General features: G+C 44.0%; 1 pseudogene; it reads left to right on the top strand.

The window, feature by feature from the left end:
• Window positions 1-14,905: 14,905 nt before the first annotated feature.
• LOC143641006 (E3 ubiquitin-protein ligase RNF213-like) lies at window positions 14,906-38,674 on the top strand (annotated as a pseudogene).
• The last annotated feature ends 33,415 nt before the right edge of the window (window positions 38,675-72,089 follow it).

Here is a 72,089-nt window from a genome sequence, read left to right as displayed (position 1 = left end):
CACAATGAGAGGAGAAGAGGAAAAAAATCTGTGAATACATATCTGGAATTGGAAATTCTGAGCAGTTCACAAACCTGGGTGTGGCACAAGAGATCCCAAAAGTAGGGGACAGGGTAAACATTCCACAAACATGGGAGCTTTGCTGGCCTTATGACTTCTTGACTATCTGCCTCTAACATTTGTGCACTAGACATATAGCTTTGTGCTTTAGCTTCCTTTGTAGTGAGAACATCAAAGCTTGGTCTGAATCTATGTGAACAGGAGGACATGGGTTCATATTTTCCAATACGAACAGGAGGCAGCGGATCTAAATCTTCTATTTGTAGGTAACTGTGGCCATTGGGGTGTGAATGTCTCCCTGGTGGAATTGTGAAGCCATTGGGTCACCCGCAAGTTTTAATGGCATTTCTTGCAGCTTCCCTGGAAAATTGGTGTTTGTTTTTGAAATACAAAAAGTCAACAGGGACACAGTGCTGGAGGCATCTCTGTCACATGGGGTGAGTCAGGGTCTGAAGGAAAAAACACACCTGGGCTACTATCCCATATATCTTTCCCACTGGAGCATAGCAACTTGATACTGAGCATCACACCTAATTCTCTCCCCACAACAACATGCCTTTACATTTTAGGGTCTGCTGGCTGCACTTTGTCAGTCACATATCATTTGGAAGCCAATGACAGAACCACAGGGGCCCACCACAGATGTTGGATCACACACCTGCACTCCATTGCTCCAGGCCCAGTTCCCTGCTGGATCCTTCTCACTGGCATCTCTGTTCTTCACCATGGTCATGAATTCCATTCAGTCTAAAACGGCACTCGCTGGTTCAGTCATGATGAGCAACAGGAGATCTAAAGGTTCTCCAGGGAATTCTGGTCATGGGATTCCCAAAAACTTCAAGGTATTGGCCTAGCCATATTTCAAGATCTGTGTCTCTCTACACCATCTCTGGAGTATGTGGCTCTGGCTGGATCCCACCACACTGTGTGTTTTGTGCTGAAGTTTCTTCTTTTGTCACTATATTTTAAACATTTTGCACATCTGAAACTATTCTTGTTCATCATGCTTTACTAGTGTGCATGGAATCCCTTCCAGAAAATATACTGTAATTTATTTATTCAAACCTGCATTGGCCTCTTATACTGGCCATAGCCAGGTAGCTGGACTCAAGAGATGCAGCTCTCCTCTCATACACATACCCCAGCAAGTTCTCAGATCTAAGGATGGCCATTTCTGCAGAGGTTGTTTCAGCACCTCTCCTTGCCTACCCTCTTCACATAGCTTCCAGCCTTACCAGCTAAGTCTAATAGTCTTCCCTATCTCTGGGTAGAGTCCATATCCTTGCCCTGGTGTGGGAGGATAGAGACTGAAATTATGGTGGCACTGACCTGCCTTGTTTGATGGCAGTCTGGTGCCTTGTTCTGATGGAGGCTGCCCATGGCCCCTGATGACCCTCCTTATGGTAGCCAGACCCAAGTAGTGGGGACCGGAGTCAGGTCTATTGGTAGACCTTCCTAAGAAGCCTTGGGGAACTGCTGAGTGGACAGAAACCAGAGTTCCCAGGTCAGCCCAGTTGGGCCTGGCACACAGTGAGCCCCATTCAGCACTCTGATACATGGACCTGGGCTGATCTGGGACATAGGGGTGTTAAGAGCTGATTTATTCTCATTCATATAGCCTATCTCATTCCCAGGGGTGTTCTCTGGCCCTCCAGTCAATACCTCAGCACTCTTAACTGGCCCTCATGAATCACAGTCCATAGAATTGAATCTCCACAGTTGGTAGATGTCAAACAAGGGTTTTAGGGTCAAATTTGGGGTCATTTGGGTTAAATGGTACTGAAATTCTTTCTTTTCTTCTTGACTGCAGGTCATCTCAGGGCCTTGGTTTTAGAGTGGGGTAGGTAATATTCTCTCTCATAGAATCCCTATGTGCCAAACTTCAGGGCCTGGTGTGCCCAGGAACCCATTTGGGAACCTGGTGACTGGGGTGCTTTAGAGAAGTGGAGGGGAAAACCCTCGGGCCCTCAGCAAGCAGAGGCCCTGAGATAAGTGGGAAATCCCACAGAAATCTATACCCATGGGGTTCCTGATGGGTGGAGGGACCATGATGTTGCCTAGCAGTGAAAGGCAATGTACAAATTTAACCTTTGGATTTATGACTCCATTTCTTTGCAGCAAACGTCATGGGAAATGTCAGGCCAAGGCTGAAGCTGGGTGAGGGGCCCATCCAGAAAGAGGGTGGGGTTGAGGAGGCTGAAGGACAAAGGGATTTAAGCCAGCATGAGACTTCAGGCACCTCACCACCTCCTGGGAGCACTCTCAGATTGCTCCTTGCTTGTTTAGATCCCTAGCACTGTGTCCTCAATTTGCCCCAGCCATTGTAACCTTGTTAATATGTTGCTTTTATTTGCCCTCCTGCCAGAGCCCAGATGGGGCTGGCTCAGGGACCTTCCAGAAGTTCCCCCCTCCCCAAAGATTCGGAAGCCTTAGGATCAGCTTTTGAATTATTGGCTGGCTGTGTGACCTTGGGTAGCACCGGCTTTCCCTGGTAACTGGAGGCCTCATCTATAAACCACAGCTGTTGACCAGAGGTGGTGTTCCTACCTCAGTGCCTTTATGAGTAGGAAACACTCCAAATCCTGGGATTGTTAGCTGTTGGGCTCTGGAAGAGATGGGTGGGGCTGGGTGCAGGGCCAGGATGAAGATTGGCTTGTAGCATCTCACAGTAGCCCCAGCACCTAGAGCAGAACCCACACTGTAGGTGCTCAGTAAAAATAGAGAGTGAACATCGAAGGCAGACAAGGTCTTAAGCTGACTGGGAGACTTGACTTCAACAAAGGGGAGAGGTTAAGTTTGGGACCATAAAGACTTCCTTCCATACCCCAAAATTCTTACTCCTGGGGGACAACTCTAAGAGCCAGGAGGCCCCTCACTGAGGGTTCCAGGTCAGAGTGTGTGGACTGCTTCTTTGGCATGTAGGTTCTCCTCACACCTTGCTTCCTATGACAGGAAGATAACAGGTTTCTGTTGTCCCACTTCCTTTTCACTCTCCCTTGGGCCAGACTGGAGCTTAGCCTGCCTCTGGATTCATAGCTAGCCAAGTCCCTGTAGAGGTTGGGAATGTTTACAGTTGTGGAGACTAAGGATAGAATTTGCATGTCTGGACTGTGATTGTGGGTAAACAAATATGGCTGTGTGTGCATGAGGACATGTGCCTGGAGTATGCATATATGAGAATGAATTTGCATCTCTTTGGAGATGTCCAACTGTATACCTAAGTATTGTGTGTATTCGTATCTGTGTGCATGAACTGTTTTTGTGAGTCTGTATTTGTGTGATTCATAAGTTTGTGGGAAAGAGTAAGGCTGATTGTGTGCCTGTGTGGTGTGAGGTATGTGTGTGTATTACCCTTCCCTTGTTGCACCCCGCCACTCAGCCTGGCACCTTGTTGCAGCTATGTTTACATCTTGGGAGTTGGCAGCCCAAGAAAATGGGAATACAAAATAAAGGACACAGAATAGAGAAATGGAAAAAAAGGCAGAGGGCAGAGTGTGGGGTAAAGGTGTGAGCAGAAATGACCAGAGCATGCAGGGAAATCAGGGGCATAGGAAGTGGCTCTTCCCAGCCCTGAGTGCTTCCATTTGGGCAGGTTCTTCAGCCACTGCCCAGAGGCAGCATATGACATGGGGCCACAGGAGCCTGTTGTCAGAGAACTCTGGGAGGTGGGAGTGTGCACCTAGGGGCAAGTTGGTACCAACCTGGATCCTGAGTTCTTCATTGGTTTGCAAAGGTGGTAGCAGCATTCCTGGGAAGATGGGCCATGAACAGAGGTGTGGCTTGGGAAACTAGAGATCTCTCACTAAAGAACCAATTTTGCTAGTCCCAAATTCAAAATATAACCAAATAATAGAAACTTTTCACTTATATAAAAAGAAGTATAGCATTCATCGAGATAACAAGTGGATATTTTCACATATGGGATTTATAATGGCTTTTAAAGATGGGCCATGAACAGAGGGACTGGAGAACCTAAGGACAGTGGCTACCTGAACACAACCAAGAGATGATGGACCACATGATCTCAGGATATTGGAGAAGCACGGAGGACCAGTGTGCAAAGACCACCTGGAGCTCAGGTGCCAGGTGAATACTGCACTCACCATCTAATGCTCAGTCTTTTTAGTGGCAGTAGTGGATGACATGGTTCCTTGGTTTAGCTCCTTGCTAAAGGAGGAAAATATTTTTGTGTTAGTAGGAAATGTTTTTGCTAGAGGCATTAAAAGAAGGAACTGTGGAGAGAACAAAAGAGGTTATTCTCCCAGTTTTGGGCTGGAGTCTGGCAGGAGAGGAACTTCTGTAAAATTCTAAAATATAATTCTCTGAACTAAGCCTCATGATTATTGACTTTTAGAGGTTTTACCTTATGTCTTCTAGAATCAAGATCTTCTTAGAGGCCACACAAACACTATCTTTCTCAATTCCTTTTGCTAGATTAAATTTGAAAAATTTACTGAATGTATATGGATTAATCTTAGACATATCTTTAACTAAAAGATTGACACATTATGTAAAACTAACCCCCATTAGGACATTTTTACTAATTTTCAGAAAGCATATGACATGTAGACAGTAACTTCCATCTATTAAATTGTTTGAGAATGTGTTTAACCACTCACTCACAGGGCACATGCTGATTAAGGATCTGCACTCTAGTATTGCTTCTCCCAGGAATTTATTGAACATATACTTATTGGGTTCCAAAATAACCAGAGTTTGTGGTAGGTGGTAAATAGCAGTACAACAGAAGAAACATTTAACTAATGTAATCTTTACATTGTATGTTTACTTACATGGGCAGGGAGCACAGGACCATACTTCCCACTCATGTTCAAAGCTCTACAACTAGTGTACACAAAACTCTAAATTATTAAAAAACTAAGTTCAGCTATTTCAGGAATTTATATTAATGAGTAACATGGGATACTAATTACATGTTGTTTGAATAGATGATCTACAATTATTTTCTTCAAGGGAAACTAGAGATCTCTCACTAAAGAACCAATTTTGCTAGTCCCAAATTCAAAATATAACCAAATAATAGAAACTTTTCACTTATATAGAGAAGCATAGCGTTCATCAAGATAACAAGTGGATATTTTTACATATAGGATTTATAATGGCTTTTAAATTCAGAAGAAATATGAAACTAAGTAACATTTTTTTTCTGGTAATTTTATCCATTTCTTCCACAAATACTTATTTAATACCTATGATGTGCCAAGCTTCACGCTAAGTAGCAAAGATAATAATCATGAACATATTAATGTCTTGTCCTCAAAGAGACAAGATATAGTGAAAAAGCAAGCCTGAAATATAGTCACAGAGCAGTGTAATTCTCATAAAGGATATTTAACCCAGTTTCTTGAGGAGAGGAGATAAGAAAGTCTCAGAAACCAAAAAAGTATTTGAGACAGGGAGTACAGTTAATGCAAAGTCTGGAGACAGAGTTCATGTATAATAAACACAGCTACCAGCCTAAATTATATATGATAGATATTTGGATATGCTTGAAACTTCAAACACTATGTGATCTGTAAAAAGAGTTTTGTAAAATAGTTAAAAATAAAATTTCATTTTAAATATGCTGAATCCTCATTAAAGCCGGAAATGCCATGTGCTACTAAAAACTCCATCAAAAAAAGGAAACTAATAGAACAAATACTTAGTTTAGAAAAGTATTACTTTCTTTGCATTCTGCAAAGATGGCTGTAATTTGTTGGGAGAAATAATAAATATTTAGTACATAATTTTAAAAGTTATAACCAGGAATGTTGTCATATCTAGATTATACATCCTGCATTTTGATTAATTTATTTTGTATTGCAACAGTTACAAATATTAGTTCAACATTGGAATGTGGGCAAACTTTCACAATGCCAGTGGCAGGGTGGTACCTAGGTATCTCTGTATTGCATGGGCACACACAGCCCCAAACACAGGAGAATGGGACCATGGTACTGAAGTAGCATTGCTTGAGGTTTTTCATGAATTTTGAAATACACTCCCAACCTAAAACTGCTACAGTCATCAAGTTATTAAGTTTGAGTCTGACATCCCACTTTGTGTATGTTTCATGCAATGATTTTATGAAGAAATGCTAATATATTACACTACGGCATTTCCTTTAAAAATAGCATGCTTTCAGTGTTAAGATTTGGACTGAAGAGTTTCTAATGGGCTCACTCAATGTCTGTACCTAGGAGAACAGAGTCCTTCAGTCCTTCAGGTCTAAGTACTGGGACAGGCAGGCTACTTGTACATATGTTGGTGCACACAATGACACCAATGACATAATTACATTTGAAATCTAAGTATTAAAATAATTGCAGAATTAAAATATATATTATCCTAATATAAAAGGTTAATATTGCATAATCAAACTTAGGCAATAAAAGTTAGTATTGGGGATAAATGTGTATTTTTAAACTTTTGGAAATATATAATACTGGCAGTTTCTCACAACTCACTCAAATTATAGATATTTGCATGAATATTAGACCATTTTAAAGCAATAATGTGTTAACATAATACTCAATATGATTTGTATTTATTTCCAAGTATTATGGCTAAGGAAGGAAGAAAGAAGAGATTAATCCCAGTTGTAAAAATTGGTTGTCTGTATAAATTGGCCCCTAAGGGGAATTTTCCAGATTGGTTTCCTTGTTACTTGACAAGATCCAGTCAAAATCATATTTGTCTCTTTGTCATGTTACTTTAGCAGGGCAAATTGATTGAATGGAACAGGTGCCCATGTGTATGAATCAGTGATCATGGCAAAGCACTTATTAGCTGTGGCAGGGCACAGGAAGGCATGAGGGATTAGCAGGAGCAGGAGCACCAGGTTATTGATGAAGATAATAACAAGGCTCTTGGGGCTGCATGCACCGAGGCCATAAAGTTTACCAGACAAGCACATCAGGATGTGTAGATACATTGATGGGGAACAAGAACATGAATAAATATGAAGCACAGCTTCTCACTTGGCAGAGTTATTAAAAGTCCACTGCAGGAAGATGAACCATTTAAATATATTAAGCACTCCAGGCTGCTAAGGCAGAGTTGCTGTCACCACCAAGGTCATTGTTTGAGGAGCTTCTGTTGTCGCTGTTTTTAATTCTCTTTCTCCTTTTGCAAATTTGAATTTGTTTTCACTCCAGCCACATCTGAATCTCAGCTCTGTGCACAGGCTTGGAAAAGCAAAGAAGCACAGCCTTTCGGCATGAGCTCAGTTAGCCTCTAATTTCTGGGACTTGCTGATCAACTTGTAAGTCAACAGGGAGCCTGCAGTTAGATGAGCTTACTGTCTTTTAAATATTAATTTGCTTGTCCATTTGTTCTGAGTCCTCTGTACCTAGCTTCACTGAGCTCAAAGCCTTGCCACAGAATTGTATTGGGGGTACTGAGCCTTGAATGGCTCTGTGTGAAAGGAAGACACAGAAGCAGAAATCCAGACTTAACCAATATAATATGGAGAAAGAATGTGCAATTTTAAATTACCCTGATGTCATTAATTTAGGAGCCCCATAATCTGAAAAAAATAATTCTACATTTGCTGGAGTACAAAAAGCTCTAAATTGATATAGGCAACTCTCAATAATTTTGCTTCAGGGTTAAACCTCTTCCTTCTAAGGAAAGATCACTGGATGGTTCAATATTTTAAATCCTACTACAACATAATGACATTTTAGGGAGTGTTTGCAAATGCACACTAAGCTGACACACTTGGAACAGTATTTTATTTTAGTATCTGAATCAGCCTTCTGCAGAGGCCTAATCTTAAGTGTGACATTTTTCTTGCTATCACCCATAGACTGGCATCAATATGATGACATAATTTGCATGAGGCCTCCTGTAACACTGGAAAAATTCCACAACCTCTTCACTAATAAGATAAAGAAGGAGGTGGTGAAGGGGAAGAAGATGGCAGCCAACATCATGCTGAGCCACATCTTCAACATCCCCAGACCTGGAACTTCATCAACCTGAGGAACTTCTTTGCCCAGTTCCAGGTGCCTATGATTTATGAAGGGAAAGCTCAGCCCTGGCATAGCCTGGGCCTCAGAGAGAAAGAGGTATCAGTTTTCCCCCAATCATCAGTAGCTCTGGTGTGGGTGGTCAGGGTCCCCTGACCTATTAGAGGCATATAGAGACCCTGTGACTAAGTAGGGCAGGTGTAGAGGGGTCAGGAGGGCCTTTCCATCCCTTCATTTCTGCACCACCTCTTGGAAATTCTCTCCTTATCTCTCCTCCTGATTGCACCCATGAGCCTCATTCCCAGCACCAATCTTGCATTCTTTCTGGGCTTAAGCAGAGTTGAAAGAAAAGGTGGAGCCCATCCTTTCCCCTTCAGCCACACTGTGACTTGGAGACAGAGCTGGCACTCTCTCTCAGTTTGACATTGAGCTATCATGAGCATCCTGGGGCCTCCCAGACCCCCTCACTACATGGTTTGGGACTGAGCATCGATGTGCTCCTGCTGCTTCAAAAGCTAATATACTGAGAAGGTGGGGAGGTAGGGCAGATGGGGCCTTCCCCAGAGCTCTCTCCTCAGGACATTGATCCCCTGCCCAAGGGGCCTTCCAGCCTCCAGGGCATGCACTCCATGGTCATGCCTCTTCTTTTCTCCCTGCGTCAGATGAAGAAACACTTGTGGGAGTATTTTAAAAAGCAGATAAGATCATTTCTAGAAGAAAAAAGTGGGGATGTCCTGCATGAAGGCTGCCCTGTGTGAAGCAGACTGAGAATGGGACTGATCAGTCTCTTCCTTGGGGAAGATACCAAACTCTGCTTACCGGAGTGTGACCTGACCTCACAGTGCTCCATTCTCTGCCACAGTCCCTGCTCACCAGATGCCCTGCATGGTGACCTCCACCACATCCTGGTAACATCTGAGAGGTATCCCATGTTTTTTTTTTTTGTCAGAGATTTTGTAGGCATTTATCATGATTTCTATCTGATTATAGAGATAAGTGATAGAGAAAGGCTGAGTGCACACTGGGGAAAAATAAAACCACAGTCATGTCACCACTTGCTCCTGTCACTTTGCTGGCATGTATGTCATTGCTAGTGTTGTTAAATTCTGTGTTCTCCTGAATACCCTGACTTCAAAAAGCTTCACAGGACCAGGCACCATGGCAGCACTGTCATCCCAGCTACTTGGGAGGCTGAGGCAGGAGAGTTGCTTGAGCCCAAGAGCTTAAGGCCAGCCTGGGCAACTTAGTGGAACCCCATCTGGAAAAATAAATGAATAATATAAAGTACATGATAGAAGTGCTCCTGGGAGGAACTTCCTCTTCACACTCAGCATGCCTTAGCACTGGGGCCCAGGCCTGCCTGCAGGTGTCACCTAGGTCAGCTGCAGAACCCACATGGATGCTGTTCTTGCTGGCCCACCTGTGCTGGTGGAAGCACACTGTCCCTGCTGTGTCAGCCGTGGCCTTCTATGTGGTAGGGGAATCCTCTTCTGAGGTGCTGTGCTTGGAGGATCTGCTTCTGTTTGGTTTGAGCTTGGGTAACATCAGGTGGCCTCTCCTGAACTCTAAGCACCTGTGGGTTTCCTAAGCTTTAAAGACCCAGACAGTTGCTGTGCCCTGTATGAAAGAGAGACAGTGGTAAGGATATCTACCAACAGCTGTGTATGGGTGTGAGAGAAGGAAGAAGCATCAATTTCTGTGCCCATGGAACACACATCATGTGCCATTCCTTTTAAAAAGTGACTTTGTAGCTGGGCATGGTGACACATGCCTGTAATTCCAGCAACTCAGGAGACTGAGGCAGAAAGATTATAAGTTTGAGCTTCAGCAACTTAGGGAGGCCCTATCTCAAAATAAAAAAAAAGTTTGGAGATATAGCTTAGTGGTAGAAGGTTTCTGGGTTTAATTCCAGTTTAAAAACAAAAACATTTGTTTTGTGTTTAGGTCCACCATTGTCAGACTGCCTGATTCAAACCCTAGGCCCTATGTGAATTCCTTAGTCAGAAACCAAGCACCTCAATACCTCAGCTGTATGGTGTGGGTAGAAATGACTCTAGTGGGTGTCTGTTGGCATTTGTGGTATCCTGGTGCACTGGGTTGGGGGCCAGGAACTTGTCCCCATTGCCACATTGTGCCTCCTGGTCTGGTACTCAGTCCAGGTGTGTATTATGCTCCCTCTGCTGGGTGCAAGTGGCTGTCCCTTCCCTCCTGGGACATCAGACCACAAGGCAGTTTGGACATAGAAATCCACAGCTCACAGTAGGTCTTGGTTCCCTTCCAGATGGATTGTTGCAAGGGTATTTGGCTGGCTTGGCATCCTCCCTGAATTACTATATGCAGCTGGTCCCTCCAAGAAAAGACTCTGTGAGCCAGTCTGAGAACATCTAAGCTGCCCTCAAGGGAACCTCCTTCTCTCAGTTTCAGGAAGAATTGCTAAATGAGTAAGTTGTAAAGCTGCATTAATGTAAATGCATATTGGAATAATATGTCAGCACTTTGTCACGAAGCTACATCACCAGTTCTTTAAATTTTTAATTTTTGAAGCTGGGCATGTTTGCACATGCCTGTAATCCCAGGTACTCAGAGGTTGAGGCCAGAGTTCAAAGCCAGCCTCAGCAAAAACAAGGCACTAGGCAACTCAGTGAGACCCTGTCTATAATATAATAAAAAATAGGGCTGGGAATGTGGCTCAGTAGATGAGTGCCCCTGAGTTCAATCCCCAGAACCACTCCCCACCAAGAAAAAAATATTTAATTTTTGAGATGGGTCTTGCTAAGTTGCCTGGTCTGGGCTTAACTCATGATCATCCTGTCTCTGAAACAACTGGGATCACTGGCATGGCCAAAGTGCTATGCAGTCTTCCTCTTATGACTATATTAATGTGTGTTTACTCATTTGTGTGACAGACACTTAGCAACTCTGTATATCCCAAGACTCAGCCCTGAGTATCACAAATCACAGTTTCTGATCTCTGACATTGCCTTTTAGCTGAAGTGGTGGGTGATGAGTGCATTTGGTAGGGCTGGAGCAAGCTTCTCCTTCTGCTAGCCATAAAGCTCAGGCCATAGAACTGGCCAGAAGAAAGCAGAGGACTTCCACACTCTCTGCTCTCTGATTGTGAAGGCATTGCAGTGGCCCATGGGTGGGAAGCTCAGGCCTCCTGGAATGGATGTCTTGGGTGGGCAAGGGTACAGAGACAATATCTTGCCCCCACCTCAGGTCTTAAAGGCACAAGTGTATCCAGGTATTGCTAGGCACCCCTGGGTGGGATGGAAGGTGGGCTTGAACACCACTGCCCCCACTGAGAACTGTGCTTCACCAGGAGAAATGGGACTCCCAGATGCAAAACTCCAAACTAAATACTAAGCAATATGCATTCCACCAATTTAAAAAGCCAGAATAAGGCCAGGGCTGGGGCTGGGGCTTAGTGACAGAGCACTTATCTAGCTTGGTCGAGGCAATGGGTTCCATCCCCAGCACCACCAAAAAGATAAAAGTCAGAGCAAGAGTCACAGAGGACTAGAGAACAAAGGGACCAAGTAGGACTAAACCTCAGGGTAGAGAATTCAATCCAATCCCACACAGGAGCCTGAGAGAAGGAGCCAGCAGATCCAGATCTATAGCTCTGTGGAGCTCTGTGCCTCCTCTTCAGTGACTGTAAAACAATTGGCAGGAGAATGAATATGGTACAGATGTTGGGGAGAAAGCTGGAGGCCCAGATGGCACCCAGGGGCTCTGGCACCCTGCATGCCAGGACACATACCCTTCTCAGGTATGCCCGTGAGCACATGCAACAAGACAGGCTGCATTCTGAGCTGAACCACTCTCAGTACCCTGAAGGTGCTGCTGTTCAAGAGTGCATGTCCCTAACCACAGCTGAGCAGAAGGCTCTCTGAAAAATCCTTACATGCCTTGATGTGTTAACAGCATGCTTCTAAATAAGGTCATCTTGGAGTGAGGAAAGATTGTTCAGAGAAGACTTGGAAAGCACAACTACATAAAAACAAAATCAAAGGGAGCTGGGCTGTGCTCAGTGACAAAGGTCTGCCTAGCATGGGCAAGGCCCTGGGTTGTCTCCCCAACACCATAAAAAAACTTTTTAAAATTCAATTTAAGTATAAAACTTAAAATAAACCTGAATTAAACATGAAAACATCACTGTATTCACACACAGATAATTTTCATGTGTGGAATAACCTGTCCCCTTGCCCACTCCATCCACTGGGATTCAGTGCCATCATTAGGGATAAAGGTAGTGAGCTCAATTGTTCCCATCTCTCATCTAGTTTTGGAACCTTTTGAAATGAAGGTTTCAAAATGGAAATGTTTTTTTTTTTAATTCATTTTTTTAGTGTCAGGGATTGAAACCAGGGGTGCTCAAACATGGAGCCACATCCTTAGTCCATTTTTAATGTTTTTTTTTTTTGAGACAGGGCCTCACTAAATTGCTGAGGGTGGCCTTGAACTTTTGATCCCCCTGTCTCAGCCTTCTGAGTTGCTGGGATCACAGGTGTGCCATGCATTTGGCTATTTTGTTCAGTTTTCATTTGATTCACTCCATATGTTTGTTTCCATGATGCATTGATATCTACTTTAAAATCTTAGAATTCTGGACCTTCCCAGCCTTGCTTTTCCTTGTCTTGAGTCTGTTCAGTGCTCTCACTGCTGCCCTGGTCTCTGTCCCAGTTTCTTCCTTCAAGAACCAGTTTCTTGACTTCACAGAGAGCAGGAAGCAGTTGCTGTGTGTGGATGAGTATGTCTTTCGATCCTGGTTAAGTCTGCTATCTCTGGGAAGCCTCGTTCCATATATGGAAAACTCCACATAATACTTGAGTCTCATGCCTGCTTGGGTCCTGGACTGTTTTCTAGGGGCTCACAACAGGCTGCAATGGCTTCAGAAGATCTCTAAGATTCAGAAGATGTCTTGGAGGTTTGTGGTTGGAAGTAGATTGTCAGGTCCTTGCTTAGCAAAAGCAGGTAACATGCTGAACATTGAATGCTTGTGGGTCTTCTGTCCTGAAGTGCAGATTGGGGGAAGTGCTAAGAATTGCTGAAATAAGAAGTCATTATTTCTTAGGGTTAAAGTTTGACTTCCCAGAGTTGATTCTGGTCTAGTATACAGAGCACAAAGGAACATAGCCACTTGTTAATTATGAGTCTTAGAAGGCTCTGTGAACATCACATGTGTCATAGTTGCTGTTTTTCCCTTGATGCTTTTTGGGGTAAAGAAAATGGTATAAGGGCTGGGATGCAGCTCAGTGGCAAAGCCCTGGGATTGATCTCCAGCCCCCCCAAAACAAAAGACAATAAAAAGAACACCAACCAAAAAAATGAAAATGGTACAAATTTTACCAGTGGAAAATGAAGATTGGCTCTTGAGCCCTTGAAGTTTAATGTGCAGGGAGAACAAGACAAGTCCCCATGCCCTACTCTCTTCTAAGCATGAACACCTGTTTTCTGGTTGATAGTTTCATATTTCCTTTTCTCTTCCTTGACTTAGCATGTTGGGTAGGTTTTCAAAATGCTCATTTACCTCATGAACATCTATAATGTCATGTAAGTAGATCAGCCAATTGCTGCAAGGCTCCTATGTTGTGTGAGCCACCTCCTGTCAAAGGGGGAAGGTGGCACACCAGCAAGTGCCCTAGTGTACTCTGCAGTTGTGAATCCAGCCATCAAGGTTTTAATTTCTTCTTTTTCTTAAAGAAAATGAATTGGGCTTTGGATGCAGCTCAGGGGTTGAGCGCTTGCCTAGCATGTGAAAGGCCTGGGTGCACTCTCCAGGACTAAAAACAAACAAACAAAAAAAGCCAATCATAGCTCTTGGGTGCTGAGATTTTGCTTAATTCCCATCCAACATTTTGGCCTTTGTGTTTTCTTTATTTTTAAATGATCATTTTCAGAATGAAAATGTATGTGTCCTGCATTTTTTTAAAATGTTTGCTTCTATGGTTTTTGTAAGTTGCATGAGTTTAAAACAAAAATCAAAGGTTGCCTTGCAGAATCATTTACTCCCGCACTTGTGCATGACCTTTGCCACCTGGAGAAACAGCACAGGAAACACAGAACAGGAATGTTCACCAGGGGCCCAGGTGTTTATGGAGTCTCTCAGCACTTCTGGTTTCCCTCCTCTGAGCCCCTGGGATGTCTGGACGTGGGGAACAGCACAGGGTCTCCCTGCATGACAAGTCTTTGGGACTTTGCAGGGTTCTTTCTTGTATCACCAGGCTGTCAGTTAGTAAATGTAATACCCGTTCACACCAGGTGGAAAAAATTCCATACACAGTGCACACTCTTCTTCTAGCACCCTCCCTCCCTCTCTCCTATATCTCTCTGATTTTTTTCTTAAGTTATGTTTAAATTATTAGAAAGAGTCACTCTTTGCTATTTTTTCGAAGAAGGGAATGTATTTGAAAATATTTTAACTTGGTTTTTATAGAGTGTCAACTGCTAAGTTAAGTCAAAATGACTGTGTTCCCTTATTATCACAGTCACAGCTTTAAGGCTCATTGTAATGGTAGCCTGGAGAAGATCAAGTAAATGCCTTACTTGTGCTCATTTATTTTATATTAAATAATTAATTTATTTGCAGTACTGGGGATTGAACCAGAGGCTCTCACCACTGAACACACTCCAGCCCTTTTTGTTTCTTATTTTGAGATAAGGTCTTTCTAATTTGCTGAGGCTAAACTTGAATTGGGCCATTCTCCTGCCTCAGCCTCCTGAGGAGCTGTGAGTACAGGTATACTTGTACATCTCAAAAAGGAGAAGGGACTGGTAATTGATAATTGGTATTGTTTTCTCATTTAACAATGACTTCAATGATCTCTCTGGACTCCTGGTGGTGGTAATATTCTTCAGAAGACCTCATGAGAATCCTCTTGACTGTGGGCTTGAAGTTCCATGAAGCTGTCTGCAGGATCACCAAACACCTGAGGTTTTATGAGATCCCTGCCTCATCTTCTGAGTTCATTTGCAGAATCGTTGGACTTAGACCTCCAGCGGTGAGTGGGATTTATGGACCAAATGTTATACCCAGGAGAGGTCTGAGATTCCACGCAGCCTGATTTGGAAGGGAACTTGAGGTATTTGGGGAAGCCTGGATGAGACAGAGTGGTCAAGTCAGCTGTCATGTATTTATTTGGCACCTCCTAGATGCTGGGTTCTGTTTTGTGCAGACTACACACTTCACTCTTAGCCTCATGAAAAACATGACCCATTCCTTGTCCTTAATTCTATTGTTCACAGAAAACTAGGGCCTGTTTCCCCCTAAAAAAGCACATATCTATGCCTCATCTTCCCCACCAGAACCTTTCTCTTCATGTCGCAACACAACATGGCAGCGGAGCCCGAATCCTGCTGCACTGCTCAGGTCCCTGTGCCCCTCAGCCTGCAGTCATCCTCACCCTCGTGCCCCAGAGGGAACCTGACTTGATTTCTGCCTCTGAAGATGCATTCCCCTTGGCCTTCACACTCATTTCTCTCAGCTGTGTCTAGGGCAGCATTCCTGCTGCTGAGTGGAGAGCTCCATGTTGTTCTGGAGCTTCTCCACTGTGGGTACTGAGTTTCTGCTCTGGGTGATGCAGAGTGACATCTTGGGGTGACTCTCTTTTTAAAATTTTTCCACTTCAGAACTGTGACATAGGAATAGAGATGGTTAAGTCTATGTTTTCACCTTATTCCTTTCAGCCTTTATTATTTAAAATACCACCCATAAACTCTATTTTTTTATGCCAGGGTTGAACCCTAGTTTGCTTAACCATTGGCCACATTCCCAGCCATTTTTTTTTTTATTTGATTTAGAGACAAGGTATTACTGAGTTGCTTAGAGCCATACTAAGTTTCTGAGGCTGGCTTTGAACTTAGGATCCTCCTGCCTTGGACTTCTGAGCGACTGGGGTTATAGGCACTAAGAATGATTGTTGATAAGGTGTCTGCTTTCTCCAGGTGGTACTATTTTATCCATCCCAGGTTGGTGCCAGTTTCCAATAGATGGTGCTTTGGAAGTTTGTCAATTATTTAGGATTTACTTTTCTGCAGAAGGAAATGTCCTCATTTGTTGTTTTGGGTCCCAGATCTGTGGTCTCAAATTCTCTCCTTGGGCTATAAAAACAAAATTTGCAGTACTAAAATTGACCAAAACAGAAATATGCTAGGGAATGTGGGAGCCTCTTGTCAGGTCAGGTGGTCATCTGGGCGGCTGCCATGAGAATCAGAGCACAGTTCAGGGCCCTGCTGCTTATTCAGCCTCAGGGTTGTTCCTGCAGTTCATTTATTGACCACCTCTGTACAGCCCTGGATGACACCAGGATGGGTCAGTATGGGACTAGGGCCACTTTTGGAGTTGGTGGAATGCCTGAGGCCTAGCACAAGGGAAATGCATGCCCTGCTGAGGCATCCAGATTGTCCTGAAAGGTGCTGTGCTGTTCAATGAAATTGTGCAAGGGCCTTTGTTTCAGTTTCTCTTGAGACCCCTCAGTGCTCTACTGCCCTGCTCTCCCCTGTGCCCTGTGTTCTAGTTACCCTGCCTGGAGCCTTGTTGTTGGTATGTCTCCCCAGCTCCTTGTGTTTCTCCATCTTGACGCTTACTGTGGCTGATGACCATGCTCTTCCTGCTGTCTGAATGGGTCTTCCACTCTGGTTGGTTCCTTACTGCAGGAATGGCATCTGCTTGGTCACCTCATCAGTTTGCCCATATGGAGGCCCCAGGGTGGTTCTGTGAGCCTCAAGGGGGGCAGGAATTGACAGACCCAGGTTTTGTGGGTTCTGTAAAAGCACAAGTTGTGCAGCCCTCAGGGGCTCAGGAGAGGCCTCTCTAAAGAGAGGCCTGAACTGGTGTTACATGTGGTCCCTGGCAGATACCTCTGGAGTACAAAGAGGGGCTGAGGGAGGGTCAGAGGCCTTGAGCCCCCAAAGGGGGTGGTTCGTTTGTGTGGTGGTGGAGGAGAGGAGTAGAGAACGTGGCTGTCTGCACAGAGTTGCCAAGGGAAGAGGACTGGCTGGCCTTCAGGCCACATCCCTGAGGAAGAGGTGCCAGAAGTTTGCATGGCACCCTGGCTCAGGGTTCTCTGGAAGGTCTCTGCTTATGGGTCCATTCTTCTCAACTGTACTTGACTGTTGATCTGTTTTCCATCTCCAGGACTGGGCATGGCAGATCTCTGTCAGCTGGAGGTCTAGTCTTTGAGCTCTAGGGAGTTCTCATGAATTGGTTTATTGTGGTTTCCTTCTTGCTGGGTTCACATCAGCAGATGCTAGGCCTCCTGAAATGGTTGTCTGATTCTCATAACATTTCTCCTGTTTAGGCTATGCTTTCTGAGCCTTCTCCTCAAATTTCTTGTGCAGCCTGGGCATTGAACTCTTCATATCAGCTCTCACATATATTTAATTTGAAGGCACTCCTTTTTTCTTTTTTTTTTCTTTTCCTTCTCCTTCTCCTTTTTTGTAACAGGTATTGATACCAAAACCCTCTGAACTCTGAACTCAAGTGCACTGAAACACCGAGCCACATCCCCAGCCCTATTTTATATTTTATTTATTTAGAAATAAAGAAATAAAAAAATAAAAGTAATAAAATATTTCTTTTTTATTGGTTCTTTTTAGTTATACATAGAAATAGAATATGCTGGCATAATTATAAAATCATGGAAAATAATTTGTTCTAATTCAGTCCCCAGTATTTTTCTTTACCTTAATTTCCTTCCACTTCCTGTTCCTTTCCCTCTACTGATCATTTTGCTATTTACTTAAGAGTCTTTTAAAATTAGTATCGTGTGGATATACAGGATGATGAGATTCAGTGTGTACATTCATGGTATATTCACACAGGTATATAGGAAAGTTAAGTTGCATTCATTACACTGACTTTTCCTATCCCTTTCCTCCCCCCCCTTATATTCATTCACTTTCATCTACTCTTCTGATCTTACTTTGATTATTTTTAATGTCCCCCTTATTTTGAATTAGTATCCACATGTCAGACATAATATTCAACCTTTAACTTTTGGGCTATGGCTTATTTAACTTATGATAATCTCCATTTCCATCCATTAACCAAAAAAAAAACATAAAATAATTTTTCATAATAATAAAGTAATTGTAACAGTCCATTCTGTACAATTACCACATTTTCTTTATTCCTTTGTCCAAGGGCACTGAGGTTGGCTCCATTGCTTATCTATTGTGAATTGAGCTGCTATAAACATTGATGTGGTTGAATCACTGTAGTATGCTGAATTTTTTGAGATTGCATTTTGTTGGTTCTTTTTAGTTACAAATGGCAGTAGAATTCACTTTGATGTAATTGTATAAGCATGGATTATATCTTTTTTTGGTGGACTGAGTAATTTCTTTTTTATTATTATATTTATTTTTTATTTATTCTACTTAGTTGTACATGATAGCAGAATTTATTTCAATTTATCATACACAACTGGAACACAACATTTCAATTCTCTGGTTGTACATTGTGTAGAGACGCTTCATTTGTGCAATCATATATGTACCTAGGGTAATGATGTCCATCTCATTCCACCATCTTTTCTACCCTCATAACCCCTACCCAACCTCCCCTTTGCCCAATCCAAAGATCTTTCATTCTTCCCATCCTCCCCCCATCATAGATCAGAATCCCCTAAAGGGAGAAAACATTCCACCTTTAGTTTTTTGGGATTGGCTTACTTTGCTTAGCATTATATTCTTAAACTCCATCCATTTACCTACAAATGTTACAATTTTACTCTCTTTTAATGCTGAGTAATATTTCATTGTGTGTGTGTGTATGTGTGTGTTTGTATGCATGTGTTTGTGTATACATGTATACCACAGCTTCTTTATTCACTCATCTTTTGATGGACCTCTAGGTTGGTTCCACAGTTAAGCTATTGTGACTTCAGCTGCTGTAAACATCTGTGTGGCTACGTCACTATACTATGCTGATTCTAAGTCCTTTGGTATAGATTGAGGAATAGACTAGCTGGGTCAAATGGTGGTTACATTCCAAATTTTCAAAGAAATCTCCTTACTGCTTTCCAAAGTTGACACACCAATTTGCAGTCCCACCAGCAATGTATGAGTGTACCTTTTTCCCCACCTCCTCACCAATACTCATTATTGCTTGTATTCTTGATAACTGTCATTCTGATTGGGGTAAGATGAAATCTTAGAGTAGTTTTGATTTGCATTTTTCTAATTACTAAAGATGTTGAACAGTATATATATATTTGTTGATTTATTGTATATCTTCTTCTGAGAAGTGTCTGTTCAGTTCCTTATCCCATTTATTGACTGGGTTGTTTAGTTTTTTTTTCTTTTTTTGGTATTGAGGTTTTTTAATTCTTTCTATATCCTGAAAATTAGCACTTTATCTGACATGTGTGGGAAAATTTTGCTCCCATACCTCACTGATTGTTTCTTTTGCTGAGAACAAGATTTTGAGTTTGAATCCATTTCATTCATTGATTCTTGATTTCATTTCTCATACCTTAAGGGTCTTGCTAAGAAATTCAGGGCCTAATCTGACATGATGAAGATTTGGACCTAATTTTTATTCTGTTAGGTACAGTGTCTCTGGTATAATTTCTAGGTCCTTTATCCACTATGAGTTGAGTTTTGTGCATGGTAAGAAATAGAAGTTTAATTTCATTTGCTACAGAGGATTTCCAGCATTCCCAGCACCATTTGTTGAAGAGGCTATCCTTTCTCCAGTGTATGTGTTTGGCACCTTTGTCTAGTATGAAAAACCTGTATTTGTATGGGTTGGTCTCTGTATCTTCTATTCTGTACCTTTGGTGTACATATCTATTTTGGTGCCAATACTAAACTGTTTTGTTATTATTGTTCTGCAGTATAGTTTAAGGTCTGGTATAGTGATGCCCCCTGTTTCACTTTTCTTGCTAAGGATTGCTTTGGCTATTCTGGGTCTCTTATTTTTTCAAATGAATTTTATGATTATTTTTTTAGTTCTATGAAGAATTTTATTGGGATTTTAATAGAAAGTTCATTAAAACTGTGTAACAATTTGAGTAGTATGCCCTTTTGATTATATTAACTCTGCCTATCCAAGAGCATCGGAGACCTATCCATATTCTAAGGTCTTTTACAATTTCCTTCTTTATTGTTCTGTAGTTTTCAGGTCTTTCACCTCTTTTGTTAGGTCAATTCCCAAGTATTTTATATTTTTGAGGCTATTTTGAATGGGGTAGTTTTTCTAATTTCTTTTTAAGTGGATTAATCACTTATGTATAGAAATGCATTTGATTTATGGGTATTGATTTTATATTCTGAAACTTTGCTGAATTAATTTATTAGCTCTAGAAGTTTTCTGGTGGAATTTTTGGATCTTCTATATATAGAATCATGTTGTCAGCAAATAGTGATAGTTTACGTTCTTCTTTTCTTGTGCATACCCCTTTAATTTCCTGTTTTTCTGATTGTTCTGGCTAGAATTTTGAGGACTATGTTGAATAGATGTGGTAAAAGAGGGCATCCCTGTCCTGTTCCAGTTTTTAGAGGTAATGCTTTGAATTTTTTTTTTTCATTTAAAATGATGCTGGCCTTGAGATTAACATACATAGCTTTTACAATGTTGAGGTCTGATCCTAATATTCCCAGTTTTTCTAGTGTTTTGAACATGAAGGTGTGCTCTATTTTGTCAAATGATTTTTCTGCATCTATTCAGATGATCATATGATTCTTGTCTTTAAGTCTATTGATGTGATGTATTACATTTACTGATTCCATAATGTTGAAACAACCTTAAATCCCTGGGGTGAACCCCATTTGATCGTGGTGTACTCTTTTTAATATGTTTTTGTATGTGATTGGCCAGGATTTTATTGAGAATTTTTGTGTCTGTTCATTAGAGATATTGGTCTGAAGTTTTCTTTCCTTAATGTGTCTTTGTCTGGTTTTGGTATTAGGGTGATGATAGCCTCCTAGAATGAGTTTGTAAGGGATTCCTCCATTTCTGAATAATTTGAAGAGTACTAGTATTAGTTCTTCTTAGAAAGTATTGTAGAACTCAACTGAAAATTCATCTGGTCCTGGGATTTTCTTTGTTGGTAGGCTGTTGATGATGTCTTCTATTTCCTTGATTGAAATTGATTTAAATTGTGTAACTCCTCCTGATTCAGATAGGATAGATCATATGTTTCTAGAAGTTTGTTGATGTCATCGAGATCTTCTATTTTATTGGAGTATAAATTTCAAAACAGTTTCTAATAATCTTCTGTATTTTAGTAATATCCATCATGATATTTCCTTTTTCATCATGAATTTTAGTAATTTGAATTTTCTCACTCCTTCTTTTTGTTAGCCTGGCTAACAAAAAAACAACATTTTATTTTGTCAACTTTCTGAATTGTCTCTTTTGTTTTAATTTTATTGTTTTCTGATCTGATTTTAATTATTTCATGTCTTCTACTACTTTTGGTGTTGATTTGTTCTTCTTTTTAATGGCTTGTGATGTAATGTGAGGTCATATATTTGACTTTTTATTCTTTTAACGAATGAGCTTACTGCAATCAACTTTCCTCTTAGCACTGCCTTTATAGTGTCCCAGAGATTTTGATATGATGTGTTGATATTCTCATTTACCTCTAAAAATTCTTTTAAATGCTCCTTGATGTCTTCTGCTACTCATTTCTCTTTTAATATCATATTATTTAGTCTCCAGGTATTGGAGAAGCTTTTATTTTTTATTTTATCATTGATTTCTACTTTCATTTCCTTATGCTATGATAGAATACAGGGTAGTATCTCTATTTTTTGAATTTGCTGATAGTTGCTTTGTGGCCTAATATATGGTCTATTTTAGAGAAGGATCCATGTATTCCTGAGAAGAAGATGTATTTACTCGATGATAGGTGAAATACTTGATATATGTCTGTTACGTATAAATCATTAATTATATTAATGAGTTCTGTAGTTTCTTTGTTTAGTTTTTGTTGGTGAGACAGGTGTGCTAAAGTCATGCAGTATGATTGTGTTGTGATCAATTTCTTCTTGAAATTGAGAAGGGTTTTTTTGATATACATAGAACCTCCAATGTTTGGGGCATACATATTTTATGATTGTTATGTTTTGTTGATGTATGGTTCCCTTAAGTTGTATCAAATGTCCTTCTTTACCTCTTCTTACTAACTTTGGTTTGATGTCCATTTTATCCATTAGTAGATGGAAACTCCTGCTTGTTTACATGGCCTATGTGAGTGGTATGTTTGTTCCTCCATCCTTTCACTTTCACCTTCACTATGTGAATGTCTTTTGCTATGAGATGAGTCTCTTGAAAGCAGCATATTTTGGGATTTTTTTAAAATCCAATCTGTAAATCTATATCTTTTGAATAATGAGTTTAGACCATTCACACTCAGGATTATTATTGAGACATTGTTTGTATTCCCAGTCATTTTGGTTTATTTTTGGTTTTTAACTTGACTTGGTTTCTCCTTTGAGTGGATTTTCCTTTAGTGTAGTTCCTCCTTTTACTGATTTTCATTGTTATTTTTATTTCCTCCTCATGTAACATTTTGTCAAGAATATTCTGTGGTGCAGATTTTTTTCATTGTAAATTCTTTTAATTTTTATCATGGAAGATTTTTATTCTGTCATCAAATCTGAGGCTTAATTTTGATGGGTACAAGATTCTTGGTTGGCATCCATTTTCTTTCAGAGCTTGATATATGTTGTTCCAGGATCTCTTAGCTTTGAAGGTCTCAGCTGAGAAATCTACTAAGATCCAAATTGGTCTATCCCTATATGTAATCTGAAAATTTAATCTTGTGGTTTTAAAAATTCTATCCTTTTTCTATATGCTAGGCATTTTCATTATAATGTGCTTTGCTGTGGATTTGTTGTAATTTTGTATATTTGCTTTTCTAAAAGCCTTTTGTTTTTAATTTTCCAATTCATTCTTCATGCTTGGGAGATTTCCTATTATTACTTCATTGAAGAGATTGTGCATTCATTTGGTTTGTATCTCAGTGTGTTCCCCTATTCCAGTAATTCTTATATTTGGTCTTTTCATGTTTTCCCATAATTCGTGAAGGTTCTGTTTATAGTTTCTCACCCTCTTCACTCTGTGGTCAACTTTATTTTCAAGATTATATATTTTGTCTTTATTGCCTAAGGTTCTGTTTTCCAAGTATCTAGTCTACTGTTGGTGATTTCTATTAATTTTTGTATTTGGTTTATTGTTTCCTTCATTTTAAGGATTTCTATTTTTTTTTTTTTTTTCACAGTCTCTATGTTTTTCTTGAAGTAACCTTTTGTTACCTGTATTTCCTCTCATATCTCTTTGGTGGAACAGTCAATTGTTGCCTGTATTTGCTCTTTTAATTTATTCTTTGTTCTGCAGATCATTTTAATTATGTACGTTTGGAATGGAATGTCAATGGAATCTATTATTGTATCAGCTTGGTGTGTTTCAAGCACTTTCCTCCCTTGTTTCTTCATGTCATCCATGTGTCTTCCTCTCTGGCAGTGTGGATTTGAGGTATTATAGTTTCCAACTTATAATCATGTAGTGACCCTGCATATTACCAATACCTTGCCTGTAGGAACCTGGAAGATGGTCTTGTTGGTCCTGCCTGTTGTCACTAAATGGAAGCCAGGGGAAAGCCACCCCATGCATCAGTAGATGGGGCCATAGCATGGTCACTCTCTTCCTACCGTGGAGTGGGCTGGAATCGCTGTTGTCTGCTCCACCTCCTTCTGTGTGGCAGGAAGGCTGAAGTCACTGTCATCTGCTCCTTGTATTTTATTTAGAGACAGAGTCTCACTGAGTTGCTTAGCATCTCGCTTTTGTTGAAGCTGAGTTTATACTTGTGATTCTCCTGCCTCAGCCTCTCAAGCTACTGGAATTACAGGCATATGCCACCACACCAGCACCTTTTTTCTATTTTTTTTAGTTGTAAATGAACACAATACCTTTATTTATTTATCTTTATGTATTTCTGAGCTTCAAATCAAGTGCCTCACTTGCTAGATGAGCTTTCTACCACTGAGCCACAACTGCATCCCCTCCCTTTTTGCTTTAAAGATCCATTTATATACTATGTTGTTGTCATGGATCATGTGTGAAGTATCTTATATTTTGAGGATTATTGGTATTTTTAAAGATTTTTCTTTTCCTTGCATAGTTTTCCACTTCATCCAATTTGGTTCTTTCCATTGGCTTTTCCTCCTTTCTTTTCTTTACTGCACACTGAGGATGAAATCTAGGCTTTTCCTTTTTTATGATGCACTGAGCATCAAACCCCATGACTCAAACATGGTAGGCAAACATTCTACCACTGAGCTACATAAGCCCTATTTTGGGTTTTTGGTATGTTCCCCATGATAAAGCTTTTTCTATTCTGGTTGGAGATTTTTGTTTGTGTCTATAAAAACAGTCACCACAAATGGATTGATAGGCTAAGGGCTTCTGGTCCCTGGCCCCTGAGGCTCTGTGGCTACCCTTGAATTGATCTGGCTCTCGAGGGCTTCTCTTTAAGGCTGGTCACTTTTGCAGCCCCCTGCCTGCTGCCAGGTTTCTGGATCTAAGAGGGTGAGTAGGAGAGTGAGCTCCTCTACTCCAGTTTCCTGCCCTGGTGGCTGTGTGGTCCTCTTCATCCTTAAATTGAATACACCCTGTCCTTTGTAACTACCCAAGACAGGTATATGTCTGGAAGTGGCCTCCAGGCCTGAGAGCCCTTCAGGTGGTCCTTCCTGTCCCTTGAAAGGCAGAGGGCAGCCTCCATGGTGGAGTGAACTCTCACCAACTGCTTCTTTAACAGACTTTGAACATACTTCCTGTTCACTTTCTGCCTCCCTCAATCTAGGGTGACCTTAGAAACTAGTGTCCTTTATTACCAGGTGCTTGTGCTTGGCCTGGCTGAGCTTATGTGTACTGTGGCCTCAGGGTCTGTGTTTTTAGGCCCCTGGAGTATCACTTGCCACTGGCGTGGTCATCTTTCTACTTCCCAGTGTGTGTTCCTATTGGGCTCCTTTTCTACTCTTCTCATTCCTGCTGGTTATGATCTTTTAAAAAGCAATTTCTAATCTGTCACTGGAGTTGGGTTTGGGAGGAAAGGAGATGGATATGTGTTTCCAACTGTCCTTTTCACAAAAGAGCTTACAGTCTGTTATTTATCATGAAAACTGATGAATGAGCCCACAGCAGGGTAGAGGGGAGAAGGAATGAATTCTTCCTGTGACAAAAATCCCAGCAATGGTGTTCACTTAGTTTTCTTAAGGCAGTGATTAGAAGTACTTATAAAGTAAAATAAGAAGCTATCATGACTAGCAGTTTAAGTTTCATGCTTCCTTGTGGTTTCCAAAGTGGATTTTGGAGAGATTAAAGCAAGACACCAAGAAGACCTGAATTGCAAAAGACTGAATGAAACCATGAGTGTGAGCCAGCTGGAGTCCTCGTCCTGTAAACAGATGACACATTACAACCTAGGCCCTGAGGTCCAGGAAATGGCTGAAAGGATAGACTCACTGACAGACAGCCACATCTTCCAGATCTTCTGGGAAGAAGCTGCAGAGTCATTGAATGATCCCAAAAGGGAATGTGAAAGGTGACCTCTTGCACTTACAGAGGCCTATGAGTACTTATACTCACCTTGTTATCAAAGGTTCATGAAACTATATCAGGATCTGAAGTTAAGAGATGTCACCTTGGCAGAAATTGATGTCATCTTCAAAGACTTTGTAAATAAATACAATGACCTGACTTTGGATCGCCAGATCATGTGTGAAGTACACCCTCAGGCCCCGAGGGGCTAGATATCAGAGCATGTTGAGCAGATCAAGGAGTACCATAGCATTCACCAGGCAATCAGCTCCGCCAAGGTTATCTGCAAGGTCAAAAAGAATTTTGGTTTGACTGGTGACTTCAGTGTTCTTTACACTTTAATAAGATTTTTTAGTTATTTGCTGGGGACTCCTCTGAGGTGGGGGCCAACCTCAGACTCCTTGGAAGCCCCAGGGATTCTGGGATCGGCAGTGTGGCAACCCCTTGAAAGGCTCTGTTTGGGCTGCACTGAGGCTAGAACATTCCATGGCCTGCATTTTTACCTTTGTTTGAGATAGTGTGACTGTTCCTTAACTAGTGAGTTTTCTTGGGTCGATATGAGAACCAAAAATTCAGGAGAGAGAAACCATCCTCTTTCCAGAGGAATCTTATTTCACTAGGTCATAAAAGCACAGAAGAAAATATTTTGTAAATTGTCCAGGTACCTTTCCTAGTTCCAACAGGAAGTACCAAATGGTACATTGTTCCCTTCATAGGTCAGGCCTGAGTTTCTCCCTCCTGTTTCTTAGCCTCACATTTTTAAGGTGTGTGTGGCCTATGTTTAGTAGAGACAGGCACGATAGTGCTTAAAATTTAGCAGAGTGTGGAATAGTCCATACCTAATCTTGAAACTTTCAGCAAGTCTGTAACTCTCATAAACAGAGAAACCCGAATCTGGAAGGGCTGCTGTGCAGAACAGGTTTCAAAGTCCTTGAAGGCTTCATCATGGCACTTAGGTACTGTGGACAGTAGCTTCCGTAGCATAGCAAAGAGGGCCATGGAGGTCATACTATTTTTGGTGCAAGAGTGTGTCACACTCTTGCTGTAGCATCTTCTTGTCCAGGCTTGTGGGAAGGCAGGCATGGGTGATCTCTACAATAGCCCTCAGCAGAGCTTCATCTTGCAGACTGATGACTTTGAGGCCACCTGCCATTAGAGACTGGATCAGATCAGCTTGCAGCTCATCTAGGCCAAGAAGCTGCTACAAGACATCGGTGAGCCCCACTGCCAGTGTCTGGAGAAGCTGGCCCTGCAGAAGGAGCTGGTCAGCTGACTGCATGAGATTCTGGGAGGTACAGGGGTAGCTAATCTTCAGGTGTTTGCCAAGTTTTGTTCCTGAACTTGAGGACATCCCCCCTCAATCACATGTGTGTGTTAGTTGGAGTGCAGTGTCTGCTTCCAGTAGTTTGCATCAGGACAGCTTTTCAGAGTTCTGATTAAAACTCTTTTCTTTGCTGCTCTCTCCATCTTTGGATGCTGGCATCATTTTCTTCAGTATCTTGACTCCTTTTCTGCCTTCCAATTCATTCTGCTAGAGGACAAGGCAAGCTCTTGCACACAGGGGAATGTTGCTGCAGCAAGCTTGCAGAATCAATGCATTTCTCTCCCAGTCCAGGGCTGGACAGCCTATGTGGTTGTGTAGATTAGATAGAGGGTGGTGGATGGGAGGTAAGAAAGGCCAAACAGATGGAGCAGGAGCAGCACTGATGCACCACAGAGGCCTGGCAGGATACCTCCTGCTAGCACTGAGGCTCTGCTGGCTCCAGCTCTCATCCAGATCAGTGCTGCTTGTACTCCTGAGTCTGCTTTGATGTATAATCTTTGGTAATTAACTCAGAAGAATTATCTCAATTTCTAAAAAATAACAAATTATACATATATTATTTACCAAGTGAACCTGTTTTTGTTTAAGTGATGATGTTTGTGAATTAAAGGAAATAAGGTGCACACAAGCCTAGTACAGTGCCTGGGAATTATTTGGTAGAGGTTAGATGTTGATCAGTGGTGTCATCATATCCTGCAAAACACAAGGTATCCTGGAGTCCTAACTGAAGGAAGGAAGTGGGAGTAGGCCCTAGATGTTTACTTAGTGTCTATTGATGGCCTCGCCTCACTAAGGATCATGCCCCAGGTATGAGTTGTGCAACATCCTGGAGTGGTCCTCTGCAAGTCCCCTTTCTGTCCCAGGCATCATTGAGCTCCAGGTGTTTGTGGACCTTGCCTTCATCTTGGCTGAAGAAAATGACATTGATGTGGACTGGGTGGTCTCCTTTCATGATGCTGTGCAGGGCTATGCGTTCCTGCTGTATAAGCTGGACAAGAAGGCAAGCTTCGGCGAGTTCATGAAACTGCTGAAAGAACTCTGGAAGGCTCTGCAAAATGATCCTCACCTTCCCAGTAAGCTGGTGAGTCTTGTTCCTTGTTCCAAGACATGGTGATCTTGCAACCCTGGGGAACTTCTGTGCTTTGAGGCCACACAGGCAGCAATTTAAACTGATGTTGAAAACCAGCTTTTCTTCATGAATGGAAATGCTTTCTTTGTCTTGGGTTGGAAGAGAGTTATGGAACTGCATATCAAGAGCAGTCTCCACCCTACAATACAAGTGTGAAAACAGCACAATAGGAAGTTTAAAAGAGGGTTACAGTGGTTCTCTGAATGGTAGTAATTGTCTTTTATTTTATTACTTTTGGGTATTTTTAACAATTGATATTGACTAATTTTTTATCAGAAAAATATGAACATTTAAGTAAATTGTCTATACCAGAGTCTGAGTTAACCTTCACTACGTAACTCACCCAATGAGCAAAGATGCCCAGAGACCCGCACTGGCCTTGAGACAGCTGGTCCTGCATGTGGTTGAAGGGTAGGGAGATGGACAGAGAGAGCAGTTTGCAGTTTGCCTGCTAGAAGCTCATATTCTCTTAAAATTTTTCTAAGTTTTTTTGGTCATACTCAGGGACCATGGCAGGACATTAAGAACTTAGGGATCCTGTTCAGTCAGGCATTTCTCCTCAGAGGGTCTTTGTTCTGGGAACCCAGGAGGATGGTGGCCTGCCACCAGAGGGCACAGCCTGTAGTCATCTAACCAATCATCCATAAGTACAGGCCATGTGCACTCCAGGGTCAGCTAGGAACCTGGCACCATTGCAGCCACAATGAGTGGTCAGTGTCCTGGGGTACCAGAAAGGGGTACCTGAGGCAACCTCAGGAAATGGGCAAGAAGTTATGCCTAGAGCCCTGGAAGAGGGTGGCTGGAGTTTGCCCAGCAAGAGCAGAGGCATGAGGAGGACAGGAAGGAAGACAGTCATTCAAACTTTGGTCCATGTTCTCTGCGTTTGTCCCAACAGTGAGATTCTGCCAGAAACTTGGATTGGCTGAAGACAGTGAAGGAAAGCCATGGGTCCATCAAGCTCTCTTCCCTGTCCCTGGCCACAGCAATCAACAGAAGAGGCATCAATGAGATCAGGGCATCCACAGGCAACCAGAAGGTGAGCCCTCCCAGATTCTAGGTATGGTGTTGGTGGCGTGCACTGGCCTGTTGCAGAGTCTGGGTTTCAGCCACCAGAAAATTGCTTCTAAACATGTTCTGCATCCTAGATCTCCCCATATGCCATCCTGCACCTGATCCTCCCTGGGGGTCACAGTGGCCTGGAGCCAGATCACTCCTATACATTGGAAGACCTGAAGGATTTTTTAAATAAGCTGATGCTGATGTCTGGCAAGAAAGACCACAAGAGAATGGAAGTGAAGAGGTTTTCTGAGGTGAGCAGGTGCCCCTGTTTCCTCAGGCTGGGCATGCTCACTGCCCCACTGCCTGCAAAAGGAAACAGGCAGGGGTTGGCCTCTGGTGGACAGGGTGGCTCCAGAGAGTGTGGCTCATGGGTCTGCAGGGTGCACCTTGCCTGGAGCCACATCTGAGGTGGGACAGACCCTGGAGGCATCAGCTCCTCCTTAACAGCATCAGAAAGATCTCACTACTGTTGATCAATCCACTGCATTTAACAGGAGGTGATCAGGTAGATACCCCTTAAGAAGAAGTATGAATGGCTTCATTTACTCTGTAAATTTGTAAAATCAAACATCTCAAGATTCTAATGGGCACTTTTCATCAAAACTAAAGTAACCAAGCCAGGTGTGATGGCACATTCCTGTAACTCCAGCAACTCAGGAGGTTGACACAGGAGGATTGCAAGTTAAAGGCCAGCCTCAGCAACTTAGTGAGATCTTGTCTCAAAATAAAAAGGGCTGGAAACATAGCTCAGTGGTAGACTACCCTGGATTCAATCTCCAGTACTAAAAAAACTGAAGTAAATGTTGACACAGGTTATTGATTTATATAATAGTCTCTATCTCATGTAAAGGTTCTTTTCTTACAGTTTATTTGCACTTTACAATTGACATTTTTTTCCCCAGTGCTGGATAGAAAGCCAGGGCCTAGCACATACTAAGCAAGTGCTCTACCACTGAGCATAGCCCAGCCCACAGTCTACATTCTTATCTGCTACCTGATCTCTTCCTGAAGGTGGCTGCCCTCTCCCTAGGCTCATCATGTGCCGGGGTCCAGCCCCAGCGGGGTCCAGGGAGTCCTGAAGGAGGAGTGGCGTCGGCGAAGTGATGAGACAGGAGTCTTTCCGTTTGAGCAATCTCCAGAGAGAGAGCTAAAGCAGCTTTCTCTGGGTCCCCTTTTTATTACAATTTTTCTCATCATTATAGATTCACAATACGTCATTGATTATATAATTTAAAACTTTGCCAAGACATGACATTTCCTTAACCATGATTGAGAGCACACCGATCTACATTCTTCCAGGATATGACCCCCAGCCATACAATCATCAAAGTACAAAATCATCAATAAAACATGTCACCAATTTACATCCTTCAGATTTTCCCAAGATTTACTATTTTTCCCAAGATATGTTATTTCCTTATTAACTAATGCCAAACTACGTAACCAGACTCTAAGTCTTTTAGCCAATCATTAACCTAAAGTACACTTGTACTTTATTTCTAATTCAAAATTCCCATCTAAAAAAGTCCCTTTAAATCTTATATTTAAAATATCTTAAAGTTTATGAATCATCCTTAAAACATATCAGAAATCTATACAACTAAAGACTTAAGAATTTCTAAACTTAAGAATCTAAATAAAATAATATTTCTAACATTATTCTAAAACTGTGTCTTATAAACCTATTTTAATTGATTCCTAAATTTATTCTTATAAAACTGGTTGAGCTGCTTTCTCGAAGAGTTTCTTTGTTTTTCAGTGAAGGTACACTAGTTCTCAAAGAATTTGTTTCTCAGTCAAGGTGCACTAGTTCTCAAAGAATTTGTTTTTCAGAGGATGATTGTTGTCCATTATTAGGTTTGTCCACAATGTACTAAGATAGAAGAATAGCCTTTTACTTTGTCCTTGATATGCTGAGGGGTGGGTAGAACGGCCTCCAAGGCATGAACTACCTGTTCTGTTCTAGCCATCTGAAATTTAATTTGTTTGGCATTTAACATACTCATGCCTCCTCTGAGAAACATAAGCATGAAAATGCAAAGTCCCAATTACATAAAAAAGGGTCTCATGGTTTCGGTTACCCACCAACCAGCGTGGCTTTGCCAGCATTCATCCTCACTGTGACCCTGTCAAGACAGTGGGAGAGCGGCTTTGCCAACACTTTTTCTCACTGTGACCCTGTCAAGACAGTGAGTGGGGGATCGCCTCCACCAATCATGTTTCCCAGTGACCCTATGGGAGGAGTGAACCCAAGCCGCTTGAAGTAGAACTCCTGTGTGTCTAGATTGGTATGTCCCCCTGCAGTAGCTCACTGTGACATCTGCCTCATGCCTCTGTTTCCCCCAGTTATTCTGCCATGTGCAGTGGCTTGTGGAAGCCTTCCTGAACCTATATTCTGTGAGAAACTTGCTGTTCCAAATCTGGACTGCCGAAGTCTACTGTTGCCCCAGGAATGGCATCTCCATCTGCATGGACTTCCACTTGGAGTTGGTAAGCCAGTTGACAGAGAGTGGGGATGTCACCCAGCTGCTGGAAGCCCTCTGTAGGCAGATGGAGCACTTCCTGGATGACTGGAAGGAGCTGGTGAGCAGGAATTACAGGGAGCAATTCTACCTCAACTTCTACATGGCTGAGCGGCTGGTCCACCTGAGCACGGAGCTCAGGAAGCAGAGTCCCAGCAAAGCTGCCCTCATGATTCTGTCCTTCATCAAAGACAACTGCACCCCAGCTGACATCATAAGGGCCATTGAGGGGTTCAAGGAGGCCACCAGACACTGTGTAAGGACAGTGATGGAAGAATTACCACCATTGCAATCCTCTAAGATCAGTCTGGTGACCAAGCTGAGGGCTATCATGGAACAGTTCCTGGAAAGCATGAGAGTCTTTCTGCCTGGCTACCTGGACCTGGAGGCCCTGGGCTATTGTCTGGCTCACCTGGCCAGGATGGGTGACCCATGGAGCGGTCTCTCCCTGAGGGCCTTCAGGCTGGCCAGCCCAACCTGGTCATGTGTGGCCCCTCTGAGGTGCTGTTGGCTGCCCTGGCCATCTACATGCAGGCCTCAGTCCATTACCTGCCCCACCTTCAATGAGGTACTACTCTGTACCCCAGGGACCATGTTTGAGGAGATGGCCCTGCTCTTGCACCATGGCCTGGCTCCAGTTTCCTGAGGGCAAAAGGTCTGCAGCCTGTTATTCACAGACTAGTTGAGCTACAAGGTGGCCTGCCAGGCAAAGGCCCTATTCCATAGCCTGTGCACACAGTGTCCCTTAGAGGACTACCAGCTGGTGATGGTATGTGACATCACAGGAGTGCTGTTCCCTGCCCTCAGCTTTCAGCCAGCACAAAGTCCACCTCATCCCCCAAGCACCCTTCTGTGCCATCCAGGCCTACTTGGCACATCACTACCATGTCCCAGTACAGACCTTGTTAGTGGCAGCTGTGTTCAGAGACCAGATGTGTGTGGGGATTGTGGCCTTGGAGAGAGAAGGAATAATGAGAGCCCTGGGGTGGGCAGGCAGTTTCTCAGGGCTTCCAAGTGACCCCTGCTTCTGTAGCAGTGGGCACCTCAGATAACACCCCTCTGCAGGTGGGAAAGTGAGTCTCAGGAGGGTCTGACTCCCTGCAATCAGTGCATCCCCTAGATTTTTTCTCCACCCAGGTTGCAATTCCTGGGAGCCCTGCTCCTCTCCTTGTGTGGACTTCTCTACACTTTTTTCCTGCATAACCTCCTTTGACCATTTCCAGGTTGTGTTGAAAAACCAGCCTCTATCTCAGAGCAAAGCCTGTCCAAGGAAGGAACATGACCTTTGTCCTTGGAAAGACCCACAGAGCGCTCCTAGGCACATTCCCACCCTGCTAAGTGGTTTATCTACAAATAACAGGAGAGATCTTCTGTGCCAGGTTTCCCTGACTCAGTCAGGCTGAGACCCATAGTAACCTCCAGGTGGAGACCCATAGTAACCTCCTAGCAGCCACCAATCAGCATGAAACGGAAATACCTGGGGTGCCAGATGACCCTCCCAGTAGTTTATGGTGTTGGGAAACCATGAAATTCAGCATGAACACCCCTCTTGGCTTAAACCAATCAGTTCAAATGAATCCCCCTTTTGTAGTTACCAATCACCCCTACCCAATTTGTTTCCGCCAGTGAATGTGCTAATCATGTTTTAGAGTTGTTATTTGATTTTCCCGTGGTGTGTGATGATTTGCTAAGAGATGCTATGATGTATGTGGGGGTTCCTGCCTTCTCCAAAGAATGTATAAAACTGCTACAAACCCTGGGCTTGGGGCCTTTCAGTGTCACCAGTTGCTGTGTACGTGCAGAGGACCGAGCTAGCTCACAATAAACACCTCTTTGCTGTTTATATCGATCTTGGTCTCTGGTGGTTTTTGGGGGGTCCTGAATTCGAGCATAACAGTGTTGATGTGAGCAGAAGAGGCACAGCTGCTCTGGCTCCAGGAGAAGAGTGCCTTTGTACCTTCCCTTTAGTCACTGTTATGTTTCCTTGGAAAGAGGTGGTGACTTCCATTCTGTTGACTTCAACCTGTGAGCATCACTGTGCCCTTTCCAGACACAACATGATCTCTCCTCCCCCAAGGAACATGCCTATGCTTTTACTTTATTACACTTCCATCACTGTCATCATGGAGAATGTGAGGATGCTGGGTGGGTGACAGCTCGGGACTCTGGCTTCATGGTGGAGTTGTTCTCTAATATGATGTTCTGTTGCATCAGTTTTAAATTTTATACAGAGAAGTAACTTTTAAAAAATTTTTTAACTGGGTATTAACCCCAGAGGTGCCCTACCCCAGCCTTTTTTATTTTATATTTTGAGATATGGTCTCACTAAGTTGTTTGGGGCCTTACTAGGTTACTGAGGCTGGCCTTGAACTTATAATGATCCTATCTTGGCATCCCAAGCTCCTGGGATTATACGCATGTGCCACTGCTCTTGGCAGAGAAGTAACTTCTAATATATCTGAATCTCTTCTTCTTGGATCCAGAGGCTTAGGATCTAATTTCCTTGTTTTAACATTACACGGAAATCTCTCTATGTGAAGAGACTGCATGAAAAACTGAAAAAGAAATTCATCAGTGAAAAGGTGCCTTTAAAGATTGTTCAGTGACTGACTCTCAGGTGGATGAGGGTCAGGTCCTGGGCTCCCTGCTTTCTTTCTGGGATGCTCAGTATTGGAAAACACCCATGATATTCCACTTTGATGTGACTGCTTTGGTAAGTGTCCACATTGCAACTGAATGGCTACATCAGAAGTCTCACATTCCCAGGGCCCCATCTGTTTCTCCTTGTATGAAGAGTCCCTTCCTTCTTCACTTGCCTGTAGTCAGTACCCTTCTCTCAAAGAAGAAGACAGGAGGGTGCTGGGGTTTGGGAAGAATGGTTGGCAATTGTGTATTTTCAAATCCATGCTTCTATGTCTTTAGGAACAGACTGGAACTTGGGTCTTTCTTTTCAAAATCCTCATTTTGCAATACCTAATGGATATAAGTGGGAAAATGTGGCTTCAGAACCCATTCCATTTATATATCATTGAAATTCCAGAAGGAAACTCAGTACTGCCAAAAAGGTCTACAAAGCTGGTATTTACACAAGGCCTTTGATTCTGTGGCCTGTAGCCTGGGTTGACACATCTTGATTGTTTTCCACTTTCACCTTAGGGGAGCTATGAGTACATGTAAGGGAAAATGCATGCTTGGACTTAAATCTTAATGATATCTATAATGATGATACTCTCGTGTTGATTGATAGCATCTTGGATTTTTCTGGATATGTCAGATTGGTCCTATGTCTGGGTTGAATCCCAGGCATTCTGAGTGTGGGAAATTCCTCTGTTGATGGCCACTGTCTCCCTTACTGCTAGTGAAGATGGCATTGAGACTTCATTTATGGAAATCTGTTAGCTGAGACTGCATGAAAACTTGAAAAAAAATAGTTCAACTGTGAAAATGTGCCTTTTGTTGCACATGTGTTCATGCATGGTGGAGAGATGAAGCCACAGGATGGGAAATAGCTTTCTGGTTCATAATGCAGCTGCCATAGTTGAGCTTCTGTAATGCTCTAACATGCAGATGCCAGCCTCTGTGAACAAGAGGCTGCAGAAAGCCACATGTATTCAAGTGACTGTTTTCATTAAATGCTATCCACAGGAGACCACATGGAGGGTTAACACATATGGGCGTCTTTCAGGAAAACAAATTCTAACTTCTATTTATGTCTCTTCTTTGCAGAATCCACATGTCCCTCAGTTCAGTTTTTTTGACATCTTCCCCAGAGTCACCTGCAAACCTCAAAAGAAGTGACAGCTATGGAGCTGAGCCCTGAGAGGAGCTTCATAGAGCCTGGAATAGATGAGAGAGAGTTCTGCAGTGCTACTTCCCAAAGACCTTTCCAATATTTACAAAGATTCCATCAAAACAAAACCTAGACACATTTCAATATCAAGAAGACTCAGTGGAGTGCATCCAGCACCTTCTAATATATTCTGGGGTCATAAACCCCTCCTGGTCTGAGCTCCAGAACTTTGTTTGGTTCCTCAACTCTCAGCTCAAGGACTGTGAGGCCTCTGTGTTCTGCAATGCAGACTTTACTGGAGATATACTACAGGGCTTCAAGAACTTTGTGGTTACCTTTATGATTGTCATGGCAAGAGACTTTGCTACACCAACACTTCATACTTCTGACCAAAGCCAAGGGAAGCACACAGTCACCATGGATGGGGTTGATGAAGAAGAACTTGCCCCATTCACTCTCTGGAGGAGGTGGGAGTCAGAGCCTCACCCATAGGTGTTCTTCAATGGTGACCACGAGACCATGACATTCATAGGTACCATCTCTGGGCCAATGAGAATGGCAACATTGATGCCATCAACCATCTCAATGGGGAGATAATCAGGAAAGATGCCATGACAGAAGAACTGTACAGGGGGTTGTTACTTCAGGGGGTTTCCTTCAATGTTGACTTTGATAACCTACTCAGACATGAGAAACTCTTGAGACTCCTGCCAGCTACTAGGAATTCCTCAGACCCTTATCCCTGATGAAGCATATGATCTTACAATGGACAACATGCTCAAGATTCTGGCCATTTAAATGTGGTTCTGGTGTGGGATCCCAGTTATCATCATGGGAGAAACCGGCTGTGGGAAAACCAGGCTCATTAAACTCCTTAATGATCTGCAGCATGCTGATGCCTGGGCTAAGACCATAAAACCGGTCAAGGTTCATGGAGGAACAACTGCAGCTTTGATTCACTCCAAAGACTTAGAGGCTGAGAAAACTTCCTTATCCAATAAGAACCAACAGCAGTTAGACACCATCTTGTTTTTTGACAAAGCCAACACAACAGAAGCCATAAGCTGTATTAAGGAAGTCTTGTGTGACTAGACTTTGGATGGCCAGTCCCTGGAGGAGGACTCAGGCTTGCACATACATCATAGCTGCCTGCAATTCTTACAGGAAGCACTCCCAGTAGACCATCTGCCATTTGGAGTCAGGTGGTTTGGGATACAGGGTCAGTTCAGAGAAGACAGCAGACAGGCTGTGCTCTATTCCCCTCAGACAGCTGGTGTACCATGTCCACACCCTGCCCCTGAGGCTGATTCCTCTAGTGTGAAATTTCGGGCAGCTAAATAGCACTGCTGAAAAGCTCTACATCCAGCAGATGGTGCAGAGACTGTTGGACTACATCAGGATCAGTGAGGATGAGACTCATGTGATCACAGAAGTGCTCTCTGCCTCTCAGAGGTTCATGAGCAACACTGAAATAAGTGCAGTTCTGTCAGCCTCTGGGATGTGGAGTGCTGTGTGAAGGTGTTCACTTGGTTTCATGGCTGCAGCGAAATGCTATTGGTGAAGCTGAACACCTTTATCTGTGAGATCAGTGTCAGCAAAAATAACTTCAGGAGAGACCCCATCTTCTGTTCTCTGGTGCTGGATGTGGGGGTGTGTTACCATGAATCCATAAAGGAGAAGGAATCCTACTGCAGAGCCATTTGCAGGTATTTTCCACAACCATATGATGACAGAAGGGTCATCCTGGATGAGATCAGGCATGCACAGGATGTTTTCCTGAGTGAGATGCCTCTGAGAAAAACCATAGCCAGGAACCTGGCTCTGAAGGAGAACTTCTTCATGATTATCATCTGCACTGAGCTAAAGATACCCCTCTTCCTGGTGGGAAAGCCTGGCACCTCCAAATCTCTTGCCAAGACCATCATGGCAGATACCATACAGGGCCAGGCCTCACACTCCACTCTATTCCACAGCCTGAAGCAGATCTACCTGGTGTCATTCTAGTGTGCCCTCCACTGCACCCCACAGGGCATCATGAACACCTTCAAGCAGTGTGCTCACTTTCAGCAGGGGAAGGACCTGCAGCAGTATGTGTCTGTGGTGGTGTTGAATGAGGTTGGCTTGGCAGAAGATTCCCCGAAAATGCCCCTGAAGGCTGTGCACCCATTGCTGGAAGATGGGTGAATTGAAGGTGACCCTAACCCCCACCAAAAAGTTGGCTTCATAGGTATTTCCAACTGGGCCCTTGACCCTGCCAAGATGAACCAGGGTAGTTTGTGTCCCACGGCAGCCCCAGTGAGAAGGAGCTCATAGAGAGTGCCAGAAGGATCTGCTCTTCAGACAGTCTGGTGCAGGACAGGGTCCAAGGATACTTTGCTCCTTTTGCCAAAGCCTATGAAACAGTGTGCAGCAGGCATAACAAGGAATTTTTTTAGGCTTCACAACTATTATAGCCTCATCAAGATGGTCTTTTCCACTGCCAGAGCATCTAACAAGAAGCCTTCTCCACAGGATATAGCACAGGCAGTCCTTCAGAACTTCAGGGGCAAAGGTGACATCCCTGCTTTGGACATCTTCATGGCCAATTTACCTGTGGCCGGGTGCGTGGGAGAGGTCAGTCAGCACCCTGGAACTCATCAAGCAGAGTTGGGGAACTGGAAGAAGCTGAATCCCGCTACTTGCTCATACTGACCCAAAACTACATGACCCTGCAGATCCTGCAGCAGTCATTCTTCAGTGAGGACCAGTAGCCTGAGATCATCTTTGGTTCCAGTTTTTCCTGGGATCAGGAGTACACCCAGATCTGAAGAAACATCAACCAGGTGAAGACCTGCATGAAGACAGGAAAGATGCTGGTGCTGCTGAACCTGCAACACCTCTATGAGAGCCTGTACAATGCACTCAACCAGTACTACATCTACCTCGCGGATCAGAAGTATGTGGACCTTGGGCTTGCCACTCATCATGTCAAGTGTCGGGTCCACCCTGACTTCCACCTGCTTGTCATTGAGGAGAAAAATATGGTGTACGATCAGTTCCCCATGCCCCTCATGAACCGGCACTACCTGGGCCTCAGCTCAGTGCTGCAGGGGTGGCAAAAGAACATCATGCAGGAGCTCATGCAGTAGGCAGAGCAGTTTGCTGATGTGAAGGCCCATCAATTCCTTGCTGGGCACAAGTACAGTACTTGTGCCCAGCAAGGAATTGATGGGCCTTCACATCAGCAAACTGCCTCTGCCTACTGCATGAGTCCTGCATGATGTTCTTTTGCCACCCCCTGCAGCACTGAGCCTGAGGCCCAGGTAGTGCCGGGTCAAGAGGGCGGGCATGGGGAACTGGAGATGTACCACCATATTTTTCTCCTCAATGACAAGCAGGTGGAAGTCAGGGTGGACCCGACACTTGACATGATGGTGCAAGCCCAAGGTCCACATACTTCTGATCCGCGAGGTAGATGTAGTACTGGTTGAGTGCATTGTACAGGCATCTCATAGAGGTGACTACCCCCACAGCCTTTCCTTTTTCTCTTTCACCCATGAGCCCTCTATCTCCAGTGCCAGAAGGTCTCAACTCTGTTTAAGGCACTGTTCAGTTTGGGAAACCCGTATGTCCCTCCATGTTAGGCACAATAAGGATAAGTCCATTTTGGCTTCTCTCACATGTTTGTGAGCAGAGCTCTATTCTGAGAGCAGCACAGAGCACAACGTTCAGTTCCCAGAATACTGGGCCCACCTGGGATATAAGTGATTGGCCTGCTTCTCATCCTTGGACAGCCTAAGAGTAAAGGATGAGGATGCCTCCCATTCAGATGCCCTTAGTCTCATAGGTGAAAGCTGTGCAGCCATGTGGGGGAATAAATCATAGTTGGTTCTCCTTAAAAGACATCTCCTGGGCTTGCCATGAGGGCTGGCTGGGTAGATGTCAGAGGCAGAGGCCTCCTTGATGCACAGGTGTTGAGTCTGAATCTGCATCTGTGCAGGAGTCTAGGAAGGGACCGCTGACAGAGCTTGAAATTCAGGCTGTGAGTGCAGGGTTGTGGAGATGGGACAGGTGGAGAGACATGTGGAGGGGTTTGTGGACAGCCTTGAGCTTGATCTTGACTGCACAGAGAAGAGCTATAAAGGAAAGTGTATGTAGACATGCCCTAGAGGAGCTATAAAGGAAAGTGTATGTAGACAGTGGCGTAAGAGAGTGACATTGAGAGGAGGGATCTGTCAGGAAGCTTCTGGCATGGTGCAAACTGCAAATGGTTAGCAGGCAGTGTGGCTGGGCTAATCATCAATTCCATGGAGGGGTGACAGGAGGTGGAGGACAGCCTTCCTGAGCTCATTGCAGCTTTGTGCAATCATCATGGAGACCCCAAGAAGGAGCAATGTGTTTGGGAGCCAGTGGTAACATCTGTTTTGGATAGGTTTGGATGTCTGCTGTGTGGTTGGATGTAGGAATGACAAGCTTTTCAGTAAGGCCAGGTCCAGAGAAGGGGTCTGGAGCCAGGCAGAGTGGCACATACCTGTAATCCCAGTGGATTGGGAGGTTGATGCAAGAGGATTGAGAGTTCAAATCCATCCTCACAACTTATGGAGGCCCTAAGTAACTTAGAAAGACCCTGTCTCAAAATAAAAATTAAAAGGAAGGGCTGGGTTATTGCTCAGTGGTTTAACCCCTGCATTGTTCCCTGGTACCAAAAAAAATGGGGTCTGGACAGCTGAGATCCTATGTGCCTGGGAATGTCTGGGTTTTCATCATGGGATATGGTCCATGGCAGAGAATGGAAAACTACTAAGGGGAAGGAGAGTTGTCAGTGGCTAACTCCATTTGATAGCATGAAGTCAGATTACAAGATGTAATGGCATTGTTCTGGGCCCTAAAGGGTCAGAAGGCTCTCAGGTAGGGTCCAAAGCTGGAAGAGAGACATTGGAATCTCAGAAGGAGATAAAGGCTTCTTTTAGTCAGGGCAAGTCTTCTTTCTGCCATCTATTAGCCCTGGAGGTCCTGCTTGCCTCAGCCATTCCTTGTATATAAAAACTGCTCTGGGTTGGGCTTCTTCCTGTCTGAGTGCCCACTGGCCCTTGGTTCTGACCTGGTGCTCTGTGCCCTTACTTGAATTCCAGCTGATGACTTGTGTTCCCATGTTTCATGCCCATGTTCAGATGCCCTTAGTGTCATAGGTGAAAGCTGCGCAACCAGGTGGGGGCATGGATCATAGTTGGTTCTCTTTAAAGGACACCTGCTGGGCTGGCCTTCTCCAGACTGCTGATGAGCCATGACTGCTAGGCCCTATGGGTAGAAGTGAAGGGCTTGGCCCTGAAACTTGTGATCTTGTCACTGCAGCAGTTTGACACTGAGTACTCATTCCTCAAGGATGTTTGGTGAGGTGTCATACCTGCCCATTACCCTTGGCCCCTGCCCTGGGAATGTAGTGTGGCATGCCAGAGTGTGGTAACCACTAGTAAGGAACTCTGATTACTATGAGAGGGTCATTGCTCAGCCTCCTGATTTGTGAATACTTACCAGTGACTTCAATTTTTAAAAATTTTCAAGACAGTTCTATTTATTTTTCATGGAACACTCTATTACTAGATATTTTATTAAACTTATGAGTAGACTTTAAGATCATGAATAGGGTATGAAAACATAAGGGAGAGTAAAACAGTAATATTAGAAAATTGATATACTTCAAATATCATGCACTTATCTGCTTGTGCATAACAATGAAAAAATTCAGTTAATTTCAACATCTACTTAGTATCATCATGTAAATCAATCATAGGTAATGTATTTTTTTTCTTAAACTTCTGACATTCTAAAAGAGGGAAAATAATGGACACATGCACAAAAGTGGCACAATGAATGATCTAGAAAATACCCAGATAAGGAATGTAGAGGCAGAAGAGAGCAATGCATTTAAATGATATTTCACAAAAGAGATAAAGGATTAATTATACCTTGATGGTAGTGGATTGCTGGAGAAAAAGTGCAAGATAAAGAGAATGAATCCAAAGTTTGGACAGGAGAAAAAAGATGACTTCTGGGAAGTTGGGCTGACTTAGGTCTGGATTTATACTGGAGTATGGGGAGATAAGGTCAGACTGATAAAGGTTGGGATCATATTACAGGATTGTTTAAAACACTTGTGAAATTCTGATATCAAGTCATAGACCCAAGATACATATCAAACTGTGTTAGATGGTAGGCATACTTACTTAAATCCCACCATTCTAGGAGACACAGTTGGCATGGGGTATAAGTGAAAATGTTTTTAAGTTACCCTCTTTAATAAAATGGTAAGTAAAGAACTTCCCAATTTTATGGTTTATTTTTTATTGTTTCTTTTCACTTGTATATGACAGCAGAATCCATTTTGATACAATTATACAAGCATGGAGTATATCATAGTCTAATTAGAGTTCCATTATTAGGTATTTGGTGGTGAAATTCACTGTGTTGTTTTCATATATGTACGTGGAAACCTATGTCAAATTAATTCCAATGTCTTTACTTCTCTTATTCCCCTTCCCATAACAAAATTCCCCATTGTCTAATCTACTGCACTCCTATTCTTCCTTTACTACCCCCTAATTGTGGGTTAGCTTCCACCTATCAGAGAAAACATATAAACTTCAATGTAGAAACACCTACTATATAAAAGTAAATTTTCAAACCTTTTAAAATTAGTTAAACATAATATATTTTATGGCCTTCAAGTATGCATCATTCTTGAATATTTCAATACAGATATATTATTTTTTGAACTAAGAGCATTTCCCTGGAAACCATTTACATAATAGATGAAATTAATAATATCTTTAACAATTAAAACTATAGGTTATCAATAACACTGAAGTTATGTGTATACAGATTATGAAGACCTTATTAATTTGGACCCTTAAGTAATCTCTACTGCAGATCTAAACTAAAATTTCAAGTAAATTTAATAAAATTAATTCAAACAAGATTCAATTGTCAAGAGATTGTTAAATTTATTGAGCATTACCATAGATTTAAACCAATTCATTCAATTAATATTAGGTATTTTTAAAGAAGGAACATCTTATTATGTTATAATCACCTCCATAAATGGGGATTAGAGCCACTGTAGAATATTTATTTATGGATTTTTAATGTAACTATCCTGTTTATTGCAAGGAGCTGTTAACCAAAATTAATAACCCTAATTATATGCAGCACCTGCAATATGTATCATTAAATAAAATTATACATGCACTTTAAAAATATATTTTTGAAGGATGTAGAGTTATACTGTAGTTAAACAAAATCATATTTTGCCTTATATTAAGTTTTATGTAAAAATGATGTTTTACTTGGGGGCTAAAGAACATTGTCATTTTTGAGAAAGAATTTATCTGTGATCTCACATTTTCATCTTCATATATAATGAGCATTTTGGCTATGGTCTATGATTAAAAAGAGGAAATTATTTTTATAGGATGATCACATATAATTTAACATCATTATCAGGTATTATAGTTATAAAGTCAATGAAATAATTAAGGAATACTTGATTGTAGTATTTGAAATTACTATCAAAGTATGCTTAGTAATTCTAGAAAATAAATAAACTTGTTTTATACTCATTATTACTGCTTAATATTTGCCTGTTGTTCTCATAAACTACAAGATTCACAAGGTTTATTTTTTAAAAATAATCTTTAGTCAAGACCACAAAAAGTAAGGAATTTGATTCTGAACAAAATGAAGTTATATATTTCTATCATATGGTAGTTGAATATGTATTATGATGTATTCTAAAATAAATATAACTTTGAATTAAAATAATGCATTAAAAAGCATTCAGTGATCAAGCTTTTCTTATATTCCAGGAATGGAGCCAAGATACAGGGACCCAATTTTGAAAAGATGAAAACATCCTTAAAGCATTTGTAATGTAAATGGATATGAATTCTATAATATTTTCCATAAGGTAGTTATTAATTGATTATCTTATTTCTAGAGTAAGAAAAGTTTTATTGTATGAGAATTGAAAGTTGGTTGAAATGTAAACACCAACATTTCAGTAATGTGAAAGAGAGAAGACAGGTTTTTTTATAAACATATCTTTATTTACATAAAAATAAATAATATAGGCAAATATTCTTATAACATTTAAATTATTATCCCTAAAAGTTAGGGATAATAATTTAAATGTGAATTATTTCATGAATTTTTCAATACAATAAATTTGTATTATGTTTATAATTAGCAAATAATCTTGTAAAAGGAAGACAGAGATGTCCAATTCAAAGATAGCTAAATATATTTGTAATGGAGAAATGAGAAATAGTTTCAGTATGTCTATCACAGGCCGATCCTCAAGAGAAATCAATCCTAAAACATCTTTTTCTCATAGGCATATATCCTTGAGGCCTATAACAGGATAATGGGTAAATAGGAACAAAAACAGAGTTGGCATATTAAGAAAGAAGACTCCTGAACTCTCAGATCCCCCATTTTATTAAACTTTCCTTTGATTCCCTCAGGAACCAGCAGATTTGCATATTTGGGCTCTATATATTGATTTTAGGTCAGTGCTGGTTAAAACTGATTTTTTGTCCTTTGCAATCATATACATACTCAAATCAATGAATAAAGCAGAGTAATATATACATTGGTATACAATATTGATGATGTTAATTCTAATATATCATTATACAAAATTAAATAATAAAAATCATGTTTGTTTCTTCAAATTACATGTTGTTATTTATTCATTTTTTTCTCTTTTTCCAGTACTGGGTTTTAAACCCTCTCACGTTCTATAGTAGATACATAAAATGCTACATTCTCAGTCTTCCTTCCTCCCTCCCTCCCTCCCTCCTTCCCTCCCTTCTTTCTTTCTTTCTTTTCTTTTCTTCTTTCATTATTTCCTTCTTTCTTTCTTTCTTTCTTTTTTTTCTTTTCTTTCTTTCTTTTCTTTTCTTTCTATTTTGAGAGAGTATCTCATTAACTTTTCCAGGCTGGGCTCAAACTTGTGATTCTTCCTCTTCAGCTTTCCAAGTCCCTGGAATTTCAGGAATGTCTCTCCACATTTACTATATGTTTTCATTTAAAGATGGAAAAAGGACCTCTAAAACATACATAAGAGTTTTGCAATTCATAATACTGTACCAGTAGTTTTTTATGTTTTAGAATACATCTTCCATTCTATTTTAGTATCACAATCCAGTTTAGCTCTGTGATTCTATTTTGTTTCTATGACAATGTTTTACATAATTATTAATACCTATGTTTCTTATGGATATTTATGATGTAGCCACCGTGGGTCAAATGCTGTATTTGGACCATATGCCAAACTCTTATTTTATCATTAAGTATTTCATACAAATCTAGATAAAGTTTTACAAAAACAAATTAATAAGCGTCTTTTATGGTAGAGATTTTATAAAGGGAAACTTCAAATAGATCTGCATTATAGCTGTAAGGCACAAAGAACATATCCTACTGATAGAATTATATCCAAGAGTATCTTACTCTATACATAACACACAAACCAATAGCATAATTTAATTCATGATTTCACTTACTTTTAGACAAGAATCTAAAAGTAATACCAAATGAACTCATTAGATTTAATGATAAATTACTGTTTCAATTCTCCATATTTATTCTGTTAATACAGTTCTTTGCTTTGACCATATAAATAGTGTACCCTAAAAGTTCCTATTTTTGAAGAAACTGAAGGTTTCCTGAGATTGCAGTCTTATAAGAAGTAATAAGTCTAACTGTGCTAAATGTATTTCTGGTGGTCTTTGGCTGATGGACATTGACAATAATTCATATTCACATTTTATAGAAAAAGGAAAGCAAATTTAAGAGAGAATTTTATGCTTATAAAAGAGCTCATTAATGTTAGATCTTCAAGAAATATGTTAAATAATCTAGTTAACCTAATCAATTAATAGATGCAACAACTGATAAAGGAGAGGGATAAATGACTTGATTGTTGTACAGATATTATTAATATTAAAATTGGAATATAAAGTATTTTCTCTTAATTATAATTATATTTATTAAATTATAATTATATTTATATGTATTTATAAAAATTCTGCTGTCACAACAAATGTAACATAATATCAGTGATTATGACTGAAAGAACTTCAATTTAATGATAGTAAAATAAATTTTTCATGAAAAATTTTAACTTATAATTTTTTTTGTGCAGCCCGGGTTCGATCCTCAGCACCACAGACAAAGATGTTGTGTCTGCTGAAAACTAAAAAATAAATATTAAAAAATTAAAAAAAAAGAAGTTCAATTTAAATTCATGAACCCATGAGAGTAAAAATGACTTTAAAATTACTGGCTCACAAGTTTTTCTAGGTGATCAGACAATTATTATGGTGTTGGTTTCTATAAAATATCTAGAATACAATATCCATTGTTTCTAGGATTTTTCTTCAACAGGGAAGAGACGGCTAATACTTTTAACTACACTTATCTGATATCTTGGTTTCACAGATAAAAATGAGTAAATTAGATTTAACATCAATGGGATTAATCTTCATAAATGATCTCATATATACCAGAGTAGACATCAGATTAATTTGCAAAGTTAAAATGCTAAAACATTGGACTGGGGCTATGGCTCAGTGACAGAGTGCTTGCCTGGCATGTGTAAGGCACTGGGTTCAAGTCTCAGCACCACATAAAATAAATAAAGAATGGTATCATGTTAATCTACAATTAATTTTTTAAAAAAAATGCTAAAACATCAACTGCTAAATATAAAATCAAATATTCTTGACTTCTTAAATTCCATAATATATTTAAACATTAATCATTTCTGTGTCTTCACTAAAAACAAGGTTATTAAGAGTTAAGATTCGGGCCAAGTTATAGCTCAGTGGTAGAGTGCTTGCCTTGCATGCATGAGGCCCTGGATTCAATCCTCAGCACCACATAAAAATAAAGAAATAAAAACAAAGATATTATGTCCATCTACAACTAAAATAAAAAAGAGAGTTAAGATTCTATCAGCCAGGCATGGGGATAGTGGCTTGGAGTTGAGAGAAGAGGATTACAAGTTGAAAGCCAGCCTCAGCAATACCAAGGTGCTAAGCAACTCAGTGAGACCCTGTTTCTAAATAAAATACAAAATAGGGCTGGAGGTGTGGATCAGTGGTCAAGTACCCCTGAGTTCCATCCATGATACCCCCCCAAAAAAGAGATTATATCAGGTATAATTTTATATAGAAAGGTTTCAGTTAGGTTTCATTTAAAATATTATAAAAACAGAGTATTTCATCTTATTAAAATGGAGTAATTTGTCTAAATCAGAAATTTTATAAGGATTGTTTCAGAATATAAATTTTTAAAAGGGTCAATAACTAGGAAAGAAATATAAGAAAATTCTAGGTATGGAAATATATTTTAATATTAAAAGTAAAAGAAAAATAAATATTTTTGAATGAGAAATTCTTTTATGTGATAAAATAAAAAGTTGTAGAATGTCTAAGTAAGTTCCACAAAATTTGTGGAGGGTAAATCTCAAAAAGTTTGTGTAACTAAGTTGGCTATAATTAGCACAATCAGTTAAAGTTTTCAACATTATTTCCTAAGATCAAATATTAATGTGCTGATATAAACCAAAGTTTAATCTTCTATGTGGTGAAGTAACAAGAATTTTTTAACACATTAATCTGCTTTTATACTACAAGATAACTTCTTGTGTCTGATAAGTTTTGTTATTTAGAGAAAATAGTCTTAAAGAAATTTGGGTTTGTACATCTCTGGTTAAACAACAACTATTATTTTAGATTATTACACTATACTACAGATTCTAATTTTTTCTTTAAAAACTACACTTGGTTAATATAAAAACACCAGTGTAGTTGTGGCATTATTATTGGCTTCTTTGTATACTAGTTGTATCATGCCTTCCAAGTATACAAACCTTTAAAATATACGGTTTAGAAGAACATTTCGTCAAGCTGGTGTACCTTGAATTTTAGTTTTGGGATTATAAAAATTATATTTCTTGCCGAGCATAGTGGCACACACCTGTAATCCCAGCAGCTCAGGAGGCTGAGACCAGAGGATCATGAGTTCAAAACCAGCCTCAGCAATGGCAAGATAACTAAGCAACTCAGTGAGACCCTGTCTCTAAATAAAATTCAAAATAGGGCTGGGGGTGGGGCTCAGTGGTTGAGTGCTCCTAAATTCAATTCCTAGTACCCAAAAAAAAAAGTTTCTTGGTTCATAACTATTATACAAACTAAATATGTTCTTATTCTTGTCAATTTCACTTTGTATTTTCCCTGTAAACTTTATAACGATTGTCTGTTAATGCCTTACACAGGCACAACTTCTAATATAACAACCTGAGTTAATTTGAGATAATAGGCCATCATCTATAGGACTGACAAGATGTAGGGCTAACTTCCAGTACTAATACTGACCAGTTAAATGGAAGGAGTAAATAAGTGTAAAGTTATAGTCATTAAAGATAAAACCCAGTTCTCATACTTTAAGTGTGATCAAACTGGCCTGCTAGATATTAAAAAATTATATTATAAAAATTATATTTTGGAAACCAAAACTTGGAGATTAAAGTTAAGGAAATAAAAGTGCCAAGAAAGAAAACAACCAATATTTGGCTCTTGCTCTCGGAAGTCAGCTTGAACCTAAGGACTGAGGGGACTTCTTTCTCTAAGGGCTTTGCAACTCTGGGTCACATGATCTCCCAATCAAGGAGATTCATGAGACCCTGGAGACCAGAAAGCCAACTAGGGTGCATGCTGCAAAGAAGAAGGTCATTGGAGAGGAAAACATCCCTGATCAGCTTGAATCTAAGGACTGAGGGGACTTCCAAGGGAAGCCACATGTGGTCAACAAGACCCTGACCCATCCTGGCAGATGGCTCTAGAGTTGCTAAGAGGCTGCTCTCAAATTCCCAATAGTGACCTCCTGAGGAAACTCAGCTGACCCTTAACAATAGATAGGAGCAAGGCCAAATTGACCAGTTTGGTCTTAAACATCTAGAAAAATAAGTTATTACCAAATGAGCCATACCTGGGCATTTCAGAGAAAAGAAATAGTTCTCTGAATGCAATCTAAGTTGTACACTGTTACAGCCCCACCAAGAGTATGTAAGGCTGTAGACTAGGAGAATAGGAAAGAAGGATTCTTAGGCGAGAGTGCCCGAGAAGAGACTATCAGAGTCAGAAGCTTTTTAAAGTCAATTTAAAACCCACAAATTATAGGATTGGGGCCATAGTGCAGTGGTAGAGCACTTGCCTAGCATGTGCGAGGCACTGGGTTTGATTCTCAGCACCTCATATAAATAAATAAAGGTCCATTGACAAGTAAAAAAAGGTTTTAAAAACCCAAAAATCTTCCTAACCTCCCACATAGGCAGGCTTTATCTGTGTCTGCTAGTTTGATTATCTAGCCCTAAGTGACATAAATAAAGCAATCTCTACTAAACACAAGTTATGCCAATAGAAAGGTACTTTACAAAATTTAGATGACTTTAGATATCTTAGCTACATCTTATGGGGGCATCTATGACATTATGAAAATTAAGGGTGTGTTTGTATTCCTGATAACGCTGACAGATAACTAATATCCTGAAGATTTGCACTCCCAAGTAGAGGCCAAGTCCTCACTGGTTTTGCCATGGAATCAACTTCTTAGCTCTTAAACTTCCTGGTGAAGAAAATGTGCTGGTCTCTCTTACCCAATCATCATATTCACTTATTTTACATTAATCTCATCCAGAACCCATGTCTTCTTGTTCCTCTCATAGAAGCACCCACCTCCCAGATGACTTTACAACCTGTTCTTTTTGAACCAGACTTTTACCATGGACCTTTCAACTGACCCCAAATAGTCCTAAAAGGGAAACCCAAACTGCTTGCTCCATGTCGCTCCCTCCCGGCCTGAAGAAGCCAGAGTGGTCATCACCCATTTCTCCTTACAGCAGTAAGGGTTCCTTTGATGGGAGGGGGGATGCGACAAGGGCAGAAGACCGGCAGACAGCATGGAGAACGGATGACTGGGTTGGAAAGATAGGGGCTGATCACCAACAAAAAGGAAATGAAAGGCTAACACCTCACAGCATGTCCCTGCTCTCAACTGTTACCCACCCCTCCAGGAATAGCTCCTCCCAACAGGAGGAGTGGCCAGTGAGCATCCCCAGGGGGCTCTTTTCCTGCCTTTTGGTCACATAGGCAAGATAGGAAGTAGGGGAGGAAAGGAAACCTGAGATCTATAAAGGGGCAAGGCACACACCCCTCCCAGAGACACCAGCTCTGGTCCTGCCTTCTTTACAGGGAAGTCCAGCTCTGCCTCCAAGGAAGTCCAGCTTTTCTCTGGTGTTAAATCGTCAACACCGGGGGAATGAGGACCCGATCCTGATTTTCCAGACCTGCATCAACAGCACCCTGGAGCTTCTCTTCATAATGCTTACACTGTTTGCAAGTACACATTCATTTGCAAGATAATTTGTACTCCTCTTTTGAAAAAAAAAACCCATTTCAGTTGACTTTTGAGCTATTGTACCAATGCTGAATCCCTTGCAGCTACTGTAGAGAGAGAAGGTCCCCCTGGAGGGCTGGTTGTCCTCGCCCCCTTGACTTTCATAGAAAGGATTAGGACCAGGATCTCCCTGCCAAAGTAAAATCTAGAAAAGCAGAAACTGGCAACATACCCTCACACCCTCAGTACCAACACGCACTGGTTTCTACGTCATGACCATGTGGGCATCGTCTGCTCAGAGCCACGTCCACCTCCTGTCCTCATGAGGGCAGGGACCACACACCCTGGGTCTTGGTACAATGACCTTTGTGGAGTGGAAGCCTCCCAGCCCGTGCCACCATTCTTGCTTCTGGGGAAGTGAAGCTGCCAGCTGACCCCCCGTCACGCTCTTGCACCCACAGGCCCACCTGGAGGGCACAGGAATCAGGAATGGGGCGCCCTCTGCTCCTCGTTCCTAGGACAGAAGCACTCACTGACATGAGGGGGGCATGAACCAGCCTCAGAGGGGGCCTCCCAGCTGGGCATCAAAGAAGGGCAGGCATGCCCCTGAGGGCACCCTGAGACAGAGGGGAGGACAGGAGCAAGGGCAGAGATGCCAGCGAGGTCAGTGTGTCTAGGAAGCTGGGGCAAGCAGAGGCCAAGGCCCCAAGGGTTCAGGGGCAGACTGGGGGTGGGTGGGGTCTGCCCTTGGTCTTCTGGTGATAGGGAGCCACTGAAAGCCTCAGAGCTGGGGAGCCGCATGGCACACCTGAGTCCTGGCACCACCTCTTCTCCTTGGAGAGAAGCACAGATATATCTTGATGTAAAAAACTTTGCGTGGGGCTGGGGATGTGGCTCAAGCAGTAGCGCACTCACCTGGCATGGGCAGGGTGCTGGGTTCGATCCTCAGCACCACATACAAATAAAATAAAGATATTGTGTCCACCCAAAACTAAAAAATAAACATTAAAAAATTCTCTCTCTCTCTAAAAAAAAAAAATTGCATGAAGAAGATGCTCACTAAATATTGGCTAACCACACAGATCAGTGACTAAGTATTGTCAACTGTCTTGCTGTCCTATTTGTCCAACATTTTAAAAAACAAATTATGAAGGCATAAAACAGCTAGACTTTTCTGTGATCATATCTTTCTTTTCATTTTAAAATACTTCCATCTTACAATAATAAAATCTTTAGCTGGCATTTAAAAAACAAATCTCTCCAGGGCAGTGAGGAATTGCATCAGAGAAGGAAGAGCTGGGGTGGGGCTCAGCAGCAGAGCGCTCACCTAGCACATGTGAGGCCCTGGGTTCGATCCTCAGCAACACATAAAAATAAGTAAATAAAACAAAGGTATCATGTCCAACTATAACTAAAAATTATATTTTAAAAAGAGAGAAGGAAGAGAGGAGAAGGGAGGGCATCGAGGAGGCCACAGTGGGGTCTAGGAGAGGCCGCTTCCAGCCCCCAAGGTTACGAATCCCAGAGTGAATTCACAGAGGGGAACTGGAGGACTTCACCTTCACCACAGAGCCAGGTTCACGTGGTGATCAGCACCAAGATGGTCACCATCAGCCTCCTGATGCCAGCCTGGAGAGGGACACAGCATGTACCCGAGCTAACCACATAGATCAGCGACAGACCCAAGCTGGAGGGCTAGCTGCAAAACTGGCCTGCAGTGTGGAAAGGCAGGAGGTCAAGACGAGACCCAGAAGGGCCCCAGAATGCAGAGGCTAAGGGTCAAGGCTAGGAAATACAAGGAATGCACCTGAACTGGGCCTCAGTTGAGGCCAAACAGCCGGGTTGGCACCGACGACGGAATCTGAGTGAGGGTGGGGTGTGAGAGGATGGGTGTAGATAAATACAGATTTTCTTGGTTTTAATAATCTAAGTGTAGACACAGTCATTGTCCTTAGAAAGGTCCATGCAACTATTTAATGGCATTCAGTGCATGTCTCTGACTTACCCTCAAATAGTGTGATGTGTGCACTGCATAAAAATACAGAAACATATATACACATCCAAGAAGGAGTGATCTATACATTTTATACAGACATATGTAGATAGAGAAGAAATTGTAAGGCAAATAATGATTTTTTAACAATAGACAAGTGAATCTTGGTAAAAAAAAAATATCCAGAAGTCCCATATACTATTAGGGTAATTCTTCTATAAATTTGAAATTATGTCAAGAAAAAGATTGTCTTCCTCAAAATGTTAAACATAGAGTTCCCGGGTTATCCAGAGATTCCACTGGGTATGAAATATGTGTTGACACAGTGACTACAGAAAGGTCCACAGCACTGTTATTCATAACAGCAAAAGGCAGAAATAACCCAACGTCCCCACCTGAAGAACGAATAAGCAGCACGAGATACATATGCAACGGAATATTAGTCAGCAACAAGAAGGAATGAAGCACTGATGTCAACAGGCACCAGGGAGTGAGCTGTGGAAACAGTGACAGAAGCTGGGCAGGAAGAAGCGCGTGTCTGTGACTCCTTTGGATGCAATGTCTGGAATGTGAAGACCCACCAAGTAAAAAAGGAGGCAATGGGTGGGGTATTGGGGAGAAAGGGGGAGTGACTGCTTGGGGTGATGGAACTGTTCTAACTGCAGTGGCAACGGCTGCCCGAGTCTATGAGTGTGGTGAAACCACAGTTAGACATGCGAAGTAGGCGAGTGGTACGGAATATGAATCAGTTCTTGAAAACAGAAAACATCACCCAAAAATAAGTGAATAAAAGCTAAAATGAATGAAAGGAGCAGTCCAAACGAGGAGTGAAGAGGTCTGGGTGAGTTCCTGGAGAAGGGGGACCTGCCTCTGGCTGCATGGTCATTCTGCCCTTGACCTTCCCAGGTCCCTCGGGCACCTTTCTCTGCCCCACACCCAATCACCAGTCTGGCTCTCTTTCGACCCTGCGCACCCTCCTTGTCCTCTCTCCCTTCAGCAGGGTGAGGCCCGTGGGTGGAGACTCCCTTCCCGAGGACCGCTGTGCTGTGACCGCCCCGAGCCCATTGCCATCGCCAGCTGCACTCACCTCCGGCTGAAGGCCAGGTCCATGACTCTCCGCTGCTTGTGCCAACGCTCATAGTCACATTCGGACACCAAGCCCTGGCCAAATAGTCTGTGGGAGACAGAAACTTGATGCAAGACCAGGGTGTGTGGGCAGTAACCGTGTGGTGTGCGTGGGTCACCTGTGGGGCTGTGAGAAGGTCCTGGGACACACCGTGAGTGCACCAATTGTGCCACAATAAAAATGTGTAGCGCTCAGGTACTAGGCATGACCTGTCACCCCACAAGTGCCACAATATCACACATCTATTAGAAATAAGACACAGGGGATTGTGTGTCCCAACCTTCACAACCCCACACTCCCAGGAAAGAGCCAATGACAAGAGCAAGGACACCATGCACAGACATTCCCTGTGCCTGCCTGCCAGTGCCACCTCAGCCCTAGGGAGTCCCTGTGCTCCCAGCGGAGGCCCTCCAGCCCCTCAGCTCCTTACCTCTCACCAAACACAGTCTGGATGGCGCGGTACATCTTGGAGTCCTTGTTGTACTTGGTTGACATCAGGAACTTCTAAACATCCCCAAAAAACAACATAACCTGAGGTACCCATGAGAGGCTGCAAAGGGCCCTCCTGAAACATGCCCCAGACCTTGGCATCGGCTGAGCGCCAGCCCGGGCGGGAAGCTCCACACACAGCGTCTCTCGGAAGCCCTCATCCATTCACTGAGGAGGGCAGTCTTGAGGCCACAGCAATGCCTGGGGATGGGGGATGAGGGAAAGGGGGTCCAGGGGGGCTGAGCGATCTTCCATCCCAGCTGTGGGGTTCCTCACTCAAATGCCACACTCAGGACCCCACGCTACCCCCCTTCCCGAGCAGCCCAACGGAAGGCGCAGGCTGCTCTGACCCCAGGGTAGGAAGGGGAGAGGCCTGGGGGGCTTCAGGGCACAGGAGAGACACTGGCACAGATTCAGACTTGCAGCCCCAAGCAGCCCCAGAGGCCAAGGAAAACCTCCTGGAATCACAGCCAGCTTGTCCCCAGGAGCTGGCTGGTAGCCATGGCAACATTAGCCAACAGCTGGGCGGCAGCACAGGCCAGTGGTGAGCAGCGTGGGCCCGGATCTGCCAGTCTGAACTGGGATCTGGGCCCCCCCACCACCACATCCCTGCACGAATACTGTGGACTCCATGACCCTGGCTGGGTTACTCATGTTCCCTGCCCCTCAGTGTGCCTGTCTTATAAGATGGGCTAAGAGTGCCTGCCTACTGGGGCTGCTGCGCAGGGAACTGGGTGTGCAGGCGGGGTGCTCAGCATGCGCCGGGTGTGCACCAGCACCCTGCGGCTCACCCTCAGACACAGGTCGTGGAGCTGAGGGTTAGAACTGGCCACGGTCACACTCATGGAGGACATGGGACTTGAACTCAGGCAAGTTGCTGCAGGGCAGGTGAGAAAGGCTGGCATGTGGCTGAGGGCAGTGGGGGCCAGGCACATTCCACAGAGGGGTGTGGAGTGGGGAGGGGTGTGAACGCCACAGAGCCTGGACCCCGAGAGCTGCCCTCTCTGATGCCAGGCTTTGCCCTGTGGGCACCAGGAGGCAGTCAGGCTGCTTCTCTACTGGAAATCAACCCAGGGCTGCTACCTTCTGTAATTCTAGCTCCTGGGGTAGAATGTTGATTTTTTTAGCTGAAAGAAAACCCCAGAGATGACTGACTTCACATAAAGAGCCATATCCCAGGAACCCTGAGCCCACCCCAAACACTGTCATTGATAAGATGAGCTCTGTCATCAACCCCTCTGTCACCAGGAGGAAGACACCAATAAAAGCCCACCTTCTGTCCCTGCTCAGAGGCCCCTGAGCACCTGAGGTCCACAGCCCATCCGAATCTGAACCAGTCCCTGCTGCCAGGGCAGGACAGCTTCAGCATGGGCTCCAATCAACGTCCCCACTGCCTGGCATCTCCCAGGGCCTGCTGTCCTCGGGCTAGGGACCCTGTGGTTGCCCGCTGAGCAGAGCTCTGGGCCGGAGCATGCTCAGGAAGGAAGGAGCTCTTTTTGCCTCTTCTCTGATGCACACCAGCCCAGGAGGCAGTAAGGGTTCCAGACCTGCCTCCTGCCAGATCAGAAAACAGGGCAGAAATGTGTGACACGTCTGTTTTCCAACACCATTTTGAGACAAGCAGGACAGGACTGTGAACCAAAGGAGGGAGGAAAAAAAGATGTAGGCCTTAAGACCTGGTGTTTACCCAGCTTTCACCTGGAGGCAATTCCAGGACAATGACACACTAAAAGAAGAGACCTAAATACAGTCCATCAGCCTTGCCAAGTTGCACACAGAGCTCAGAGTCCAGGAAGGCCAAGGGAAGCTGGAATTTATAGGACAAAGAACCAAGAGGAGCAATGGCCAAACGAGCTCCATGCATGGGGTCACCAGAGTGTTTGATGACCACCAGTACATCTGTTGCGGTCTCCATGAAGCTGGGCCAAAGCAGATTCTGAGAAGAGGAGGATTATCACACAATTACAGGCTGGGCAATTCCCAGAGCTTAAACAGAGCCAAGAATCACTCAAGTACCCACCAGCCAGAGTAGACACGTTTCCAACACGAAGACTTCATTAAAGGCCCTAGGAGAGTCACTGTTTAGCAATAGGAATAACCTGGCCCTGGAGTAAAAGTCAACTCTGTAGCCATCAATCAATACCTTAATGCAAGCTGAGAAAGGATCAAATTGATCTGCAAGTTACTTTACCATCTGTCTGAATGAAGTCCAACAATTTTTAAAGGAAGAAAGCAAAAACATAGATTTTTTTAAAAACAGAGTCTTCTTCTGTTGACCAGGTGGGTCTTGAACTCCTGGGTTCAAGTGATTCTCCTGCCTCTTGAGTAGGTGGAACTATAGGTAAATGCCACCATGCTTGGCTCTTCAAACAAAATTTAATGCTCAACAATGAAAAATCCATAGTGTAACAAGGGTGATGACTACGCCACTGCATTTTACACCATCTTATCTAGTATTAGCTTTACTTTGCCCTGGTGAAGTTGTTCTTTGTCATTCCCTTCCTACCAACTCTGGTCTCCAAATACTGGTGAGCAGAATGGAACTTTGTAACAACATTGGCCAGTCGTCAATTAAAAAAAAAAAAATAGAAAAGTCAAAAAAGAGGAAATTCTGGCTTATACCCAGACCTAGACATAATAAATGTGATAGAATGGTCCAGCAAAATTTTAAACACCAGTTAAAATATTATAAATATATTCTAATTGCCTAAAAAATTAGAAAAAACTTGGAGGATTTAAATACCACTACACACCAACATATTCAAAGAATCCACATATCCAAGAAGTTCAAAAAGAATCCCAAATAGAATTGATACAAAGGAGCTGGGCACAGGGGAACACACCTGTAATCTCAATAAACTCTGGAGCCCTGAAGCAGGGGGATCATAAGTTCAAGGCCAGCCTAGGCAACTTAGCAAGATCATGTCTCAAATCAAATCGAGTAAGGGCTTGAAAGGTAGCAGCCCTGGGTTGATTTACAGTAGAGAAGCAGCCTGACTGCCTCCTGGTGCCCACAGGGCAAAGCTCGGCATCTGAGAGTACCTCCTCGGTGTACTTGCCTAGCATGCATGAAGCCCTGGGTTCAATTCTTAGTACCACAAATAAATAAACACAAAGAAAAGGACCCAAAGGCAGATCATAATTCAGTTGCTAAAGTGATAAAGAGAAAGTCATAAAAACAAATAGGCAGAGATGAAGTGGCAACTTGAAGATAGATTGATATAAGTTAAAGATGATATTATCAATCCTAGGATGACCACTGAGAGAGAACACGAAAAAGCCAATAGCAGAGATAAAACAGAATACTAAACTGTACCTGATCCAAAGAAGGCAGAAAAGGAGGAAGGGGAGACAAACAACAGACGAACACACAGAAAACAAACAGGAACACGAGGGACTCAAGCCTAACTGTAAAAATAATTACATTAAACATAAATGCCCTCAAGCGCTCCATTTAAAGGTAGAGACTGTCATACCGTATACAACCGCAAGAACTCAACTACAGCTACCCATGAGACACCCACTTTAAATCCAGAACCCCAAGGGTTAATAGTAAAGAGACGCCAGGCGACAAGAAGCAGAAGAAAGCTGAAGTGGCTGTATTGAAGCGGAGAAGAGGCACTCCAGGCAAAGAGCACTCCCAAGGGTAAAAACAGACATTTCCAAGAATAAAGGGGTCAATGAAAAAAAAATTAGGAAAGTCTAGCCTATACCCAGGCCTAGACAAAGTAAATGTGATAGAATGGTCCAGCAGAACTTAAACACCAGTTGCAATATTATAAATATATTCAAAGAGGTCAGTCCTTCATGGAGACATCATCCTACTGAATGCATACGTACTGAATAATAGAACACCAAAATACATGGAGTAAAACAGGTAGGACTGAAAGTTGAGACAAACTCATGACTTTGATTGTAGGGTCCAACACCCCCACACCCAGTAATTGTCAGAACAGTTAGAAAGAACTTGGAGGATTTAAATACCACTACACACCAAGTTGATCTAATTAACGTTGGTAAGACACTATTCAGCAATTATGAAATATGCATTCTTTTTAAGTATTTGTAAATGTTTATCAAAATGTACCATATGCCAGGCCCTAAAACAAATTTCAATGAATTTAAAAGAATTGAAATCACAATAAGTATTTTCTTCTTTTTTTTAGACAGAGAGAGAGAGAGACAGACAGAGAGAGAGAGAGAGAGGTTTATTTATTTATTTATTTTTTAGTTCTTGGCAGACACAACATCTTTTTTTGTATGTGGTGCTGAGGATCGAACCCAGGCCACACGCATGCCAGGTGAGCATGCTACCGCTTGAGCCACATCCCTAGCCCACAATGAGTATTTTCTCTGATCTTAAAAAACTAAATTAGAAATCAATAAAAGAATAATATCTTGAATATCCAGTAATATCTATAAATGGAATAACACACATCTAAATAATCCATGGTTCAAAGAAGAAAGCACAAGAGAAGGTTAGAAAATATTTTGAATTGAATTAAAATGAAAATATGACCTACTAAATTTGTATTAAGACAGTTCCCTTTAAGTATTTATTTTATAGGCTTTTTTCCCCCTAATACTTTTATTTTGTTGATTTAGGTTTTTTTTTTTTAATGTGGTACTTGGGATCAAACCCAGTGCCTCATACTCTACCAATGAGCCACAACCCCAGCCCTTAAGTGTTTCTTTTGAAAAAACAAACAAACAAATGATTGAAATCAATGATATAAACTCTCATCTTGAAAATTAGAACAAGAACAAATTTAACCAAAATTAGTAGTGGAAGAAAATGATAAAAACCTGAAATCAGTAAATAAGAAAATGGAAAAACAATAGAGAAAGTTGTTAAAGCCAAAATGGTTCTTTGAGCCACTCATTCATTTGCCTTGTAGACTGATCAAGAAGTAAAAGAAAACCCAAATGACTGTTCTCAGGAATGAAGGAGGGGACATCACTACAGATCCTACAGACATTAATAAGATGAGTAATGTCATGAATGCCTTTGTACCAATTATTCTGACAACTTAAATGAAATGGACAATTCCATGAAAGAATGAATTACCAAACTCAAGAAAAAAAATTCAGAATGACCAAATGTCAATTAAATAAACTGAGAAGGAAATCCTGACACCTGCAACAATATGGGTAGAACTAGGGGATGTTATGAAAGCAAAATAAACCAATCTCAAAAGAACCAAAATTCTATGAGTCCACCTAGATGAGGTGCTGCAGTTACTCAAATTGATAGAGGCAGTAAGTGTAGTGCTGGTTGCCAGGAGCTGGGGTAAAGGAAAATGGAGATTTATTGTTTAATGAGTACAGAGCCTCAGTTTGGGAAGATGAAGAAGTTCTGGAGTTGGGTGAGGGTAAAGAATGCACAACAATGTGAAGGTACTTAATGTCCCTGAGCTGTACACTTAATTAAAACTGTAAATTTAGCAAGGTATGGTGGTGTGTAATTGCAGCCCCAGCTACTAGGGAGGCTAAGGCAGAAGGATTGCAAAGTCAAGGTCAGTCTGGGCAACTGAGGGAGACCCTGTTTCAAAATAAAAATTTAAAAAGGCCTGGGGATGTGGTTTAGTGGTTGGACATGTTTGCCTAACATGGGCAAGGCCCTGTTATATTTTATTTTATAATACTTTAAAATTTAAAATATTTTTAAGTACATGACTTTTAAAACACATGAAATATTTATTTATTTATTTTATGTACCAGGAATTGAACACATAGGTATTTAACCACTGAGCTGCATCCCCAGACCATTTTTGTATTTAATTTAGAGACCGGGTCTCACAGAGTTACTTAGGGCCTCAATAAATTGCTGAGGCTGGCTCTGAACTAGTAATCTCCTGCCTCACCCTCTGGAGCCGCTGGGATTACAGGTGTTCACCGCCATGCCTAGGGAAATGTTTAATTTCTCAAAATACAAACAAAACTTCCCTTAAAGCCCAGTCTAGATCCACTTGGCCCCACTGGTGAATTCTATAGAACATTAAAGAAAATAGTAATACCATTCTTATGCAAATTCTTTAAAAAAAAAAAAAAACAGAGGAGGGATTACCACTTCCTGACCCGCCTTGAGTCTGATATTAACCTGATACCAATACCTGACAAAGGCACTACAAGAAAGTAAATACAAGGACAAAAAACCTGAATCTAGAAAAATAAGCCTTAACATATCATGACCAGGAATGCAAGGTTTGTTTAACACTTGAGTATCAGTTGCCACACTCACATAACGCACCATACTAATATACACCTGCAAGTATCGTGAAAGTCTCTGTGCATGTTCTTGGTCGCATACTTTAAAAACTCTTAAACTATGTCTGTGAAATTTGAGCTTTTTTGAAAATAATCTTTGACCTTCAGTTAGTAACACCATGGTTGTTCAGCCTGTCTCCTGAAGTGTGCCCAAAGTTGTATTTTAGGGTTGGGGTATTGCTCAGGGGTAGAGCATTTACCCAACACATTTGAGGCCTTGGCTTCAATCCCCAGCACCACAAAAACAAAACAAAGCAAACCCCACTAACACCACATGTTGTATTTTGCCCCTCACTGCGGCCACGCTATGTCACAGCACTATCTCTGAACGTCCACTCTGAAAAATAACAGTGCCAACACTAACTGAGCAAATGGCGTGTGCCTGGCATGGGCCCCATGGTTCCAGCCCACTGATCTAAGAGAGGCAACATCCCTGTTTTATAGATGAGGAACCAGGCCCAGAATGAAGTCACTTGTCCTAGGTCCCACAGCCAGCCAGCCATAGTGCCCAGATTTGAGCCTGGTTTGGCCAACTCCAAAGCAGATGATGGGTATTCATTCTTTATTCCTACATGGTACAGACTAATGCCTTCTGTCTCAGTTTCCTCATCTCTAAAATGGGGACTAATAAGAGCCCCCACCCCGTGAAGATGAAATGGGTCAACAGTGATGGAGTACCTAGAAAAGTACCTGGCACACAGTAAGTACTGCTTGAGTATCTTAGAAGCTTCGTGTTAGGCAAATCCACCCATATTTGCTTCTCATCAGAGAGCTTCAAGGTAGGGTTAAAATTGCTGCCTCTTTAGATGAAGAACTGAGGCCAAGAAAGGCAAATTCACTACATTGTAACCAGATGGATCAAATTCCCAGCCCAAACAGGAACAGCAGAGTCCCCTCCCTCTCTGTGTGCCCATGGCAGTGCTTGGAGGTGGCCCCAGTGGTGGCCTCTTTCTAAGAGCCCCCCCTTCTGGATCCTTGGGAGAACAGCCCGAATGCATGTGGCTCTGGAGCGGTCCTCCACGTCCCTGGGACCAGGTTTCACTCCCCCAACCCAGGTAAAGGGAGGGAGCTGCCCTGGAAACCACACCTTCCCTACCTTGACTGACTCAGGGCTTGTGACGATGACCGAGGTTTTGTGGAAGACGTTGACACGCACAACAGGTCCGTACTTCTTAGCCCTGGAAATCAAAGTGACCAGAAGGAGGCTGTCAACCATCAGAGATGTGCCCCTCAGCCCAGCCTCAGCCCAGGGGGTGCCCTACTGCCAGGGGAAACCGAAGCATCCCGTCCCAGAAGGCGCTCAGCACAGGGCAGGAGAAGAACCCCGTGCTGGGGGTCCGGAGGCCTGGGGGTGAGGCTCTGCTCTTGCCCAACCATGGCTGAGTCACCTCCCTCCCTGGGCCTCAATTTCCATGCCCATGAGATAGGACTGCAAGACCCTCATTCAATTGCCTGGGAAGGTTGTTCTGGGAACCATATCTTCATGACAACTTTTCTTTGAAAGCCCTTTGAAGAGTGTTAAGTCCCAGCCCAAACAATGACAGTCTTGTCCCCTCCCACATACCCAGTGTATAGATAAAGAAACTCAGGCTCAAAGAGCTTCTGAAGGCTGGTCTAAGGTCCCCCCTTTGATGAATAGCACAAGGTGGCTCCACCCAGCCTCATTCAGCTGTGGCCTGGGCCAGGGGAGGGTGGGGCTGGGAGTTGTGTGACTAAGTGGGATGACTTCCCTCTGAGGACCTGGAGTAAGGCAACAAGTGACAAGTTTGAACACACCAATCCAAAAACACATCTTGGAGCACACGGCCACAAACCTCGTCCTTTTTCCAAAAGTAGGGGAGGTGTCCTAGAAGGAAACTGGAAGAAGAGGAAGCATTAGGCTCAGCAGCAGCACCACCGAAGGCTGCCCCTCCCCCACAGGGAGGCCTGAGCCCGAGGAGGCCATGGGCTGGCTCAGGACCACCAGGCAGTGACACAACCCAGGTCCCACCAGCACTGAAGGCTTCCTTGGAGAGGAGGCATTGTCCCTGGCCAGAGCTCCAGGGCTGGCACATAGCAAGGGCTCAGGAGCATGATGTGTCTCTCCTTCTGATATCCGTGGCGTACTTCCTGTGGCGAGCACCGTGCTAAGCCTCACCCCACCTGGGCACTCTGTCTCCTGGGTAATCTAGGTATCATGAACCGTGTCATTTATGGGACAGAGAGGTAGGGACCTGCCCACAACTGCACTGCTGGTCCCAGGGTGCTCCAAACGCCTCACCAAAGGCCAGTTTATCTAAGTCTGCAGGGGAGGCACTGGAGCATAGCAAGCCTGTTGGGTGTGACCTTGAAGCACATTTCAGGATGCCCGTGACTTCTTGCCTCTTACATGATTTTATTCCAATCATGCTCACTGCAGCATCCCAAATGGGTGACGATGAAACTGCAGTTGGAGTTTTCTGGGTCATGGAGCTCAGATTCTCCCAGGGAGAGATGGAGAGAAGATTAAGAAGAGGAAGTAAATAAACATGATGCCAGAGAGTGATGGGAAAAAAACAGGATACATATTGGCACAAGAGTGCTGGGGAGAGGGGCAGGAATGGCCATTTAAACAGGCAGGAACATCTCTCCAAGAAGGTGGCCTGTGATCTGACACCTGCAAGTAGTAAAGGATTTGGCCACACAGGTATTTAAGGAAATAGCATTCCAGGCAACAGGAGCTGGTGCAAAGGCCCTGGGGTACGCATGTGCTTGGATAGCGAGAAACCCCCTGTAGCCAGAGCAGAGTAATTATGAGGCAGCTGGTACAAGGTGGGGTCACCAAAGTTGTTCAGTGGACATAGGGTGCCATAGGCCGTTGATCAAACTTTGCTTTGAAATCAGTCACATGGGACCACTGTAGGCTTCAAGCAGTGGAGGGATCTGATTTGGACTTAGGTAGATTCTTTCTGCTGCTATGCTGAGAGTAACTGGAGTGGGACAGGGGACTGGAGTGAAAGCAGGGGCACCAGTGAGGGGCTAGGAGAGGCGATGAGGCCAGACCAGGGTAGGGCAGTGGTGGTGATAAGAAGTCAGATTTCTGACTGTCCTCAAAGGCACAGCCAACAGTGCACACTGATCACACGGATGTGGTGGTAAGGCATGGGAGGTACCAAGGGTGCCCTGGGCTGTGGCCTTGGAAGCTGGGAGAATGGGTGGAGCTGCTGTTCACTAAGATGAGAAGGACTGAGCAGAGCTTGCTGGGCTGGCAGATGGCCTCCTGCCCACCCCATGATTCTGCCACCAGGACCCCTCTGGCTCTGCTGCAGAGAGGAATGGGTCACAAGTTCCGGGAAGTAAACATACTGTGGAGAAGCCCCCACCACCAGCCCGGCCCCCTCCACCTCTGCCAGGTGGCTCTGGCACGTTCTCTGTCCAGGACACTGAAGGACCAGGCAGGATGAGGACGGGGAGCTGACCACTGGGTACCCTAGGGTTCTGGAGCAAAGCTCATTCAGTGGAGAGGCAGGAGCCAAAGTTCCGAGTTCAGAGACAGAGTTGAGGAGCTGCAGGGAGCGAGAGGGTGAAGGGCAGGGTCTTCCAAGCCAGGGATTGGACAGCAGGTAATATCAAATGGTGTGGTGCAGAAGAGAGGACCAACTGATGGCCAGGGTGGGGGGCAGAGGATGGCTGGGGCAGGGTGGCTGAGCAGAGGGGCAGGCTGGCCTGGGCCAGGACACCGACATGCATCTGCAAGAACAGATGGAAGACACAGGGTGGGCAGCGAGGCGCAGGCCCCCTGGAAAGAAGTTCTCTGCACTCATTCCGTTGGCTCAGGGAAGTAGGAGGCGAGAATAAAAGCCGAGTGTGTGGGTGGAGCGGGAGGTGACGGAAGTCAAGAGAAGGCAAGAGAGCAGACTGGACAGTGGGCGGAAAAATGCTCTGGGGCAGGAAGTACTTGGTGACCCTGGCAAAGGAGGCCCATTCCAGGTGTGTAGCCCTGCACCGACACCACTCAGCTTACAGAAGGATGAACAGACAGGCTGTATTTTCAGAGTAATCGAACATTCTTACTGTCAATCCCAAAATCTATTCATGTTGGGGGAATGGTCTCATTCTTGTAGGCCTGTGTGACTCCAGTGGGATCCCCAGCTGCTGGGGTCTACCACCACCTGGGAAGAAAGGCAAATGTCACCAAAAGGTGACAGAGGGCAGGGAGTTGGGTAGGATCCCCATGGCCAGTCAAGAAAGGAAACTAAGAGCTATTCCTTCTGTTCCTGCAGGAGACGCTAGGAGAAGACAGCAGGAGGCCGGGTGTTGGAAATAGGCAGGTATGGCTGAGGGGATCGTACCACACTGGGGCTTTCAGCTCAGCACCCCCAACGGACAGAAGCCCACTTCCCACACCCCTGGTGATAGACTGGATATGGTAGGGCAGCCCAGAGAGAGGGGGCGGACAAAGAGTCCCCCTGTCTGGCACTGCCCAGCACATCCACTTTCCTATAACACTGTGATTGGCCACGTGTGAATCCAAGGTTTGCTATGGTGACAGAAAGCTCTGGACAGGAACGAGAGGAGGGGCCCATGGTGAGACCACTTGGGGATGAAGGGAGCCTACTCCCTGGTTGAGCAGTGGGGACCCCACCAGGGGGGAGAGCTGGGTCAGTGCCTCACCTGGTGAGCCGGGACGGCGAGTGTTCAGATGGGCATCCAAAATCTACTGGCTGCACCACAGACAGAGCCCGAGGAGGGGCCTCGCCATGGCTGGGAATCACCCTGGGCAGCTGGGCAAGTCAACGGGAGGAGAGAACCAGCTCTGTCCAGAGTCGAAGTCAAAAAAATGTCCTCCAAAATAAATAAAAACCAGGAGAGACCATGCAGTGTCAAGTTGACACCACTGCACGCCACCAGACCTTCGGGGCTGATGCTAACGTTAAGAGAGCTGTGACAGAGAAATAAAGAAGCAACCCACATGGGTGTGAGACAGGCAGGGGGCTCTAAGTTTCTGTCTGTTAAATGAATCAGTGCAGAGGGAAATGGTAATAAGAGCACAGAGAAGGTCACTGGGAGGACATCCTGGAGAAGAGGGCCTCCTACAGAAGAAGGACAGAGGGTGGGCCAAGCCACAGCAGCTATAGAGGTTCCTTGCTACAAGCTGGCAAAGCCTTGGAATAACAAGGGACAAATGCCACTCCTGGAACCCTATTACACAGACCTCCTGTCAATTACGGCATTGCCAATCATGGTTCCAGGATCGAGGCTTTGAATGCCGGAATATCTAATTTGTGCTAGGAAAGTTTTCAGAACTTTCATCAAGCGGTTTTATATTTGACCACCAACCAAGTTGTAATCCAAAATCTTTATATATGCACTGTTCAGTTCACCTCCTTAATAAAGAGCCCAACAGTGATTATATTCAGCCTTCTTCTACTTTTCTGTCCCCTCACACACACTTGTAGGTCACAGGAAAACTCTTGGTGCAAGAGATGGGGATCATTCAACCGTAAAAAGAGAAGAAATATGCACACATTCCACTACATGGATAAACCTCGAATACATTAAGTAAAAGAAGCCAGACTCAAAGGCCATATATTTATGATTCCATTCATATGAAATATCCAAAGTAGGTGAATCTGTAGAGACAGAAAGCAGATTAGTGCTGGGGCTGTATGGGGTGGGATATGAGGAGTAATAGCTAATAGGTAAAGGGTTTCTTCTTAAAAGGACAAAAATGTCCTGAAAGTAGTGGTGATGGTTTTATGACTCTGTTACTATATTAAAATCACTGAATTAGAAGCCATACAGTGGTGCATGTCTGAAATCCCAGCAACTCAGGAGACAGAGATAGGAGGATCACAAGTTCAAAGCCAGCCTCAGCAATGGCGAGACACTAAGCAATTCAATAAGACCCTGACCTAAATAAAATACAAAATAGGGCTGGGGATGTAGCTCAGTGGTCCAGGGGTCCAGTGGCATTGGTCCAGTGGTCCAGTTCCCTGGAGTTCAATCCCCAGTACCCCCCAAAATCACTGAATAATATACTTTAAAAGGGTAAATTTTATAGTATGCAGGTTATATCTTGATTTAAAAAAATATGTAGAGATAGAAAGTTGACTTAATTTCTTCCTTCTCCAGATACAGAGATCCAACCAGGTATGTAATGTTTGAAGCCCTTGGGGTTATAAGACCCATCAGAACAAGCGCAAAAACACACATTCCCAGCTTTGGTTCCTGAGTTGGAGAGTGCTAGTGCGCCTAACGGAACTGTAGATTTCCACCATTCAACCTTGAATCACTATTTATTGTCTACTGTGCATGTGCCAGGTGCTGCTGTGCTGGGATGTCAGGACACAGCAGTGAATGAGACAGACACAGGCCCCAGGGGAGAGACAGACACTTAACATAAGGTTGCACAAATAATTTGCCAGTTACCATTATGCTGTTAAAAACTACATGATGGTTTAAGGGTTTATGAAACAAATGCAATAAATTCAAGATCAGGCAGGAGGGATCTCTCTGAAGAGTTAGCTTCTAATACAAGCATGGAGGGCTGGGGAAAGATCCACCTAGGTGAAGTAGAAAGCAGAACTGCTCATCAAGGGAAAGGAGGTACCAGGAAGACCCAAAAGTTGGAAGGGTCAGAGACAACAGAGAGCCAAGGGGAGAACAGTTGCCTCCCCATGTCACCAGCCAGAGATCATTCCTGAAACCACCAAACAGAAATTCAGGCTCCAGAGCCAGCACTTCTGACTTGGGCTGGAGATAGATACCTTCCAGAATGTTCATGCCCTGAGATTTTAAAAAGTGTGTCTAATACCATTATTTATTCATTCATTCAACAGATATTTATTGAGCAACTGCAACATACCAGGTGCTAGGTATACACAAGTGAACACAGAGCATCCCTACCCTCTTGGGGCTCACAGTCTAAACGGAGAGACAGACAATCAACAGGTGAACAGACAGTCAACAGGTGGAAAGGTGCCTTCAGGAGAGATGGCCTCATAAAGAGTTTGGGGCTGAGTGGTTTGACACAGAGTGGTTGGGGAAAGCCTATCAGAGGTGACAGAGGAAGAAGCCCACCATGCCTAGGCTCCAGAAGGGAACAGGAAGATCTGGTGGGGTGAGAGCCAGCTTGGGATAGAGGGAGGGCAGCAGTGAGCAGCAAGACAGAAGAGAAGGGTGCAGAGCTGGCCGGGAGAACTCCTCAGGGGCCTTGCTGGCCATGCAGTGGACTTAGTTAGGAACTGGGTTTTTTGGTTCTAAAGTGATGGAAAGCCCTAGGAGCAGGGAAATGACATAGCAACTCCAAAATTCAGCAACTCCAAAGTTCTGGTGAGGGGGTTGGTAAGTTGGGTGGGGACCAAGAATGGGACGAAAGTACTGAAATGATAAAGGGTATTTCCCAGGACAGAAACACAACACGAGGGAATGTAACCAAAGAGTGCACTTTGCTAGGTTAATCCTGTCCGAATCCCAAAGTTAAGAGCACCCACTTTGGAGTCAGGCTGAAGTGGGCTTAAATCTAGGCTTATCAACTGTGTGACCTTGGGCAGGTGACTTCGCTTCTGCGCGCCTCAGCCTCCTGGTCTGAACGATGGGTTAACAATAGAACCTACCTGACAGGGTTGTCGCTGCTATCACGTTTGTGGGGCCCAGGCGAGCGGCGGGCGCCCAGCAGCTGCTGCGGCTGTGAGTAATTTGTTACTAAGAATAGTTAGCGCCCCTCTCACGGCCTCGGTCTCCAAGCGGGTCGCGCGCAAAGACCAGGCTGGACCCCCAGACCCGATGCTGGCAGGGACACGGCCCCCGGCCCCCCAGTCGAGCGCCCCATCCAGGGCCCCGCCCCCACCCCCGCTCACCTGGGCCGCGGCGGCCCGGGGATGTGCTCATAGCGGCTGCGACCGCGATGCACGAAGGAGCAGCAGAGGCCAGGACGGCGCTGCCGAGTAGCAGCAGCCCGGGGCTCATGGCTCCGGGCCAGGCCAGGCCAGGCCAGGCCGGGTGGGCGCCCGTGCCGAGGGGGCGGGAGGCCGCGAGCGACTCGGCTGTCAGAGCCGCGCGCCGCCTCGGCCCCAGGCCCGGCGCTCCCCAGCACCGCCCCCGGCCGGTCGGCTCCGCCCCCTCCGGCTCGGCCCCGCCCCGGGCGCGGGATCCCCGCCAACCACGTCTCCAAGTTCGACTCCAGCGCTTGGGGCCCGCCCCCTCTACGCCACGCCCCCGCTTAAGCTCCTCCCCGATCTTCACACAGCCCCGGCCCAGACCCTGCCCAGAACAGGAGGTCTCCACCAATCATAACTTCGCTTCTGGCTCGCATCCCCCAGACCCCGCCCTTCCCCGCCCTCTCAGGCTCAAGCTCCGCCCCGGCAGCAGCCCCGCCCCAAACGCGTTGTCCTTGGCAACCCTGATTTCTCAGCGCGTGCTACCCCGGCGGCCGCGTGAAGTCTAACGGGTTGGCTCCGCCCCCTTGGCGCCTCCAAATAGCGGCGTCTCTCCACGCGCGGTCCTAGGTCCCTTCCTTTCTTGCTCAAACCTTCTGGAAATCCATCAAAGCCATCAGATTCCGGCGTTACGCCGACGGTTCCCAAGCCTCTTCCTCCAACCCAGTCTCCCAAAGTTGGTCTACCCAAATGCCCCGCGGGCGCCTCTCCTCGCCGGCCTGTAGGTGCCCAGCGCCCGCGGTCCGCCAGCAGGCTCCAGCGGGTGACGAGGACCCCGAGGGACACAGGGAGGCTTGAGTCTGCGGATGAAGCACGCTGCGGGACTCGAAGCTGCTCTCTCCGAGTCCTGGCCCCGCCAAGTCTCCCAAACACAGGGTGCCCGAGCGTGTGGCCCCGGGTCCGGAGCACCTGGAGTTGGAGTGGGCATCATGTACCCTTGAGCCTCTCCCTGGGGAAAGCGAGGAGTGTGACCCAGGTGGCCAAAGGCTTCTCCTACTCATCCGGGTTTGTCCAAAGAGGCCAACTCTGGGCTTTTAAATTCACTGTGCCTATCCCAATGGTCACCCAAAGTGTCAGCAGTGGCCTGCAAGGGCCAGGTGTGCCTACTCCTAGCGCAGCTAAAGATCTTCTGGGGCTAGAGTGGGAGCGCCAGAAGAGTTCGGACGCTGCGGGACTTCTGGAAAGAGGCCATACACTTGCCCTAGTCTTGGGACAGTCCTGGAGAGGTTGGGGATTGGAAAACAGTGACCTCTGTGCCCACCTTTCCAGGTATAGCCAGGGATAGTAACCCTTATGGTCTGCGGGATGATGGAGAAGGCCAAGCTTTCTGACGCGTGCCTTGCACGGAAGAGACAAGATTTCCGCTCCCGAGGACACAGCCGCCTAGGCTGATCCGGCTGCCAGGAGTCCATCCCATTGCAGGGACTTGGACCATCAAGCTGGGGACGGTGACTTGCCACCGAGCCCCCGCATGGCGGCCAGAAGCAGACGTAGGAGTGCACCGAAGACCTCAGGCTCTTGGGACTGCCAGGAGAAAGGCAGTGAGGTCAGCCAATCCCCACCTTGTGGGCTGTGAGAGCTCCAAGATTTGGGGGCAATTTGGAAGCAGGGTGGGGTTGCAATCAGGAGGGATGTAGATTTGTGCTCTCAGGTGAGTGTGTGGTTAGCTAGAAAAAGAAAAGTGACAGGACACTTTTAAAACCAGAGTTCCTGGCACCATGCCCTGAGTTTACAAAAAGTTTCAGGCTGTATGGCGACCACTCTGCATGCTTTGTTCCTCTGGAGCCTGCACAGTGGTTTTCTTGAGGACAGGCCCTGATCCTGAACAGCTCTGGGCACAGGCTAGGGCCCCATGAGAGGCAGGCATAGAGCAGCATCTGGGCACAACTGCCAGCTGAGCCCGTCCACCTAGGGCTGAGGGGTTGATGTTAATATTCTGTGGAACATCAGGCAATATCAGTGACCTCTGGTTCAGCCCAACCGTTGCCCACCCCTGCGCTTTTGTCCATAGAGAACCCCCTTCCTCCCACTATGTTGGACAACAGTCTCCCCTACCCAAGGCACCACATGTCACACTCTTCTTTGAGAAATCAGGTGGTGGAACATGGGAATGCACAGAGGCTCCAAGGCTGAAGGTCCCTTTCCTGGGCCGGTAGCACTGCCAGCTGCAGCAGAGGGTACTACCTGGAAGGGCCACCACCTGCCCCTTCACAGGGATGGTCTAGACCAATGTCATCCAGTATGGTAGCCTCTGTCCACATGTGGCTATTGAGCACTTGAACAGTGGCTAGTCCAAACTGGGATGGGATGTGTGGGTAAATTACACATCGGATTTCATAAATTGAATGCCCAGAGAGGTTGTTTTTAAAAAGTCATTGATATTTTTGCATTGATTACCTGTTAAAATACTATTTTGTATGTTGCTTAAATAAAATATATTATTATAACTAATTTCACCTAGTCTTCTTACTTTTTAATAGGGCTACTAGAAAATTTTTAATCGCCCATGTGGCTCACATCATACTTTATTGAACAGCACTAGCATGACTCTGATTCTCAAAGCCTGGCCCCTAGGCACAACCCAGGAACTTGGTGGAACTGCAAAGCTTCAGCCTCTCCCCAACCTGAGTCAAAACTGTGCTGGAACCCAGCCACCTGGGTCTTAAGCTGCCCTGCAGGGGATTCTCCTCAAGCCTGAAAACAAGCCACCAGTGTAGACCTGCCATAAAGGGAGTAGTTTCCCAGCAGGAACCTCTGGGGAGATGCAGCCAGGACGGTGGCTCTGAAGTGGCCGCCCTACTTGGGTGCCTCTCAGGCAGAGGGGCAGAAGCCAGGGAAGGAGGAGGACCAGGCCCTGGAAGAGCCAGCCTCCATTCAAAACTGCCTGGGAAGCCCTGGAGACTGGTTACATAACCACCCTGGGATGGAAAAGAGGGACTGTGATATTGGTGGTGGCTTGTGGGGCCACTGTTAAGATCAAATGAGCCGACACACTGGAGACATATGGCATGCAGTCAGTGCTCAGTAAAAGCTAGTTCTCAGCAGGGGAGGGGAAGCAAGCACAGACGCCCCACGACAAGACCTGGGTTCTCCACATTATTCCAAAGGAGCTCATTTTCCTCCCACTTTGAGGATTTCTTCCCGTATCATTCCAGTGCTGGTCTCCAGTATGCCCATTCCCACTCTATCTTATACAGTTGGAAGCTGCCAGCATAGATACCACTAGATTGATCCAGAGCTTTCTGCCCAGGAAGCCGCCTGGAACATGCTGGGCACATTTGCAATGTTACCTCTTTTTTTTTTTTTTTATACAGTAATCCTGCTGATAATCTCTGTTTTCCAGTGAGGTTCAGAGAGGTTAAGTGACTGCCCTAAAGTCACACAGGCCAGATTGGAACCTGGTCTCCAGAGTCCTTACCCTTCTAGTCAACCTCCAAACATCTGCAAGGTGTAAATGCACGGTACCTTGGGGAGCTGGAGGCTGTGCACTCCCTTTACTGACATGGTTGTTGAAGTCATGGACAGAGGGCTTTTCCTACTGTCAGAAGAAAAGGGTGGCCACTCAGCGTCCTGGGGGCAGTTGGACACAACTGAACAAGGTACAAGCGATGCTTGGACAGTGGTTTGAAGTGCAGTTACGACAGGCTGATATGCTTTGGACCTGGTCCTGGATGCTGAGCCACATGGAAGCATTGGCCCTGAGGGTCCAAAACTAAGCGGTGTGCCTTTGGCAGCAGCAGCTTCTCTAGGAGCCTAACCCAGGCTGCTGACAGGAGGCCAAACTGGGCTAGGGAGGTAAAGAGGGAAACTGGCAGGGCAAAGGGACCCGAGGGACTGCAAGGCAAGGAAGAAATGCCTGAGGTGCTGAAAGGCAGCTCTCCCCTCCCTCGACGTGAGTTCTCATCTGCACAACCACAGGGCAGTTGGGGGTGGGGGGGGACTTAATGCCTCAAGCAGCACAGCAGGATGGCCACAGCTGGGGCTCCAGGGTGGACTGCCTGGATTCGAATTTAAATAATGGCTGTGTGACATGTGGCAGGAAGTAACCTCTCTGGATTGAGTTTCTACATCTGTAGGCTACCTGCTGGGAGGTGTGATCACAGCACCTGCCTCCAACTGTTACTACAGTGTTGAAGGAGTGGATAAAGCAGCACTTGAAGAGTGCCTGGCATGTGGGGTGCCAGCCACCCACTCTTATCACTGCCCAAGGAATAGTGACTCCGCCAGCCCCTTCTCATGACAGTGGCACTCTGCCCTGGGCAGGAGGGGCACACAGGGTTGCTACCAACTGCTTCCCAGCCAGGCTGGCAGCTCCAGTGGCAGGGCCTGGCACTTCAGGCTGTCATACCCTTCTCCGCAGACACAGCAGCAGCAGAGCCACAAGCCAGCTCGGGAGCAGATCTGGCTTCAGCTGAGCCTTGGATTCTCTCCGCCCTGCCTGGGGCCCTCAACTAAGATATTTA

This window comes from Callospermophilus lateralis, unplaced genomic scaffold, assembly GCF_048772815.1.
Source record: "Callospermophilus lateralis isolate mCalLat2 unplaced genomic scaffold, mCalLat2.hap1 Scaffold_82, whole genome shotgun sequence".
Lineage (NCBI taxonomy): Eukaryota > Metazoa > Chordata > Mammalia > Rodentia > Sciuridae > Callospermophilus > Callospermophilus lateralis.
This window is presented reverse-complemented; position numbering and strand designations above follow the sequence as displayed.